This window comes from Sabethes cyaneus, chromosome 3, assembly GCF_943734655.1.
Source record: "Sabethes cyaneus chromosome 3, idSabCyanKW18_F2, whole genome shotgun sequence".
Classification (NCBI taxonomy): domain Eukaryota; kingdom Metazoa; phylum Arthropoda; class Insecta; order Diptera; family Culicidae; genus Sabethes; species Sabethes cyaneus.
The window spans coordinates 164,765,493-164,837,581 of NC_071355.1; the positions used below are offsets into that span (position 1 = coordinate 164,765,493).

A 72,089-nucleotide genomic window follows, 5' to 3' on the forward strand; every position below is an offset into this window, starting at 1 on the left:
CTGTTCAGTCGTGTCAGTTTGTCTCAAAAACTGTGTTCATGTATTTTCTGCCATAGCTGTTCTCGATCGACTGTATCGTATGCTGCTTTGAAGTCAATAGAGATGTGATGTGTGCACACGTCGTATTCCTGACATTTCTGCAAGATCTGTCGAATGTTAAAAATTTGGTCCATAACGTGCGAGCCCCCATGGCGTGGAGAGTACCTTGTAGGCGGCGTTTACCAGCGTAATATCGCGATAGTTGCAGCAGTCTAGCCGATCACCCTTTTTATAGATGGAACAAACAACTCTTTCCAATCATTCCTCCGGCAACTTCTCTTCTCCCCAAATCTTGGAAATTACCCAGTGTACAGACGTTGTCAGTATTTCTCGGCCGTGTCGGCGGTCTTTATCGGCGGCTTTGTTGGCCTTCAGCAATCCGATTTCTCGTTTGACTTCTTGGAGATCAGGTGCTGGGATATACTATCTGTAATGGATATTCCTAGGTTAACTTTCGTTCCGTCTCCTTATGCAAGTTCGCCATTGAGTTGTGGGCCAAAGAACTGCTACTTTCTGTCGAACACCTTGTCCACGTTTGTGATCAGACTCCTCCCGTTGGGTGTAGCGTGTAGCCGTTGCGTTAAATTTGCGCATTAAACCAATCATTTCGAATACTTCAGGGCTATCTACCTAGTACCGCGGTAGTGGCCATTCCCTGACCGTCCGTATTCTGTCCCATCCGTCTTCGAGAGTTGAATTTCATAAGTTCTCAGAAGGCAGTGCCTCATCCAGTATTCGCGTGTAGTTCTCGACTGATTGCGGGTTATCTAGCTGCCTTCAGCCGAGGAGGACGGCTTTGCCGTGTGTGGTGTACGCTTGACAGTTTTGAGCGGACAGATATTGCTAATACTCGGTGATGAGCAGGAACGTATGTCCTTGATGTTAGAGAAGAATCGGCCATCTATGAGTACTTGGTCAATCTGGTTCTTCGTATGCTTATGGGCATGCTCCAGGTTGCATTGTGGATGTCTTTGCGTATGAAAAAGGGGCTCCGGATCACCAGGCCTCGGGAAGCTGGGAAGTTTATATATCGTTCGTGTCGGTGTGCGGCTATGGAACCCATGCATCAGTCTATATTTCCGGAAGAAATATAGACCCGGGCGTTCATATCCCCGATGACAAGCTTGATGTCCGGTGAGCAGCTGTCGTACATTTCCTCCAGCGTCGTGTAGAAAGCTTCCGTCTCATCGTCGGGTTAACTATCGTATGGCAGTGCATGTTGATGATGCTGTAAATGAAGAAACGGTTCTTCATTTTTAATGGATACATCCTCTCGTTGATCCCTTTTCAATCTAGCACGCAATCTTGCATTTTAAACAACACTTCAAATCCCGTTTCCAGCTACACCCTTGGGACTTGAGAATTTTTGGGAACAGTAATTCGTTTACTAGTCAAATAGTTCGAATTCCGCGAAATCTCGCACAGCCTTAAATTTTAGTTGTAATGACTAAATCATGATGGAATGCAAAAAATTTGCACAAAGGCGAAATAAATAACAAATAACTGTAATAATTTCAATCGTGTTTTTCTTTACATAGCAATAAGTAATGCAGCAAAGCGGTTATTAACTTGCCATTTTGATAAGCGCGAGTGCTGAATGAAGAGCAACTTCTAATAAACTTGTTTCACATAATGGTCAGTAATCCCCTCAAGTGTTTTAGAGAAGAATGACTGATTAACCCTAAACTTCCTGCTTGTTCGTATAAAGTACGTGCACCTTTAGGATCCACTAGTTGCTATGGTTATGTCCATGCAGAGAAAAAAGCTGACTGAACTAATCCCGGTAAAAGACCGGTCAGTCACGTGTTGATTAATTGCTGCGTCCTGCATGAATATATAAACAGTTTCTAGATGTTAGATACAAAGTCGAGTCTTTACTGAGAAAAATAAAAAATGACAATTTTAAGTTTTACCAATTGCCCGGTAATTGAAATCTAACTGAATTCCATTTCAGGTTGAGCATTGTACTTATTGGATTGTATTGAACTTAACTAGATTTCTATCCATGAAAACCTTCAATCCGCCTTAATTGACAGTGTGGAGACGTTCTTCTCGGTCACACTCTATTAAGAGATATTCAACTGAAGAATTTGAAGAATAAACCGCATCCATTGTCGACTGATTAGCAACGCTTGCGAAAAAGTGACGACCACGGAAAACTACTAGGCTAAACAGAGCCATCATCACAGCTTGTAGCCCCACACTAACATGGAGCTCTACTGCAAACAGCTTTAAAACGCAATGCGGTGGAATCATCTTTTATTTACAAACAAAAGCAGCGGTTCCTGTGTGACCGAGAAACGAGAGAAGAATATACCTACGTAGCGTACTGTAGCGATACCGTATTTGTAGTAAGATGATTCGCAGTGATACTTATAATAATTATATGAATACCATCATATAACGATGATTTGCAAGATAAAGCATTTTTGGTCTTTAGAGTTTTGAATGAGCACTATATTCTTACTTTTAGGATGCGACGCGCAATGTGTCCTTATTACATTAGGAACAATAAATAGAAATATGACTTTTATACATTAGTCCTTAGTGACATAATTTGCACACATGGTCTGACCTTTTTCTTGACAACAGTCAGAGCCAGATGGCGAGCACCTGTGATAGTGAATAAAAATAAATCTCATATCATCGTTTACTTTCCAAAGCTCTCCGACCAACTAAACCAACGATGACAGATAACGCTCAGAAGGAAGAATTAAATAAATTCACTTTTATCAGTGGACAAAAAAATCGCATTGCTTTATCAACTCTTAGTAACTTGACTAATCTGATTTTTTTCTTATGAACCCTTTTATGTCCTTTTATGTCGCAATTCGTATGCACACACGTATAATTTTGTCATATCTTGTTATATCGATTGAGGGCTTTAAAAATTAAATGACTGAAATCAAATCTGAAATGAAATTTGTTTTCGATTCGTAGGCATTTTGAAAAGGGAAAATTCAAAAATGGATAGACTTTAGAGGGTTAAGACCTTCTGGCGGCAACCTGTTACGAGCTTAAACAGCTATAACGGTGTTATCATTGGGAAATTCCTGGTATCCAAACTTGATACATTTGGTGAGAACGTGGAATTAAGATAACTTTTTTTTGGCAATTCAGTAGGTCAAAGTTAAGGTGAAAGATGAGTAAAGAGTGCAAGACATCAACAAACAATAGCTACGACACGCGTAAACAATTTTGTCATTTAGTAGCCAAGCAACATCCAACCATTACGCATTACTTTTGGAAAAACTCACGAGAAAATCTTTGAAGTGGGCAAAATTACCAGTCTCGTAAATGACGGTCCTGCGTTGCTGTATAGGATCACGTGATGCTGCTGATAGGGTAACTATTTCAAGTGCCCGTAATTCACGTTTCACTATCAATCTGGCGCCTCACGGCTGGGACGTCATTGTCCTGTCACCGTTTGCGTTTAAAAATCGTTAGTCAATCAATGGATTGAACGGAAATGACTGTTTGGCGAAGTACATTTCACTGTAATAGCGCTCCGCGAACATTTCCAACTTATCTGTTTTATTATTTTTCACGTGCAATTACGATCACGATAAAAAAAATATTCAATAGAGACGGTGTGGTGTGTTGGTCAGCGATATGTCGAATTAATGTGGGGAATTCTGAACTGTTACATCTGATTTACTGCCGGTACAGCTTCGTTACTTTTGCTGTCGTGAGATTAGGTAACACAATAATAGGCATTGGAGTGATGTTAGCATTCCGAATGGTGCATCCGTATTTACGGTATTCAGGATTCTGATAATTTACTGTCAAACAATTCTCTTTGTCGTTTGAAAAAAGGAATTTACGCATTTATAAATTTAATGTTTTACTGCTTTTGGTTTTATTTTTGCTATAATTTTACAACTTACGTTTCAGGTTTCGAAACAAGTAGACCAAATCACATTCAGTCACAGCTGGTTAGGATTTTTATTTTTAGGCCTGCAAAATGATTCTTCTGATCAATATAATTTGACTATAAAAACTGTATAGAGTTTTAGAGAGAAACGTTATAAAAACTTCAGTAGATTTTTTTTCTAAAAACTTAGTGTGCTTTAAATCAAAAAGAAATCCCAAGTTCCTGGTTTTGTTCTATTTTAAGATTCTATACCGACTGATCATCACAATTCATTCGGAAGCTTGTTTTACATATGCAAATGCACAGTAGTAAAATAATCACCAATGAAGTAATATCGTAGGGTATTTACACGGTAAGTGTTTGTCATTCAGTCCTTAAACATTCATCAATGCCAATGAATGAGTGGAATGCAGTATCCGTTAACAGCTTGAACTGTAAGAAACAATGTTGCTTTGCTTCTTCATCCTCTGTCTTATCACTGTTTTCTATTAAAACAGTGAGGAAAGACGGAAAACTTCCTTCAAGATTTCCATTTTCATTCACGTTGCAAAAGCTTTACGCAAATACTTCCCACCTTACTAAGTGCAAGTCGTTCGATATGCAAATTTTAGCACGGTAAAATAATGGTTACTACCATGAATAATAGTTATATGCCTTGGACTTTCAAAAGCTATAAAATTTTCAAACGCATAATCGAAATGGATCTATCTTATACACTAAAACAATTTGCATAACTCTTAAGTTTTTGAGCCGATAAAACCACTTTGGCATAGGCTAAATGTCACAATGGAGCTCTATTTACTTTTACTTTTGTAGGTACTATTTACATCTGGCTAGCAATGATGGTGGTGTATGGATGGAGCACAGCAACCGGCATTATTATTCATTGCCGACAAACAGACACGTCATTTAGTGTGCCAGCGAGTACCACTGACGTATGCTGGGTGTTCTATTTTTGCGTTGCCACTAGGCATGTCACAAAGATCACCCCGAGGAGGAGCAGCTTATGGGGGTTGAAACAAAAATAACTTATCATAAAAATGGTATCTGAAAAATGGCGTTGCATTTACCAATATTGTACACTGTTCCCGCATAAATTGTGTGTACCAAGTAGTGTGTTAGCCGTTGTTTGCCACCGATAGGCGGTGTTTAATGCGAAAGTGGAATTTTAATGACAGTTGATACGAAAATAACCCCCTTCCTAGAATGAATGCTTTTTCCACAGCAGGATTATATATGCAGCCACGTGGGGTTTTTGTATAATACTATTTTAGTAGCAACTCAGTTAGGTAATATAACCGGAAAAACGAAAAATCCCACAAGTAATTAGAATGCAAAAACAACACACCTCCTTGATAGTGTAAGACTTTATTGCATAACAAATAATTATCCGATTATTAATACGAAACCACGGGCATAACATCAATTTAGATTTGTGAAATGATACAAGGCTTTGGCATTACACATTATGGTTGAAATTAGCCGCTAATTTGTTATACTATTCTGATACAAAACATTAATTACACCACAAACCTACTTTGAAGAGGTTGGTAGAAGTAGACGTGTTATAATATACACCGGCTTAGCAATACCGGACCTGCTAACCGCAACTGTTTTTGTGCTACAAGTTGATCAAATCAAATCAGCGAACTGCAAAATACAGAAAGGCATTTTATTTATTTTGTTGCACTTGCCAAACACAACTCTAATAGAAAACAATTGATATTTTGTACTATTTTAAATGTGAGATTTATGAATATGTTGCATATTGTAGCGAATGCGAACCGAGAGTAGAGGGTTAATCTTTTACATCTAGGGGTACTAGGGTATGTTGCTGCTTCGTCGTAATTGCCTATTCCCGTCCTATCCAATACAAATTATTGAAAATATCAACGATTTTTATGACACAAAATGTTTGTTATTCCCTAATATTTTAGTTTGTTGCCTCCCACACGCGGTCAATCAAAGTGAGTTGAGAGCTATTTAAATGCTTTTTTTCATTAAAGAATTGCTAGCAGCCTAATTTGCATCGTTTATTCGTGCGACGAAGAAGAAAATGTCGACTAATCGTTTCAATTTCCGTCGTTCATAAATTGAAAATAACTTACGCAACACATTGGTGTTATTCTGAAGCCGGGAAAACTTGCATAACCTACAGAAATTTTACAGAATAACATTTGTCATGCTGTCACAAATACATGCGCGCTAGCTTCGTAAACATTATTGTGATTTTTAGTTCGGACGATGAAAAATTTTGATGGACGGATTTTAAAACGGTACGACGAATTTAAGATATAAAGTCAGTTGCGTAATTTCAATCAAATGCTTTATTAATCGCTTTTTAGTGAATAGGGCACGGATCGGAAGGTAAGTGTGTTTGATTCAAATCAGCAGCAGAACTTTTAAATTCATTTATTAAATCCACCTAAGAAATGATGAAAATTAGAGTGGCTTTCCTTACTACGACGGGAATTAGAAATAAATCCTATGAAAATTTGTTTTTAGAGCCCCGTTGAGAAGACTGATTAAACGACTTGGAATACCGCCACAAAGTTCATCAATCGATCTAACTTCATCGAATAGTTCGATGAGATGAGCCCGTCAGTGGTGTGCGATTAACGGGTGGCAACTAAAATGTTGGAATTATTTATAAAGCTGTCAAAATAAGATATTTAAAGAAGATCTGATTTATTGAAATTATAGATACATTGTGCATTGTTGAAAAAAAAGTAAACATTTGCAAACAGTGCGTAATCGGCTGTTCGGCGAAGCTTTCGTTTGATGTCGGAACAGGAGTCTTGTACGGCCGTCATGTCAACTTTGCGAATGTATCTCTTGATTCTACCAATCAAATGTTTGCAATTCGTGTCTCGCCAGTTATATTCCGAAGAAATCTTCGATTGGGCCACACTGAGGCAGATTTGTCGGGTTATGGTTTTTCAGGTACAAATGGAATCAAATGGGTATTCAGGAACGATTGTGCTTTTTTGGCATAATGGAACAATGCTTCATCCGGTCAAAACACGTGTTGTCCATCTGCATGATGCTTTTGTATAAACGGGATCAAAATTTAAAGAAAATTTTCACATTGTGGAAAACATTCATTCTGGTACACATCTTGATGAAGAGCTAAATCTGAGGGCTTGAACCATGGCTTAGAAATACCTCTCTCGGAAATGGAAATGCACAGCATCACTTTCTCTTCAAACTTATGATTGAAATTGTATTCTATGTTCGGAGATACAGTAGAACTATCCATGGAATAGTATCGATCATTTCCGGGAATGTGTGTCTTCGAAAGAGGCAAGTAACTTTCATCGTTCAAAACAAAGCATGTTCCGGAAATTTTTTTATCAATGACTGGATTTGGGCGTTCAGTGTCTGTGTATTCCGGGGCTCTTGTATTCTTTCGGAACTTTATTCCGACTCTTTTCCATGTTTTGCAGATGTACTGATGGGAACAGTTGAACTTTTTTGCGGCATCCCGTTGGCTCACAGAATCCTTGTTGTTGAAGGCACGAGAAAGAGAACGAAGTCCTTCTGCATCCATAATTTTGGCCAGTCTTCCACTTCCTTGCTTGCGAGTAGTTTGAGGGGGTCTTAGGATATGGTAAATAGTCGAAACCGCAACATGTTCTCTTTTAAAATGTTGTACCGTAAACTTTTTTCCAATATCTTTGTGCAATTCGTAAAAAAAGTGTACAACGCTCTCGCGAAATGCTTCTTGTTTTGGCGCCATGTTGAGTAAAATTTGGCAAGCATAACCAAAACAAAAAATACTGGTAGAAAGAGGAAAGAGAGAGAGAGAGCTAACACATGCGCACTCTCATTTCTCTCTGAGCTCGTTTGTTGTTGTGCATTGAAAAAATTCCAAAATTTTAGTTGCCACCCGTTACTTTCAAGATCGGTGGTTATATCAGAATGACGCAGGAATGATTTTGTCACGCGTGCTATAAAATACCATCCTACTGACACATTTAGCAATTACATACTGTGACTACTGTGAGTTGATTTGTGAATCGCGGACCAGTGCGAAAGGTGATAGGTGTAAATAAATGTGAAAATTTATATACATTCCTGTAGCGTCAGACGATGACACATTCAACGGTGCAACTATCTTACGACCACTGATTTATTAAATTAAACGTCTAATGGTCAATTGAGACTACATACTAACTGTTATGCAAATGCACTTGGGAAATTAGGGTTGTGACATTTTCTGACTATAGTTACGTCACAGTATAGGTACGTTGAAAAAAATATAGAGTTAAAAACGTTACTCTGCTAGCAACGTTATTTTACTTTAAAGTTCCTTAAAGTGTTTTAATAGCATAAAAAGAAACCTTGTTTTTATATGTAAGTGAACACTACATCTATGGATAGCAGATAGCACTTAAAGCACGGCGCTAGATGCTATAGGAAAGTTCCGCCGGTAATCGTCGAAAAAATGATATCAACACGTTAACAATATTTTATTAGGACATTGTTCTCATCCGTAAATGCACTAACGAGTCACTTTTGGATGCTAAAATGTGAAATGTGCAATTACAACTGCAGAATCAAGAAGAAGTTTAATAAAGTTAATTAGAAGTAGCGGTCGAGAACTGATACTGTTTCTATGAAAAGTAAGATTTACAGTCAATCTCAAAACTGAACTGGATAACAAATCTGTTGGATTTGTAATACACTTTTGTACTAGAATGAAACTCAATAGATATGACATATTCTTTGCAATGGTACATCCGACTTTTGAATTAATTTTTGCGTCCCATCGTATCAAGTTTGATTTTTATTTCATTCTGTTTAATTTGTCTTTGACTCTGTCGCTGTCCAACGTAAATCATTTTTTATTAAAGGTGGAGGAGCATTTGGTGTGTGCGTACGAATGGTTAAACTGGAACGATGTGATGCGATAGATGTGAGATTATCCAATATAGAGTGCCGTGTACTGATAGTTCAATTGTCAAAACACTTGAGCGCAAACCGAGAGAGTGTGGGTTAGAGTCCCACTCAGTAATTGAACTACGGAATATATTTTTGGCCCTACATCTAAGTTTCTCAATATCATCCAGTCTACCATTCTTCCCCACCAAACGCTCCACCATCTTTAATAAAAAATGATTTTTATTTTATGGTAATCGCTCCTAATCATAAGCAAATAGTAAAAGTAGATCTCTAATCTCTCAAATCAGTTAGAGTAACGACACCAGCTTTCGCCCGGGCACCAGTTTTAACCAGCATTTTCGGTTGATAAGTGTTTAGGTTACATAAATTAGCATCTTTTTTGTCTTGCTTTTCTTCTTTTTCTACCACCAGAGAGCCGGGGTGGCGTTCAAGTATTCCTCTACGCTGTACGCGGCAAATTACATTCCTTGTCTAATTCGTTGAGCGTCTCGACCTACGCAAGTCGGTTACGTCGGCCCCTATATTCCTGGTACCGACGAGTTTCTTAAAGAGGACGGATTTCACTGCACAGTCGTCCGGCATTCTTGCGACGTGGCCGACCCACCGTAGTCTCCCAACTTTCGCCAGGTGTATGATGAGAATCTCTCCATAAGTAGTGCTTGCAACTCATGGTTCATACGTCAATGCCACTATCCACTATCCGTTTGTACTCCGCCAAAAATAATCCGCAACACCTTTCGTTTAAATATGACAAGTGCACGTATGTCTTCCGTAAGCAAATTTACTATTTCAAGTCCGTAGACGACTACCGGTTTGATTAACATTCTGAACATCGTCAGCTTTGTGCGGCGACGTATGATCCTTGCTCGAAGCGTCTTGCGGAGGGAAAAGTAGAGTCGATTTCCAGCTGAATGTGTCGTGGAATTTTCTTACTCGCACTATTGTCGGCGCTGACCAGAGATCCCAGATATACAAACTCATAACGAACTTTTACGAACTTTTTTGTAAAACCGAAGTGAACGCAGAAGTATAAAATCGTCGTCTGGGGAAGGGACGCAAAAAGCGTGCTTACATGTTTGGTAGAAAAATGAAAAACTTGACTTTTCAATCAATTTTGACTGTAGAGCAACTGCAGAATGATTACAATCATCACATAACAAAATTGATGGACATTTTTCTATCTAGCGACATATTCCAAGTGACAAATCTAAAACTGCTTGGTTTTATTAAATTTTTATGAAGATTTTATTGCGGAATAACGATTACCTCAAGTTTTATAATGGTCATGCCCATTACCAAGAAGAACGAGTCATATGTTATTTATGTAAGATCCTACATATAATAGAATATAATAGGCTGAATAATAATAGAAAGACTACTATTTACTATAGTAGTAGGGTATTGTCGTTATCGTCGGGCCACTGTTATGGTCGGGCCATCACGATTTTACAGTTTTAGTAACTCATGATATCTATGATACAACCATTGTAAAACTTCTTACTGCGATAGCTAACTTTTCACAATATTGTGAGTTTCAATCGTGTATTCAAAACACCCGTACTGAATTCAGTGACTAAATCCTACAAAAAAAGTTTTCCAGGCGCAATGAACTTCACTTCAAGAAATGATTCATGAAATGCAATTATCGAGATAAATTTTGAAAATGTATGAAGTGTGTTGTGTTGCACACGAAGACTATAGAAAATTCCCCATCAGTAAGGTGTTTGGGAAGGCTAAGGTGAAATACTAGAAAAGCGCTATTTGTAAAGGTCGGGCCACTTGAGTAGTCATGATTGGGCCACCATAATTTTAAGCGCAGAAGCGCAATAATCGCTAGAGAATGTCAGTCACATAAAATGTGATGAAATAAAGCAAAATTAATACGATAAAAATCTAGTTTTTTGTTGTTTTCTTCATTGGAGTTGTACACTTTGGAAAAGGCGATTGTAGCAATATGGATTTTACAAGATCGCCAAAATTTCGCAAAAATGCAATTAGAAATAGGGTATTTGTACCTATATGAGTCGTTGTTCTCGGAATTCATTCTTTTCATGTCTCTATATAGAATTTCAATACGTATGTCTTAGATTTTCTGCGGTGACCCAACCTGCACAACATGGCCCGACTATGACAACATTTTTTGTCTTCACGTAAATGCCTATAACTTTTTTATTTTTCAAGCCATCAGTTCGAAACTTTTTCTGGAAATATACCTTATTCTTAGACCTTTGCAACGATGTATTTGGATTTCCAAAATTTCTTTTGAACCGAAAGTTATGGGCGAATTCCAAAACGTGGCCCAACCACGGCGACACTCTCACTCTCACACTTGGAATAAACCGTTTAAATTTGTTGTTCAGTTCAGTTCTACAGAACAGGGGAACTGTTATACGCTTGACCATTGTTAGGTTCCAACGGAAAAGTAGCCAATCGGTGAAAGAGGATCAATCCAGATAGTTGCAGAGTTCAATTTACTTGCGGGACTTTAGGTTTTTCGACCCTGGTGCAGCACTACTGGTGAACGTGATATCTTCGGTAGTTAATCGGGTGGTTCTCAAATTCAATTTAGTTGCGGGACCTCATATCTCTTGATCCGATTGCAGCAAGTTTTCCACTCCATTAGATTGACCCTCGAGATCAGCTGGGCCCATAACCTGTTAGATCTTAGCTGTATATTTAATAGAAACTATTTTAAGTCTGAGTAGAAATCTTTATTAAGTTTTCTCCCACAGCTGATTTTAATTTAATATTGCCACGCTTCCTAGCCCGAAGGTTTTCTCCTGCTTTCGCAGTTGTTACTGTAATCGGTTCATCCAGCTCCTTTACATCTTCCAGTAGCAATTCATCATTGACCATGTGGTCGCTAGATCCAGAGTCTGCAGCAACCCTGAATATTTTGTTCCCGCAGTTCTTGAAGTTCCTTTCGACCATCATTGCGTGAGTTCTCTTAGTTTCCATTATCTTATACTTCTTCTTTTCCTTTCCGTTGAGATTTTTCATCAGACATTTACTCTTGTAGTGTCCAATTTCATTGCATCCGAAACATCTACTTATCGATTTTTTAGATTTCAGTGTCATGTTGTGGCTTCTCTCTTTGGGTTCAATTTCTGCGTCCGGGAATACCTGCTTCAAGTCGGCGATTGTTTTTTTGCAGAGCTCTTCATGAGGTTGAACCATTAGCGACCCCTTGATGAATAACTCATAGAGCCGCACCCGTCAACACCCAATCCTCGAGACCAAACAGCTAGTGCGCAGTATTAACAAGCAGCGGCGCATCAACTTTGCAGGTTTCCGAGGCCTGACAACGAACAATAAACCAAATCGACCTCGACGGCTGGTTATTCTCGGGTGTCACCACGCCCATACGCTTCCTACGGGGTGCGTACATTGATTCGAACCACTAAATATTAAAAACTAACGACTGCCTAAAACTACGCATGCATACTAAATGAATTAAAGTGAAGAATTAAAACAACCGATCAATCATGAGCGACCGCGAGGTGGTTGGTAGATGGAAGCAGATCTTCAATGAGCATCTCAATAGTAATATAACAGAAGGAGACGGAACGGAAGTTAACCTGGGAGTGTCAACGAACAAGAGTGGCTTTCTAGCTTCCAATCTGTACGATGATTCCCAGGGTTTAGGGGGAGAAGATACTACTACAGGAATGGATGGTAGGAGTGTTCTTTACAACTATAATTACCATGGTAATACCGCGAACGCCTACAAGGTATTCTCGCAAATCTGGTTACGTTGCGTATCTCCAGTAGTTACAGAACTCACACCATACAGTATCAGGCGGCTTTTATGACGGTCTGTGCTACTACGGATTACATTTTCACACCCGACAAATCGTCACGTTTCAATCCCACCCGACAAATCGTTCATAAATGGTGGTAGTATAACATACCCACGTATTATATTTTCATGGATTTCAAGACAGCATACGATACAGTCGACCGCAAATAGCTATGGCAGAAATTCATGCAGAAATCGAACTGACGCGGCAGATCAATGCTAGATTGACGCAAATGACGTGTTACCTGTGCGTTTCGGGGATATTCTCGAGTCCCTTCGAATAGCGTAAAAGGTCGCTGCAAGAGAATTGACTGTCCTGTGTATTATTTAACATTGCAATTAACGGTGTGATCCGGCGAATGAACATCGAAACTAGAAGCACGATCGTCGATAAGAGTAGCTAACTCAAGGCATCGCATACAGATCAGTTAGAAGATGTTATTACTAGAAGCTTCGCTTTTAGAGCCTCAGAACCACCACACATGACATTTGTTTTAAATATGTTGAATGAATGAAAAATGTGTTTAAAACAGATTGCTTGACATTTTGGGACCAACATTACGGTCAAGAGTTATCACGTTTCAAAAAGAAGAATTGTTTTTGGAAAATTGCAAAAAAAAAAAAAAATTATTTCGCAGCCATTTTTGCTTTTGAAAATAAATGGCATCTATAACAAAAACAACCTCAAAAATTTTCTGTGAGTAGTTTGTATCCCTTATATGATTTTTGATCTAACAAAATATCTAGGGAGAGCTTTGGACATGAAAAACATAAAAATAGCCTATTTTTTAGCTGTGCGCTCTTGTAGATAATTATTTTTGCATGAAATCAAAACTTGAACTTCTGTCGAGTGTACTTTCATGAAAAAATATACATCACCTTGATCGCATTGTTTTTATAACATTACCCGTTCGATTCGGTTAAAATAAGAACAAAACTAAACAAATATATATAAATAAACTGAAAAGTTATGCTTGTGAAAAACATTTTTACGATTGTTACAACATTCAAAGGATTTTTTAAAATCTGCTTACAACTCTGTCACTCTATCAAAGCAATGATTGACAGAAAAATAATTCATGACAAAAACAACATTTACTCCGAGGATCATGACCGATGAAGCTTTATGAGCGATTGCGACATAAAGCATAAAAATTCTATGAAAACGAGTCCTCCGCAGTAATTTAAGCTTTACTGCACTGTATTTGTTATTTTTACGATTAGTTCTATACACTGCTATTGCATTTAAGAGCCGATATAAACACACCTTTCAGCAATTGCTTCAAGTTTGATTAATTTTAATTGTAATTTTCAGAATGAAAATAAAACTGCTCTAGAACCTACTACTTCAGTAGTATTTTTCCTAACTCAATAAGGGATTCTCATAGCTAATTTACGTTACTGACTGATTACGGACTACAAGATTGACATTAAATTGTAGTAATTATGTTGTTCTGAAATTGCAACTTTACAGCCGTAAGATACTCTGGCAAGCATAAAAACACTCGACTGATCGTCGTGCAATCGGTTTGGTTTTACGGTGACAGTAATAAAAGGTCTGAAACAGACCACAGCTTTCATAAAAGATTTTAGCGTGGATATTAGTAAAATGAAACTTTTCTTAGATATCATCAGAAGTGTTAGAAATCGAGCTTTCCAAAATTTGAAAGCCTTTCGAAAATATTTTCTGCAACGTAATTATAGTGCAGCATTGATCGCTGAACGCACGTTTTCGGTTTGATTTCTCTTCGTCATAAATAATAATTATAAGCGATAAATCTATTTGGATATCGCTATTTCAAAGTCACTATCAAGTTATAAACTTGTTCGAGTATGATTCGCTTCGGCTCATTATGAGAGTACAAATACTTTTTTCTCCTTATAAAAGATATTTTGTAGCCTGTGTTGTTATTAACAATCTAAAAGAGATCAGAAATGCATTGACATCAGTTGATTTTATGGTCATAATTAAAGTTTTATAAGCTACTATAATTTTTTCATCTGACTTGCACCTCTTGGGCAATATTGAACTGCTGAAATAAAACCTTAATCAACTAGCTGTGCGGCATCTATACGATGAATGAGAGTAGCTCATAGGTTTCCAAAGTCACACAAATTCTTCTTTTCTTTTCAGCACAAAGAAACAAGGAAGTTTCATATTTATCTTTTCTTTTAAGCTTTTTTTTCCTAGTGGCTGAACCTTGTTAACAAAAATATACCAAACATAATTGTGTTAATAAGAAATATTGTTTAACATTAGGAGTGTACGTTCGATTTTGAGATTGACTATTTGCTTTGAGATTGACTACGAACGAACCCGGATAGTAACCGATGCAATGAAAGCCATGAAAAGGAATTTTCTGCGAATTAGTATAACGACCAAACAAGCCTTGCAAAGGGTCACTGTTTGTACAAGCAATTGGCAAAAAATCTCCGCAATGTGCTAATTGGTACATTCAGAGCGTTCATTAGCAAAGCTTTAGCATACGGTTTGTGACAATTAATTCTCAACAGCCGCAGGCAGGAAATGAGATGAGCTACAGTGAGGTGTGGAGAATGCATTAGAGATCGTTTTATTAGAATTCAAATTACCAATATTTTAATATAAACCGAAGAAAACTGAAATGTTATAAAGATATTTTTGTTAAATGTAGGGCTTTTTCGTATAACAATATTAAAACTCTTTGCAGTCAAGTTATATCGACAAGCTATATCCAGTTTTTCGTTTTTTTCGGTTTCCGAGAAATTTTAATATTTCATGTTGGTATTGAATCAAATTTTAAGTGGATTCTGTTCTGATCCATTAAAACAAGTTGCATTCAATTTGAGTTTAAGGCGTTCGGAAAATCACAATGGTACTCAAGAAATAGATTTTTTCTGTAGCTCTTATTTACCTAAATAAAAAAAATAACTCCATCGTGACGAATCAGTTAATCTTTAAACCATTTTTTAAGATGTTCAGCCAATTTGGAATTTGGGATGCAAATTGATACTTAAAACTAGACATCAATCATCCACAGGTGTAGATATTTTGACAACACGTAAAGGGTGTCCGGTGTCAAATTGTATCACAAAAAAAAAGATTTTACAAAATACACCCATTCATATAAAATATATTACTATTTAACTTTTTTCATGTATATTGAATAAATTTCATTACGATATCCAAATGCATGAACCTTTCTCTTAACGCTGCATATAAGATCTAGTACAACATTTGGACCAACATTTTTGTGTGGAAATCTATTTTTTCTTGATATCTTTCTTCGGTTTCACTTCTTTGGGATATTTACGAAGTGCTTAACTCATGATGGATTAGTACTTTCCAATGGGTTACAGTTCCGATGCGTTCGGGGGATTGAGATCCTTCGACACGAAATTGTGTTACTTAACCTTGATACGTTGTAGCACTCCTGAAAATCTTTTGAGCGATAGCACGAGGGGCTGAGAGCTAGAAAAGCTAAGGACCATCGTGCGATCTCAGAAGTAGACGATTTTGGAGGCATTTTTTTTCCTTTGACCATTTCGGATGTCACGATTGGGGTGCTCCGCTTGCCACACGGACAAGTTGTTTACCAAATCGGTTTTTTTGTTGCAAACTTTGACATGTTGTGCTTTCTAACATCCTCAGCGACGTCGAACTTATGATAAGCAGTGAAGAACTTAGGCCCCGGAAGCTTGAACTACCACTGTTTCCCTTCCGATCGATAGACAAACGCTGTTTATATTGATTTATAATACGAATTATCATAGATTGTACCATTCCCAGCTTCCTGCTGATACCATGTTGGGAGATCCGGAGTTTCAAAACACGTGTGCATTGCGCCGCTGCTGTTCTTTTGACTGCATATTCGCAACGATTGCACAGCTGCTAGTGCAACATACATATAGCAAATTCATAAATTAACCTGGGTTCGTGCTAACTCGAACCCGAAATTTATGAACGCTACGGGCAGTTTGACAGATCGACCCGTAAACCGTAATGCTAGACAGTGTTAACCTGCGCTTGAAACTGAATGCTGACAGTTTAACCGAGATGCAATCTCGGTTAATTTATGAACGCTTTGACAGCACTTCGATTAAAACTGAGTGCTAATCGACCCGAGCTAGGTTAATTTATGAACTCGTTAATAGTGTAAACAATACACATTGAGTTAGTTTACTCGAGTTTTCAATACAAAATACCCAATGGGTGAAAATTGCAACCTTTTGAAATGATTTTGTGCTCCCTTTTGAAAACAGTTGCTTGAATTCCAAACTATGTGTCTTATGAAGAATACAATGAGCTAAATACTTAAATCAGTCAATCGATTTGAGTTTTGACGAAGTCATTTCCGTAAATTACTCATTATAACAGCTCTGACTACACGCAGGCTGTAGATCAGGCTCGCCAGCCAAAGAGAAAGCTAGTAGCTTCCTTATTAGACACAAGAAAAAAAAGATTCGATACCTATATTTTTATTGCGTTGCTAATGAGCAGTCATGAAACAGTAGCTCGCGATGGTAGTTACGCATGACAATCCTGTATATGGTCGGAAGCTGCTGCTTTTATCATGTGAGCTGAAAAATGCACAAACGTCATTCAGGGTAGATACACATAACAACATACTGGCGAGCAGATGGAGCCGTACCGAACCGAACCGAACGCGTCACACACAGTTGTTTTCCTTGAAGGAACCCGGTGACACGTTGGCCGTATGTCCCCCTGGCAGCAATGATTAGCACTGGTTTGGAATTGGGCAAAATATTTACTCAGCTGAAAATAGGTTGAAAAATATAAACATGGAAGGGTCGCGTCTGTGGTGCAACTGCAATTGGTTTTGTTGAAAATACTTGGTACACTTTTCAAATGGATGCCAGTTTTGCGTATTTCATATTTGTTTTCCATTTGCAGGAAAATTCAGAAATTGCAGGATTTAATTAAGTTAAGAGTTAAGATTTAGTTAAGTTTGAACGTGTTTAATTGAATATGGGTTATTCACAGATGTATCTGCATATTTTTCGTTTTGAATGTATTCAAATGTCAACACAGTTTGCAAGTTTGTTTTGAATTTTCATTCGTTTAACGGGAAATTAGCAGTATTAACTTTTTGTCGGAAAGCCCAATTTCGGAAGTGTTTGGGCACAAAACAGGGGTTCTGTATTTTAAAATATATTCACTGCATTTTTCTGGCTAATCTGAATATATTTTCATAAACAGAATTTTTGTTTCAAACAAAAAAACTGCTTTTAAAATGTACAAATTCAATGACCACTCAGTTCACCTTAACAGTCATCGTAATCATCGACGCAAAAAAGGAACTTGTGATAAGTCTGTTTAAAAATTTTCGACCCTGTGATATTTAAAAGAAGTTAAAGTTTTTGCTGTAATGTACATAGTTTATAAAGTATTTTAATATTTAGAAACATTAGTAAAACCAGAACTCACAGGAAATAATTTGTGGGTCCCAAATTTAAGCATGCACAAATGTCTGTATATATGGCATATATGCCGGTACCCATCAGAAGTAAGAGAGCTAATTCGACGGAAACCAGATCCAGAACCAGAACCAGGTTGGAAGGAAGATGGCCAAGGAACTGGGAATTTCGTGGTCAACTATTTTGAAAGATGATCTTCGATTGCTTCCATATAAAAAAACAACGGATGCATGGTTTGAATGAAAAGCAGAAGCTTGCAAGAGTCGAAAGATGTCAGTAGCTGCTCAAGCGGCACGGTGATTGTAAAATTCTGTTTTCGAACGTTTACAGGATCGCCACAACCAACAAAATGATCGGATATATGCATCATATCTCTCTAATATTCCTCTGATATTCCGGCTTTTCCCATTCGCCTCAGTAAGATAATGAGGCAGTTGAGGATAAGTAAATAAACAAATAAACAAAATGAAAAATGATCGCACCGAAACATTAAAATCATCTATGGTCGTACCGAACCTTCTACTTCATTAACAATGAGCGTACCGACTCATTAAATTCATATGTGGTCGTGCCGAACAGTATACATCATCCGACAATGATCGTACCGAATCATTTAGCTCATCTACTGGATGTTCAATAAGTTCGAATACAACTTTTCATCGTTGTGTAAGCGCGCATCATGTGCATTCGGTATATTGGTATTGGTGTCAGTTTAAGTCTTATATATAAGCTAACCAACGCGCAAGGTGTCGACTTGATGTCATTTGTTATTTGTTTACCGCGTGCGATGAAGGAGTACCGCAACGTCATAGTAAAGTTGTTTGCGAGAGGTAAGCGACCCGGCGACATATTTCGGCGGTTGAAATCCCACGGGGTGAAGCGGAACTTCATCTATAACACCATCCGTCGGTACCGGGAGACGGGCTCGGCCAAGGACCGTGCTAGATCCGGGCGACGCCAGCAGCCATCAAGGTGGTGAGTGAGCGGGTTCGTCGAAAAATGAACCGCTCGATCCGGAAGACCGCTGTCGACCTGGATGTGTCGGTCAGGAATGCCCACACCGTCATGGCGAAGCATGCAAGCCGTACAAGAGACACAAGGTTCACGGGGTAACGGAGGCTACAACGAAGAAGAGGCTGGACAGAGCAAAACTGATACTTTCGCGGCACGCTAGTCAGGAGTTCGTGTTTTCTGATGAGAAACTCTTCATCTTGCAACAGCCGCACTATGGCCAAAATGATCGGCTGTGGGCGCCGACGCTGGCCAGCATCCCCCCGTCCCACATAAACATCCCGCGGTTCCAAAGCGCCGTGTCAGTGACGGTTTAGGGGACAAGCGTGGGAAATTTCCACTGGGAAGCTTCAAAACGTGAAAATCAACGCCGCGTACTGTAAGACCGAGGTCTAGAGAAGGTTGTGGCCCCGGCACTTCGTGATCTCTACGGGAAAGATCTTTACGTCTTTCAACAGGACGGCGCACCGGCCCACACTGTGAATATTGTCCAAGCGTGGTGTCGGGAGAATTTGACTGATTTTCTCGATAAGACTTTGTGGCCTCCCAGCTTCCCGGATCTTAATCCCCTGGACTATTATGTATGGTCGTACATGCTGGCATAGCAGAGCGAACATAAAGTGAGTACTATGGACCAATTTAAGAAGCTCATTTCCAAGATCTTGGACGAGATGCCCATGGACCAGGTGCGTGCCGCGTGTGATTCTTTCGAGAAACGCCTCAAGCTCGTCATAAAGCACAAACGGGGGGGGGGGGGGGGGGGGGGGGTTGCTTCCACCAAATATGTCGCAAAGGTTCTCAATAAAGACAGCTTCAATAAAAATTGACTCAGAAAAGACGCGATCCCGAGATACTGGCTTTCTTGAGCGATTCTTTCGCGGGAAAACCCGAACAACCAACTTGATAAAAAAAATGAATCTATATGATCCTATTAAACTAGGCACTATCCTTTCATAATCGCCATTGTGAAAGCCTAAATTATTGCATTGGATGAAAAATAGCCCAAGTCTTACTCGTTTTAACAGCTGCAGACAACTGACTCGACTCAGTAGTCAAGCATTTGAATGTGATCGAAATCTAGACGATACTAATGACGCACCTACTCTTCTGAGTCTATTCTCAATCATCGCGACAGTAGCACAATGTATCATTGCCGAGATCATCATCTCGGCTAGATGGCATTCAAACCCAGCACCGACCCGGCTTTTAGCCGGGGCTAGTTATAAGAATGTCACTGGTTCGAGGTGCGCATGAAGAGCAATTTCTTTTCCATCGTCAAAAACACTAAAAGAATGCTGCTTCCAACAAGATTCTGTACCGTCTCACCAAGCGAAAGCTCACGGATAAGCAAATTTTTTGGGAATTCCTGGAAAAACATTATCTGAAAAACAGGGGTCAGTCCCGGCGTAGTGGTTAGCATTCACGCCTCTTACGCCGAGGACCCGGGTTCAAATCCCAATCCCGCAGAAGTCACGAATGACCCAAAACTATAATCTAAGCAATAAAAAATATCTGAAAAATGTTTTTTTTTGTAAAATGTGGCGTAGGGTGGCGTAAAATTCCAATAAAAAACAATAAAAACTGTGCTCTTTCTCATAGAAACTTTTCAAAACATTTTTAAAAAGATTTAGATCGGGTTTTATGAAAATTACGATAGTCAAAATCAAATTTCCGACAAAAACCGGGGTTCGGGTCGCGTTTAATTTATGAAATAGAAGGAATAACACAATTTTCGGGTTCAGGACGTGTTCGCGCATTGGAAATATACATTCCCACCATATATTGTGCCTTGCAGCAATTTTACGAGTCCTACGCAAATTAATATTTTAATAATAATTATCCTGTACTTACCAAATACATTAAAAATATTCCTGTCAAGCAAGGAGTGGTGAAGTGGGGAGGCAATAACAAAATTCAAATTGCTAAATTGCGAGCATGTGTGGGACACGCAGAAAATAACCACGCTAATAATTTTCGCAAGAGACTCTAAAAAGGTGCCACATCCGCAATATAGCTCGAACATGCGTTTTTAGACCAGTGTCGAGCAAATGGGTGTTTTAGTATGAGCTTAAATATCGCTGATTTCCCACCCTTTCGAACACGATGAATTATAATCGTCGCGGGCGAAACCGTCGCCAGAATCGTCGCGAGGACAAATATCGTTTATTTTATCATGTAAATCAATAGCTTACGTGCTAGACAAATAAAGTTATGTACTTATAACTTACACACTTACAGCCAAGCAGGTTCTTTTTGCGACGATTTCAAGCTGTCAAAAAAGTGAGCAGCACGTTTTGTTCCCAATGAAACGGGCAATATGAGTAAAGCATTTAAGGAGTAAATTAGAGAAGAGAAGACAGAGTTTAGGAGTAAGTATAGAAGTAAATTACTACTAAACTAAGCATAGTCTTGGTGCTACATACCGTGAACCCTCACTGGTATGATTTTTAAGCTGAGTATATTTAATCGAGACCCCGCTAATATGAATGCGTTCACAGCATTGTGCCTTGCAGCAATTTTACGAGTCCTACGCAAATTCATATGTTAATAATAATTATCCTGTACTTACCAAATACATTGAAAATATGTTTGTCAAGCAAGGAGTGATGCAGTGGGGAGGCAATAATAAAAAACTGATGGTTCAAATTGCTAAATTGCGAGCATGTGTGGGACACGCAGAAAATAACCACGCTAATAATTTTCGCGTGGGAGTCTAAAAAGGTGGAGTCCGCAATAAAAAATGCTAATTAAGATGACTGAACAAAATGTAAAAAGTAAAAAAAAGTAATACGTTTTCTCTTGCTCAGAAGAGTTGGTGATATAGCTTATATGCAACTTAAATTGAATTGCCGAGCAGATTTCCTATCTTCTACAAACCGGACGTTTACAATTCACGTAAATTTGATGCATTTTCAGTTTGTTTTCATCAAATCAAAACAACAAATTCAAAGGTCACTGGTCACCTGGGTGACAGTACAAATCAAATGGGGATTATAAAGTGGGACTGTAAATGGGGATTCTGCGGGTGTATTTAAGCATAGCCCCTTGAGTGAAGTGACATAAGTGAGGTGACTGAGAGAAGTAAACACATCAAGTTTTTGTTACCAAATAGCGTGTTAGTTAATTCAACTAGCCTTTAGGCATGAAACAGGTACATATAATAATTGAATGATAAAAGGTATTCCATTCAGTTTTAACTACTAGCAGTAAAAGTGGCCTCGCAGTTGCCTCGAGGTACGATACTTGTCTAACTAACGAGTCGTTCGAATTTCGACGCGGCTAGGAGCGATTTCCGAGAAAAGTTTGAAAGCAAAAATACATCGAAATTGTTACATATTTTGTTGTTGAAATGAACTAGAAAATATGTTTTGTTAAAATGATCAATCATTTCGTCAAAATGAAACTTATCATATATGAAAAATACTTTTCATTTTGCCTTATTTTTTATGAAAAGAGAATATATTGACATTTGTTTTATATAATATATTTAACCTACAATAACCAGACAATAAGCACAGACAAACAGATGTGACTCTTGCGTTGATTCCATGGTCCATGAAAATACACAATACATATTTTTTTAAAATGGTTTTTTGAAACAAGTTTCTGTTGAAAACGTGTTCACCATTGAAAAAAATTTTTTTTTTCCACCCAGATAATCGAGTCCGACCTGTATTTGTAAAAAAGTATGTTTCTTAATATGGCCATACCACAGTGCTCGAGTGTTGCTTCCAGTATTTGAGTATAAAATCGAACAAATGTATACACCAGTGCTAGGAAATCTCATATTCAATTTATGCATTACGCCTGAATTGATACAATATAGGGTAAGGAACGAGTTAAGCAGTGTTACCTATTTTAATCAGTTGAACATAAATGATCCGAAAATGCACTTTTTTATTCATATTTTCAAAATCTTTTGATAGGATCATCTTCACAAATCACTTAACCATACATTTGGTTCACACAAACACAATTTATTGGGTTTCCGACAAGAAATATGATGAATTAAAAATTGTTGTCCAAAAACGTACATTTTTCAGCTGCTCTTCAGCAATCGCCACCTTGCTACTGACGAATTCATCAAATTTTCAGCACTGATTACAACCACTCTGAAAGTCAAGCACTCAATTGTCACATACCATATTATTCAGTCTCTTTTTTTCTATTATCTAAGGCTTTGTCACTAGCCGAAAGTTTTATTATTTTCTAACAAAACTGAAAACAAATTCTGAATTGATGGAACCTGTTCACCAGTAGCAGCAGCTGCAGCACAACTGATGAACTATCGTGTTGCCAAGATACTGTTTCGGTTCTGGAAATAAGAATTTTAAGATGGAAATTAACTGAAACCTCCTATGGTGAAAACGTGGTTCAATACTTTTAAGAGAAATGTATGTTCATAATTAATTTTTCTTTATTAAAAACAACACAAAAGACAGCTTTTTCAATAATTTTCGAAGATTTTCTCAGTGATTTAATGAAGCAACGATGTGTTTCAATGTTATTTGCTTTGACAACACTGTTCTAAAGTTAGATCGTGTGCACTTCTATGTTTGCCTCTTTTGTTCTCCCACCATCCTTATGAACAGCGAGTGAGACGTCAAACTCGCAGTTTCCCATAAGAACACCAGAGAATAAAACAGACGACGAATACCGTTTGCCGAACGGTGCGGTGAGTGTATGCCCCGATAAACAATTTAGACAGATGGCATTTTACGCATATGCCGATACGCTATGCCGATTACGCATCAGATGCCGATTAGTAGGTCGCGGATAGGAACGCGAACTTACTGCATAGGGGGAAAAGTTCGAGGGATTTTTTAACGGGACGTAAAAAAATTCAGATTTCAGGATTGCTGAAAACAGCACCATGCGGGTGAAAATGGGTTCGGTGTGTTCAAAATTAGTTCCACCGCTCCAACTTTTAAAGCGAAAAATCAAAAGTTTAGCTCAACAATAGTGTCTTCCAATGGTAACAGCTTGAAGAACTAAAGATAGCAAGAAGATTGGTATGCTGATATTCCCCACTTAGTCAACCCATCGCTTGTAATAAGGTAAAACAATCAGTGACCCGCTTAGACTGCTTAAAACTAGTTCTTTACCCTACTGCTCATTCTTTGCCGTTTCTAGTACAGATGAAATGACCTCAGCAACCTGAAACCAACGATTCGAGCGTATCACTTGCGTTCATGTTGTTCCCTACATTCATTCATTCTCGACAATAGTGAATAAAATCAAATGTGAATTATTCATTTATTTTGAAATGCAAATAAAATTACAATAAACGTGAACCTTGCTTTAAAGTTTTAATTAATTCCCTTCATCTAGGTTTTGGTTTATTTTAAAAAGCATGCTGTTTAAAAAGCTAAACTTTGAGATCTAAAATATCAGCAAAAAACAAGAAAATTGACTGACAATTGAGCAATCATTCAGCACTGCTATTCATGAATGAATTGCTTTGTAGGGTAGAAAACTGAAAAAGACAAACACTGTTAGCTGTTCACCCAAGTATAGCACATTTTAGGTTCATTTAGTTGAAGCAACCGGATTACGACTGAAATTAGTAATATTTCGGTTACCACAACAACTTTGTAACAACCGTGCTAGTAGGGCAGTAGTCATGTCCATGGTCTGAATGTGTTTTATATCCGCCTTCATGCAGGGCTGTGATAGTGTTTATGGTTATTTTTTATGGTCTACCAATCCGTGGACGATTATTGAGACAGGCACAATCACCCAATGTGAATAGAGACTGGATAAACCTTGCAATCACTTTTTGACATCATTTTTTTTAATTAATACATACATGACGAACTACTACTATTCCTATTTGACCCGTGCAACAACAACACTGACACGAGAAGTTCTTCGATTTCACTGACGCTGTTAACATGGATGATTTCTGGTATAATTCAAACATTTTGAAAATTTTTTTGTTCAATGCAGTACTATGGCCATTTCAGCAGGCTAAGGCACATCCATATGTTGACACAAACTAATTTTTGAGCCTAAAACTGAAATTCTCCGAGAAGTAATATGACACAATCAAGCCAGCACACATACCTTCGACTGTGGTAAATTGATAACGAAAGCAAATTATTTTTATAACGTTTGTTAATCCATGGATTGGCCAGCTTTACTGACACGCGCCCATTTCGATGAAACCTTAAATGGTCACCCAGTAAGTCAAAGAAAATGTTATTTAACACATCAACTTTACTACTAATATGTCTCTCGACGCATTAAAAAACATTTTACAAAATCTAAATTCACATACCTACTAAATAGATTAGCCTAGAATCGAAAGATTGGGTGACAAAGTTGGTACGACAAATCCTGTGATATTATTAGGAGAATGGCAATTTTTTGCCTTGCACTCGGCTTATCTCACGGAAAGGTGTCTACTGTCTGGAAGCCAGTCACATGATTTTCGTAAAAATTTAAAAGTGTTTTTTCGCGAATACCGCACTTCGCAAACAAGAAATGTAAATCAACCGGAATAGTTAGCATATCACTTCGCCACGGAACGGCAATTGATGTAATAAAATCTTCTTTTAGATTGCAAGCACGCAAATTTCAACTGTCTATTGGCTAAAGTGATTGATCTGAAAGTAGAAATTGCACGAATCAACAGCTGGACCGGTTGGTTGAAGTTGCAATAAAAAGGCACTAAAAAGCGAAGTTGATCGATAACGAAGATGTAATGTTTTTCTAACGATTGAGTTTTAAGTTCGAGAGAAATGGCACAAAATAGGCTAGGGATCTAAGAATGACAACATTCAAATTTTCAAGACACACACTAGCAAAAATGTTGATGAATGTGACGTTGTTATTCATCCAAACTTTCGTAGTTTACTTTGAAGTTACGACTAAATTATCCGGACATCTGTCCCGTTTAAGTCCAGGAGCACATCTTAGCCTAAATTCCCCGTTTTTTCTACGTAAAGCGATCGTTCGAGCTCGAGCTGTTTGCTTGGTAGTTGCAGAAAATGTGAAACAGCTTGCGAAAAACAATCTGTTTAGATGAATTATCAATGTTTGCCAACCTCGACGAGCCTCCTGACGTACAAAAAAGGTGTAAATAACTATCCCACGCAAAAAAAAACTTTCGCAGAACCGTCCAAATTTTTCCACTCTGTTTGATATCGCTACCATCGTTTACTTACCTTTCAAAAAGTGTGGCATATTGGCGGGTACGTGCGTTACGCCAATGGTAAAACACGTGCTCGAGCGGTTCAGTCTTACTGCCGGAAGGTGGGGTGCATTGCCCTCGTTTTTCATACCGCCAGCCTCCCCGGAGAAGTCTGGATCATCCGAATCGAATGCAACATTATCCTCCCACTCGGACACGACGCCCGTGGCTGCAAGCGATGGATAAACCGTTCCGACGGACTGCATGTCACTGCCACCGGGCAAACGTTTCCAGGACGTTTAACTGCTGAAACAATGGAAAAAAGTGCAACGAGCGTCATTAATGCGATGCAGTTTAGCGAATGCAAATATGATGCATTTTTAACCTTTGCCTATCGTTCGTTCACACTCGCGCGTAATAAACTAGTGTGAAGTGTTTAAATTTCTAGAGCCCTAACCCTACCCTAGTACACTCAGGTTGATCTGTATGCCTTTCGTAAGGAGGTCATAAGGTCATAAAGATGTTTTAATTTATATAACGATGAATGAAGATGAAGATGGTGAAAATGACCGTTTTTGGATAATAATAGCATGAAAAGTTTTACCGTAAAACATATTTTTTGAATCCGTAAGTTCTAGTAGAGTGAAGAATTCATCTAGAAGAATGATGTCATAGCGTAAGACAGGGTTGATTTGCTCTTTTTACTTCTTTTTTTCTCTTTTAACTACAGTGCCTCTGCCAAACAGAATCCGAAAAAGTTATTTATAGGACAAGTGTAGAGTTACTTATTATCTACAATATTATTGAAGGTACTATAGTTTAATCTTTTGTATTTATAGCGTTACAGAGCTGCAATGCCATTGGTAGCAAAAAGAGTGCTCTTTTGGCTACCAGTGGGGTATCTGCCCCATAGCGCCATAAATATGAAAGATAAAACTATACTTTCTCCAACAATATTGTAGATAATAATCAACTCTACAATTGGCCTATGCATCACTGTTTCGAATTTTGTTTGACTGGGACGTTGTAGTCAAAAGAGCAAAAATAAAGTAAAAAGAGCAAATCAAGCATGGCGAAAGAGATAGTGAACTGCCTGGATGTTGTTGACTAATTGTAACCTGCGTCGCCATGAGCTTCTGGGTCTGCTTCTTCTTCGTTGTCAAATGAAATGTCGCTCATCTCCGCAAGGTGTGCCCGATCCACTTCCACCTAAGTTCTTGAATTTTTGTTGCTATCGAGCTTTGATGATATCGACGATGGAGTTACTCGTTGGATATCCGGTTGTCAAGCTATCAGATATAAATGATATATTGTAGGCAGCGATCATTGAATACCAGTAAATTTTGCGTTGTCTCTGTTGAGACGCACCACGTTTCGCAGGCGTACAGGAATACGGATTTAATGAGTTGAAAATTCGGGGTTTCGTATGTAGAGTGATCTGGTTTGAGGCACCCCTGGCCTTCCTGATCCGTGTGGCTACATCTGTACCACCATATTGGGCGTTGTCTGGCTACTAAGATACTGAAAGGCTTGACCGGCAACTGTGAAGATGGGGGGATTGTCAGTGTTCACTACCATAGACTTAGTGTTCGCCATATTGACTGAGAGACCTGCTGTCTGGGACTCTCGAGAGGTCGTCTAACTTGCTCTTGCATATTGATTCGGCATTTTGCGACCAAGACAATGTTGTTGGCTAGGTTAAGGTCACTTAGCTGCTCCATCGTTAGAGAATTCCGCGACAATCCTAGATTTGGTCTACTGCCAATAGCTCAAAATAGAATCTCATCCATGATTATGAGAAACAGAAGCGGTGATAAAATGCAGCCCTGTCTCACGTTAGGAGTAAACTTTATAGGGTCGAACAAGATGCCGTCGTGCAAAACCTTGCTCGAGAACGCCTCGTACTGAACCTCGATTAAATGAACTAACTTATTTGGAATTAATTTACGTCTGAGTGTACTCCAGATGTTTTCGTGGTTGAATCGGTCAAATGCTTTTTCGATGTCAACGAACACCACCGGAAGAGAGTCCTGGAATTCGTTGATCTGCTCCAATATAATGAGGAGCGCTGTGATATGCTCTACAGATGATCGGCCAGCACGAAATCTATCTCGCTGCTGCCAGAGACTAGCGTCTTCTTCTGAATCCGAATGAGGATTACCTTACAAAGTTCTTTGTGAGGAATAAAGGGGGGGTGGTGGTACATTAACCAATATACTTAGCTTACAGTCCATTGATTGGAAAAGTTGCGGTTTCCTATATACCGCAGAATGGCTGATGCATCATATGGCCTAATAAAGATGGGCCAGCTTTGAGCATCTCAGCTGAAATGCAGTCTATCCCTGGCGCTCTGCTGAATTCTCTGCTTGATCGCTGCTTTAATTTCATCCAGTGATGGCGCCTCAGATTTGACTCGGGGGCCAGTGAAATCACGTATTAAATTTCATACGCCAGAACATAATGGGTTAATGCGACGAACTACTGGCATCATGCGAGGCTGGTTTTGTTGGTCTCTGACATTTGAGGTTTGAAAGAGTTGTTCAAAATGTTCAGTCCATTGCGATGCATCATTTAGGCTATACTTTACGGTACTAGCTGTTCGCTGGCGGCATCTTGGTACCTTGAGGTGCCCTAATTTTTAGTCCAGGCTCTCTTATTCAGCCTACAAGCTTGTTAATAACCCTCTCCAGTTTTGCGTATCGTTGGCGGGCAGCAGTCTTAGCCGTTCTGATTCGCACACGTCCAATGCTGGCTTTTGCGTCTCTCCGCTCGTCCATTTTCCTCCAAATTTCTTCCGAGATCCACTCCCTCCGCCGGCTACGCCCATTGCCGAGGGGTTCGTCACTGGTCATCATCACTATCAAGGATTATGGATGAGTTTGGGAAGATAAGTCTATCTTCGAAGATACTCAATGACTCATACTCAAATGATAACTCTGATTCGTTTCTGATTGGCATTGTAGGGTAAAGCGGTGCAGATTGCACCCCTCAAGCAAAACATCATTTTGTAGAGCAACGGTGTGTTTGTTCCACGTTTTTCAACTTCTACAAGACTTTGGGATCCTTTTCACACATATTCCTGGTGATATTTCCTTACAAAAACTGGTATATTTGTTATTTTTGACGATTTTCGGCAAGAGTCGCATATTCGAGGGAAATGCGATATGTATCTGTTCCTTTATCACACCGAAAGGTAAATTGTTGTTGGTTCAAATGACGGTTAGGTTCAAGACATTGTACAGCCGTCTGTTAACCATGCGTCCCTTAGTTTTACTGAAAGAACGTACCAGAGTAATATGACGTAGGTTTTTCAACGTCTTTAAATTTTCCTGTTTTTGGGAGAGGTCGATGAGTTTTTTCCGCAAGTTCGGATTTGATCCGGTTTGCGTTCAACAAGAATCCTCTCGTATTCCTCTTAATTAGCCCTAATAGCTTGGTTATCAGCCTCTCACACTTTAGCAAGGTGATAGTGATTACACGGCATAACATGTATTTGGTTTCTCTAGGGACAATCATGCAAGCGCCAACGCCAACTACTAACGATGTTCTTAATTTGAGACATTTCTGTGGCAATTAATCAATGGTAAGAGAAGGACTATTTTGTGAGGGAGCGTTTGGATCAGAGAAAATTGATCACTTATGTCCTTATTTCCACCTTTTACAAAATATTAATTATAATTTCACAAAATCAATCATCATTTTCAAGAAATAAAAAAAAATTAATGACGGCATGTTACCGTGACGTGCCCTCGTTCCGTGCGACTAATTTTGGTTCCTGATTCCGTGGACCTAGTATTAAAGTCAACAATTTTTCAATAAAAACATGCACATTTCCTCCAAAAGTGTTTGAAAGCTACGTTCAAACATTTTCTTCAAAAATATTCGGCATATTCCGCTAGGACACCACCACCTTTAGACCTAGTGCACGGAGTTAGGGCACCTCACGGTAATTGACTTTTACTCCAAAAAATCATATCTACTAATTTTTTTCTGACTTGGCCTCAATATGCAAAAACAAAGCAAAGATTTCTTTCTCAGATTTGGCCCTTCTTTATTGACAGACTTCCTGTTAAAGTACTGGACAATTTCGTGGTTAATTCAACAATCCTACTGAATCTATCTAGCAAGCACCGCATAAGCCGAGATTCTAACATACGACGACTGGTTTGCTAGACTAGCATCGTACTTCGAAACTAACTGAGCGGGCCTCTACATGCAGCGTTGCTAATTAGTGGGCTGCAACCGTGATCGCCGGAGATAAGACACACTTGCCGGAGGAAATTGATACGGAATGATAAACATCAAATCACTTTAGGATGTCTACTGGTTGCTAACGCAACGCGTGCATATGTCGCGCAACATTTCCTCGACCAAAGATACATTTCGTTCCGTCTCTTTATAACTGAGTTAAGAGATATGGAATTGTAAAACATTACGTACTACGCGATTTGGTCAACCGATTTTTTTTACATATTGTCATTCTAAAAATTTATCGAGATAGAGATATTTACATTTTTGTTTAAAAACCAGCGTACTACGAAAATTTCACAAATGTAATTATCGGGTAATTCGAGTAATTAGGTAGAGGTCGGACTCGATTATCCTTTTTAAATAGATTTTTTTAAATGTTTAACGTGTTTAACATTATAAAAAAATAATTTTCACCCGGATGATCGAATCCGACCTGTATTTTCCATGTGTTTAGCACCGTTACTACAAAAGATAAACTTTATTTAGCAAAATTGTAGATAATAACTAGTTCTACAAATGACTCATATATCAAAGTGAACTATTCAGCCAAGCCGAATTTGAAGCAGTCTGCATGCAGCAGAATGCGTGGGTTACTTGTAGAATTAGGTATTGTCTACAAATATGCTGAAATGAGTTATTTATACATTATGTGCTAAAGCAATACATACGCAACATGCAACATCAGATTCATTTTTATGACTGTTTTTGGTTCCCATATATAAAGTACAATAAAGAAAAATGGGAATTTAATTACCGTGAATGCAGGTAATGCCTAGCAGTACCTAATTCCGATTACGTTATCAAGGCTTGAATTAAAATTCATAATTCAAGGGCAAGCTTCATGAGGATTCTCATTAACTAGGGTTTTTGAATCAATCTTCTAAAAATCGACTACTTTATTAGTTGAGTGATCGGAATTCCCTGCGTTCACGGTAATAAGTTTTTCGCTTAGAAAAAGGTTTTTAGTTTTAAGAGTGATAAAAACAAAGAAAAATGTATATGTATACGTAATAATTGAATAGCCCTTATATTTCTTTGTTGCAGTTCATTAGCACATATGCATTTAGGTACATAGAAACAACCTAACTTTATTTTGTTTTGACAAGAAAAAGAGGTTATTAAATAACTTAAATTTTACTTACATTTTTGCTTCTTTCACGAGTAAATCCACTAAGCGTATAGTTTTATCACTAATGGGTATTAAGGTACTTATGCACGAGTAATAACCACGATTATTTTTCGATATATTTCGTGTTGTGGCTACCAATCTGGACATTCATAAGAAAAATAGTGCCCAGGTAACACATCTAATTAAAATGGCTATTCACACTTATAATTTAAACATCAGATGATTTTACACCACATCTCAATTTTAACAAAATATTTATTTTCACCAACATATACCTACACAAACCGTGCCAAATTTTCTTTTAGAAACGAACACCAATAAGCACTACCAAGCCTACGGAAACAGGTAAATCGAAGATGCACCGTAATGCGATGGATAACAAATTTTACTTGAACTTTAACTTTACTACCAAGAATAATGTCTCTATGAAAAAGGGAATAAAAGGGCCTAGTTAACTACAGAAGTACAGATTAATGTCAATTATTTTCTTAACTCTTCGAACAGTCCAACGAAACCGCGTTCAGCAGCAAAGCAACATCAATCGACAACTCTGCTGCAGTGAAGTAAATGAACTCCAAACGTGAAAGAAAGTACATAACCTACGCGGCTAAGGTGGTTGCACCAATATTGGCTATTGGTGTCAACGTACGAAAAATATTTGCTGCTTGTGATGCTGGCACAGTTTTCAACATTGAGATTAATTACAAATGTTATTACTAATATTAAGCATGTGGCTCATAAAAGTGATGAGTTGACAATAAGGGTACGCTCCATTTACCTCAGGTATTGGTATTGCCGTCCAAATCAATGTGGGCTTTTTATGTGTGGGTTAACGTATGTTTTTTAAACTTGTTGCGATGAGGTCTTGCAACAATTTCATGTTGTTGCGTTAAAATTCAGCGGTTAATTTTGTATCTTTCACGGATCTGTAACAGATTGTTTGGTGCATAGCAAATTTATAGACTTTTGGAACAAATCATTTGGGTTCGAGGTATGACGCTGGCCTAATAAGCCAGTCGTCGTATGTTCGAATCTCGACTGGAAAAGGCCGTTAGAGTCAATAGGATCGTAGCAACTGACCCTGCAATTGTCCTGCACTCTAACAGCTGGCTGCGAAGTCTGTCATATAAAAAACAGAAGGTCAAGTTTCGATAACGGAATGTAGCACCTAGCCTTTGCTTTATATATTTGGGTGGCATGATTAATATAAAAAAGATCTAATTAAAAAAGGAATGTACAATATGTAAGTATGTAAACAGAAAGACAAATTTATTCCTTTTCTATCATAAAGGCCGCACTTCTAATCGAAAAGCTAATTTCTCTTTTAAAATGTTTTAAAATGTGAATAGTAGGTGGCCTTAAAGACAGAAAAGTGCCTTTTTGTAAACAAAAATCTCAAAATTTTGTTCAATACGAAAAAAACGTAGTTCGAATAACAGAAAAAATAATAAATCTCTCCGAAACGAGCGTTCAACAAACTTTATAATAATGCAGTTTATTTCGGTAGAATTAGGTAACGTTATCGTAACATATTTTTGGGGTACATTTGAACTGCCATACTCACATTGTATTTACTACATTAAGTTAATTGCCGCATTCTTTTTGACAAAACAAGCACTATCATTCGCAAATGTTTACTATCATTACATATAAGGTACTTTATTAAATAAATCTGGGTCATTTTTTTTTTACAACTTACAGACACGATAGTTGGTGAGGAGACTACAATTTTGAAATTAAAAAATCTAGTAAAATAGATAAAAGTACACCTCCTATGATTTGAATTCATTTCACGATTTCAAGGGTAGTTGGTTCAGTGACGTCGACAAGAAACAGTGAAAATAGGGTATATTCTTACGACTGATGGCAGGAATTTAAAAATTTCGTCTAAAATTGTCGCTAAAATGTTTTTATAACTTTTCCGGTTTGAATACACGACAGTCACTCCAAATTTCAACCTCATCGCGAAGGGAAGAAATATAGCCCGGGTGCACTTTCTTTATTTGATGGGAAAAACTGCAATGCAATCACTGCCCTATGTTTGCTTGATAATATGTTTGGAAATCAACTCGGTTGCTTCACTCGCATTTGGAATAAGAAATCGATCCATATCGGTTATCACGAGATTTTCCTCCTCCGGATAGCCATACTTGAAGGTAATCAAATCTCGGTGTCGTTTTTTGGCTGTTATCTTTACGATACTGTGCAATGGTCGACGAACGATGATTCTTGCTTGATCCTTACGATCCAACTCCCTCAGAACAATGATGTGGGAGCCAGTGACTAGCAGATAGCTGTCGTACATGTAGCCATTTAGGTGAACTTCCTGGCAACGAAAGTGACGGATCACGTCTGGCGATTTAAGGTAAGCTTGTATTGAAACGACATCGGCGTCATCGCTGTTTTTAGGCGTAATCAACTGTTGTGAACCATGCAAACTCTGCGGTGCGTTGATATCCTCTTCATCCTGGTCCTCGCCGATACTGAAAACTGGAGGAACATTACGATAGCGTTTACCGTTGCGTTCGTTTCGAGAAACATGCTTCTCGGCTGTTGTGGCACCTGGAGCCGTTGCCGTCGGATTGGAGATATAATCGAACAGCTTCCCTTTTACCTCAGCTGATTTAGATTTCATTGCCAATGAAAGCTTGCTGAACAAGTCAATTGTAGGTTTTCGCTCCGGTCCTTGCATTGGCTGGTTATTGTTTTTACGATTCTCCGATCGCTTTAGGCTACCGTTGTTAATGTTATTGTTAGATTGCTTTCCGTATTGTATTTGATCCTGATTACAGACTAGACACTTTAAAGGATCATGATCTTCTAAGCAATCAATCATATTATCTCCGAAGTACTCGTGGATAGCTTCATACCCTCCAGTAAGTAACGATACGTATTTGGTGCTTTTTTGTAGAAACGAAGCCACTACCATGTGAGTGTATTGATCCTCTTCCAATCGTCCAGAACCAACGAAGCAGAGATGTTCTCCACCTGCGTTAGAATTAGCCTCGATAGCATTTTTTTGTGCACGCAACAAGCCTTGAACTGCAGTTTGAAAGGCTACCGGTTCTAGCAACATCAAATTACTATCCAGGTGGAAGGCAGTTGAAAGATGACCGCTATTGTACTGATCCGCTGGTCGACAGTCTACCAGAAAGAACCTCACTGCGTCTGGATTACTGTTTTCACTGGAAGCATTCTCTACAAGCTCGTTAACGGAAACGGGTAGGCAAAGGGCTTGTGAAACTATATTTTCCTCTGTAGCGTTACTTTGCGCACCGAACAGAACCTTTAGAAGATCACGTTTAAAAGACAACGGAGTTTTCATCGAGTAGTACTGCGCCAAAGAACAAAAATCCATCACGTCGTCCGCTTCGATGTTGCACGGCATATTGACTAGAAAGTTTATTAGCTCTTCCTTCGAAGCACCTTTCATCTCCAGAATTTGCTCTCGTCCGTTAATTAGCACTATCAAACTTAGGAAAAACACCAAGAATGGGTCTGATTGCTGAAGATATAGATCCCACATAGTCAGAACTACCTGCAATGTGCAAGTAGAGGCAAACAGCGTTTGAAACCAGCACATAGAGTACGTATCCGGTGTAATCCGTTTTGTATCCAGAATGGAACACAACTCAGGATCATGGTATTGCAGCAGCAGCCGAAATATGTGAAAAACATTTCCATTTTTGTAGCAGCCTTTGGGAATGTACGTATCTCGAATAGCTTCAAACAGATTGTAGGTATCGGAACGCAGCAATTTTAGTGATAACAAAGGTAAAAGTAACTCAATCCATCCATTGTTCGACTCATAGACCAAGTTTCTGTTTTTACAGTAGAAAGTCAGAATCGATTCCAAATCGGCAACCACAGCAACTCGATCTTCTTCGTCGTTCCCAAGTTTTTCAACAAAAGTGTTGCAATCTTGGCGAAGCTTTCGTTGAAAGGGTAGGTCGAAAATTTCATTGAATTGCGAGAGTTGATCCATTTTGTTTCTGACATCCAGGCATACCTGCCAAACATCCGGTCTTAGAGCATCCGGGATCGCTTTTCCTTGGCAGATTGCGTAAATATCATCGACCGTACAATCATCCAGCAGAGCTGACTCAAGTTCAATCAACCTAGACATGGAAACATCTTTATCAATTACTATCATATGTTATCACCAGCATTACTCACCACAAATTATCATCCATCCTTGAAGAAAGAAAGTCAAATACCAATGCAGCAACTTATTTCGTATCCAATCTTGCGACAATTCAAATAAAGTTTCAGCGGCTGCGTTTACAGCAAATTATCATTAATAGACATGCTTCACATCAAAAAAAAATTGTAACACAATAGCACGTATTTTCAGGACAGAAATATTGGCAAACTGGATTTTTCAGCAAATTTTTTAACGGAATACTATTTACTTTCGCGATGTACCTCTGCCAGCTCTACAAGAATATGTGTAAATATTTTTGGTTTGTTTGACAGATCCAATTGGAAACTGTACGAAAAGTCGTGCACTTGACATTTGAATGAGGACATTCAGAAACGTTTCATCGTACGGTTTAAGGACCCGAAAAAAAAATTACATTAAATTTGGTAGTGTACCCAAGTCCAAGTAACAATTTCAGGCTGATCAAACGCTTTTATAGCTGATTTTATTCAACCTGTGGCTGATCTATGGTTTAGGTTTAGAAATGAAAACCTTTTTTCAGCTCTTAAACATCTAAATCTGGTGATTTTATCAAGCTTCAGGCTAATTAATAGCTGCTTTCGAAGCTGCAATGAAGCTTAATAGAAACTTTTTTGCACTTTTAAATAGCCAATTTGCGCAATGCTGTCAATTCTATTTTTAGAACGAGAAATAGTTTTGCAATCTACTTTTCCAGTCGCTTAAACAACGCTTCATCAACCTTTATGCGGCCAAAAAATAAATCTGTTTTTAAATTTAACAAAATGGAACGCGTCATTTTTAAACAAAATGGAACGCGTCATTTTTATTTCGCCGTTTCGAATAACTTTAACTCGTACAAGTAAGCTAGCTAAGCTAATTAAAAATGCATGTCTTTTAATCCGGGAATTGAACCCGCCATCTTTTGATCCATAAGCACTCACCGTATGATCGGCCCCATTTGCATCTGCAGAACAGACAGTGAGAATATCTTTACACCTGAAGCCTAGCCCGTCTAGCGTGAAGCAGTCGATAATGTCGATAACTGACAAACTTTTGCTGTCAGCCGAATTGCGAAATTCTATGATCTGACAGTATGTGTGCTGTGAGCCGAAAGAAAACTTGGTAGAAGTTTGTAAAGCCACTTTAACACCCTTAAGCAGACTTAAAGTAGTTTGAAAGCTGTGAACCTAATGAAAGCTTCCACTCTACATTTTAATACCTTTAAGCAGCCGTAAAACGGTTTGATGTTTATGGTTGTTTAGAAGCAGGTTGTTTAGCAGAAAAATCCGCTATTAAGCTTTTTTATCAGCTTTTGGGAGAGAACTGCCCCAAGTAACCAAAAGTTCCGTTAAAACGGGATTTTCTGGCTTAATCAGCCAACGAAATGATCATGAATAGAACTCTATTCAACTTCATTTTTAAGTAATTAACCGTACTTTCAAGTTCGTATTTGATGTTTAAACTTCGAAGGGTATACAAAGTAACTTCTAACAGAACTAGAAAGTTCGCAAAAAGTTCACTTAAGTCGCTATATAGAACACTGTTCAGCCCAAAAAGAAACTCCAATAATTTTCAAAATAAAAAAGATTGGGGGAATATTTTCCCACTTCTTCCTGTTTTGCAGATTCATGACATTTCTCATTAACTAAGGTATTTAATTTCGGTTAATAATCGACTGTTTTTTTATAAATATTTATTTATTGTAACTTACCACACACCACCAACATAAACACCTCGGGGATTTGAACTCGAGTACTTCTTTTCGGTAACTTAGGCGCATACCACTGCTCCGTTGCTAGAATATGCGATTTGCATCGTTTTTACTCGATGTGCTAATTTCTCATTTATCACAGCCCCGAAACGAACTTACACTTAAGAAAAACTCATCGGCAAAATTCATGTCACTAGCGGCGTCAGAGACGGCGCAATGCACCAGGATAGGCTTGCAACGAGGAACGCTCGGGTTCAAATCCAGTAGCAGTCGGTGTTAGTTAGGCTTTTTTTAAAATGGTCTATCTTAATCGCATGAACCGACTTTACAAAAGCTAGGTGGAGGCGGAGGTAGAAAATGGAAAAGTATAAAAATAGAACTACAAGTGCTGTTTTATAAATTTTTGCCAAAGTTTCTTCATAAGCTGCTTAGCGCTCTATGCAGCGAGCTCAGGGCAACTTCGAAGTTCGGTTAATTACAGGTAAAGCTGCTTAGCAAGCTATAGCTCGATAGACATAAAGCTTGTTAACCTTCCTTAGACACCATTATCCGAACTCTAAGTTATCTTCAAGTTGTACGTTGAACTTTCAAGCTGCATGTCGGACTTTCAAGTTGCTACAGATATTAACGGTACTTTAATGAGAATGAAGTTCGGTTTACAAATGTAGTGTCTGGTTGTTCAGCAAGAAAGTTCTGCGGAACTAAATTTGAACTAAATATGAACTTTCAAGTTTGTTCCTTAAGTGAAATTCGAACTTTTGGTTGCTTGGGTGGTTTGAAAAACTTAAAGTAGCTTAAACATCGCTTATTTAAGGGGAAACCGAAAGTGGCTCAAAGATGGCTGGATAAATGGCTACCGTTCGAAGCATGTATTGTTTTGCACCTTAAAAATGCATCTGTATTGGCAGAGCACGCTTTCGCCACGGAATCAGTGCTTCCAGTGCTGTTATAATTTCCTAAAACTTGTCATTCCATTTATCGATCTGCTATATATCAACAAACGCTCAGCAAAACATAATTGCTAATGGAAAATAAATTTAAGTGATTATATCGATTATTACGTGTTCATAAAAGCGACCAATGTATAATTTGGAATTAGTTAATAGATATTTTGTTGCGCACATATTTCATTGTACTAGCGGTTTCCGAAAAAGCAGCAACACAGTATCAAACTTTCGTCACAAAAATGAGCTTTTGAAGAGCTTTCAACTTTCGCCGCATCGATAAGCTTAGAGTGATGTAAACAAACAAAACGCAAGCGCAGAAATCAAAAACTGGCCTCCGATGCAAACGGATTAATTAAACATTCTAGTGATCCTACGCATTATTCAGTTGCTGCTGTTAATCTTGATTGAATCGGAATGCCTTGATAAAGAAAACAAACCATATTTCGGGATGTTTGCAGTCGGTGCGGTTGGCTGCGGATCAGGTTTGTTTATGTTTGCAAGCTCCGCTATTTGACATATGTTACCAATACTATTGCAGCTTGCAAAAAAAATCCTCACATCGCAGTTATCTTGATTGTTGAACCAAATCAGCAAAAGATCACCGCAGAACTAATTTCAGTAATTATATACATGAAAATTTAGTACATCAATTGTTTTTCGTCAAAACCATACTACAAAACTGTTATTTTGTAAAATTGCAAACTATAAAACCTAAATTTTAATATTGCGTTTATCTCGCGGTTATCTCCTGAGCGCGTTACCACCGCCGCTGCATGAGGATTTTTCATAACCGCCGCAATAATGCAATATTCAAATAAACGTTTAGGTTTTTAACGAACACATGAGATGTACAGTACAGTGTTTGTCGCACTAACACAATAACGTTAGCCACTTTCGGTATCGCCTTAAACACCATTTGAGTGCTTACTTTATGCAGCTTTGATCGCCTTAAACCAACCCGTAAACAGCCATTGCTCTTGCAATTCAGCTACCGTTGTTACTTGGGCTCCTATGATGGGGACTCATTCCATTTTCTTATTGCGCCTTTGCTATTTCAACCACAATTACTATGTCTGAGTGGGTTGAAATTAGTCGTATTTAAATCTTGGTGGTATTCGCTCTTATGTCATAGCTGCCTATCCCAAAACCAATAAGGCAGAAAAAGACAGCATCCGTTAAATAGAAAAGGACAGGAAAAGTGGCTGTAGAAAAGCAAAATAAGGAGTCAAATACAAGCACATTATTTGACTTAATGCAGCAGGCACTACGCGTCGTGGAAACGTGGTGCCGAGAAACTGCACTTTCGGTAAATCCGAGCAAAACATCTATCGTCTTATTTTCAAGACGTAGAAATACCAATGGAGCTCGCGCTCTGCGCTTTTACGATTCGGATGTTGATGTTGTGAACGAAGTGAAGTACGTGGGGTTGATTCTCAACTCCAAGCTTGACTGGTCCATAAATATTGACTTCCGAATTAAAAAAGCGTGCATGGCCTTTGGGCAATGTAGACGAGCAATTGGCAACTCTTGGGGGCTTAAACCCAAATACATACACTGGTTATACACGGTCGTTGTCAGACCAATACTGGCGTATGGTTGTCTTGTATGGTGGCAGAGAGGGGAAGTTGTGACTGTCCAGACAAAGCTAAACCATCTTCAAAGGATGTGTTTAATGGCAATGTCTGGTGCATTTACTACAACTCCTACTGCCGCCCTAGAAGCTATTTTCAATATTAAACCTCTACACTTCCACCTGAAGCAAGAGGCACTAATATGTGCTTATCGACTACACGCGATTGGCCTTTGGCAGTCTGTGGACGGTTCCACTGGTCATACTCGATTGTGGTCGCAAATTGTTGCTGAGGACAAGTTTGCCCTTGCTCCTAGCGATGTAACGCTCATGCGTACTTTCCCGTATAGGACTTTCTCAAGTGACTTCCCTCCTAGAGAGGATTGGATGTCAGGCTACATGGAAAGGAAAATTTCCGACTATGTGGTCTGTTATACCGATGGTTCCTTGTACGAAGGTCGCGCGGGTGCTGGTGTTTACTGCCGTGAGCTAGAATTGGAGGAATCCTATTCGTTGGGTAGTTACTGCACCGTTTTTCAAGCTGAAATCTTTGCAATTATGTGCGGAGCTCAGTTTGCACTTCAGAAAGAACTGATAGGCAACATTATCTACTTCTGTTCTGACAGTCAAGCCGCTATAAAAGCCCTTTGTGCGGCTAATTCTAAATCTAAAACAGTCATCGCCTGCCACACCCAATTAGAAGAACTAAGCATTCTAAATGCCGTTCATCTGGTTTGGGTTCCTGGCCATTCTGGTATAACCGGAAATGAATGGGCTGATGAACTAGCAAGATCTGGAGCAGAAAAGTCGGTTTTCGGACCGGAACCTGCTTTACCAATTGCGGCATGTTGGATAAAACAAAAGATTCGATCTTGGTTTTCATCTGAACATGTACGTTATTGGGAAAATCTTGAAACTTGTCGTCAAACGAAAAGTTTCATTGTTAAGCCTTGTGAGAAGGTTGCGAAATTTCTTTTGCAACACTCAAAGGTAAATTGCAGTATTCTTGTCAGATCACTGACTGGTCACTGCAGGCTAAATTATCATATGGCTACGATTCAGCGAGCTGAATCGTTTCATTGTAATTTATGTGAATCCGACTACGGTACACCATATCACGTAATTTGCAACTGTCCTGCAGTAGCACAATTGCGTCATAGGATCTTTGGATCCTACGTCTTAAATGAATCGGATTTTAGGAAACTAAAATTACGAGACATTTTGATGTTCCTTACCGAAAGCGGTATTGAGCTATAAGCTCTTATTTATCATGAGTATACCCCCCAGGGGGTGTACTTTTGATAAGTTAACTACCAAGGATTGCAGTATCCCCTCGGGGGTACAAAAATCTCTCGGTATATATATGTTTGTGTTTGTCCAAATTCCTCATCCACCCCTTCCTATTCCTTCTGTTTTCCTTCCCGTCCTCATCAGGTAAATGATGACACGGGCAAGATGGGCAAGGCACAAATCTTCCACATGATTGTGAGGAACGTGCTGCTCGAGCCAAAGATGCTGATACCTGATACCTGATACTTGGGCTCCTATGATGGGGACTCATTCCATTTTCTTATTGCGCCTTTGCTATTTCAACCACAATTACTATGTCTGAGTGGGTTGAAATTAGTCGTATTTAAATCTTGGTGGTATTCGCTCTTATGTCATAGCTGCCTATCCCAAAACCAATAAGGCAGAAAAAGACAGCATCCGTTAAATAGAAAAGGACAGGAAAAGTGGCTGTAGAAAAGCAAAATAAGGAGTCAAATACAAACCGTTTATTAACACTTACGGCTTGTTTTATTGCATTGTCTAAATTGCATTATGTTGTAACATTATATTGCCCCTTTTATGACTATTCAGACTACCGTGCTAATCATTTAATGCAACGTACCGCATTTTGCACTGTTAATCTGACACTAGAGTTGCTTTTAGTTTGATCTACTAATGAGTTTGACTTCTTTTTCCTTCTTCCCCTTCTTTTTCTCTTCATTTTTTTGAGCGAAATCGTGTGCGAGATTCGACTGTGATAATCGTTTAAATCGGGGTAGTCTAAATAGGGGCAAATGTCGCAATATGCGCATATATTGCTTTCTTTAATATTAATTTATGGTAACGCTTCTTTGCATTAATAATGTTATTGCCCGTTTCTTTGGTAACAAAACGCGCTGCTCACTTTTTTGATAGCTTGAAATCGTCGCAGAAAGAATCTGCTTGACTGTATATAAGTTATAAGTATATATTATACTTGTCTAGCACGTAAGCTATTGATTTACTTGACAAAATAAACGATATTTGGCCCCGCGACGATTCTGGCGACGGTTTCGCCCGCGACGGTTATAATTCATCGCGTACGAAAGGGTGGGAAATTGATAATATTATAGGACACTAAGGATGCTGAATTATTACCAATATACGGTTTTCGGTTAATGCTTATGGTTACTTGGGTATGGTAATGCTTATTGGTTACCTGAGTACTCACGGTTGCCTGGCCAGACTAGCTATCCCGGCTGCGCCTTTGCCGAGTGCAGTGAAACTACATACGATATTTTGAGAAATTAACCCCAGAGAAGAAACACACCAGCAAGTAGAAATCACAAGTAGGTTAGTAACGAGGATTTAGCCTATAGAGCTTTCTGACAACTCAAGCACCCACACTAGCGAACGCGGAATACGCGTGTATATACATGATATTTGCCTCATTTTGGGGAAGAGCTGATGCCTGTTTGCCTCATTTTCAAGCACCAATATACACATAAATGGAAAGGTCTATGCAAATCGAGTAAATAAATATTAGAAAAATTGAAATAATTTTTTTAACGGGTAGCCTTCACGTTGAAAGCTTACGATGCTGCAAAGCAGCTAAAACTTGCATGCAATACCGTCCGTAGAGCAAAAGTTTTGCAATACGCTGTAAAGTTTACGTTAGAAAGCATCTTGATCTTGATGCTCTCTTCAACAAAATTTTCAGCCAATAAAGCACAAACGTAGTGGAAAATGAGTGAAATGTAAAGCGCGCGCAAACAACATGTTGATTCAATTTTCATCCCTCAGCTACCACATGTTGACGGCAACATTGGCAAGGGTGAATCGCAATCGATGTCGTCGGTCGGGCGGTTGGTCGGTCGGTGCATGCATTTCTCTTCTTCTCTTCATCGGTGGCGGATTGGAACGAAAGGACCACATCTCGAACGGGGGGCGATATTCGTAGCGGTGAATCTGTTATCGTTCGGGAAAGGCACTATATAGAAAAGGAAAACGCGGCGTGGAAAATGATTCAGTTGTACGGTGCATTTCCACCAGTTGACATCAAGCGGATGCGACCTCGGAAATAGGAAATCAAACAAGAGGTTCGGGATATTGTTCTGACTGGTTTGCCCAACCAGGATAAACGGTTGACATTGCTGTGAGGTTTAAGAACATTTCGGTGTTTAGTGTATTTTTTGGCGGAAGTGGACAGTGAAAGTGGTCTTACATGTGAGATCTTTTGTACTATCCTGAAATGTTGTTGCCTGTTGCGACTTTGAGCGGCGAATACCCTGTGGAAACGGATAAGCCTTCAACAATAGTTTTTCGGCTCGGTTTCGGCTCGTGCATGGAACATCTGCTTATAGCAATTACGAATGGAACAAATTAAGTTACACCATTAGTAGTTGCAGTTACAAATTAGATGCAAATTGAATAGCCGCTATGGCATTGAGCGAGCTGAAGCTTACTGGTATCAGAATTTTGGGACGAACAGCGAAAGTACAGCTTCATTTAAATGCACGTACTTTTGAAACTGAATTATTGTTAGCTCGTTTGTCGCAATTGTCGCGACATCCTTTCAAATCGATGTAAAACACTGAATGAAATTATGGATGTGTGGTCAAGATTAGACTTGACGAAGCTCTGAAAAAGTTTCTTTCTTATCCTTTCTAATTTATTTATAAATTTTATTTCATTTATTCTTTTTAAATACGTTAATTTATATATATCTATATCGTATTCGACTAAAAATTTACGTAAGGAGGTCCTTTTATAGTTTCATGCAATAATATTTCATTATTTATTATTGATTAGGTAAATTTAGAAGATCGGCTGTAAAGTTTCAGTAAGGCCATTGCAAATCATTTTTAAAGTTTTTGTAAAGTTTGGAAATTGGCTTGAAAAATCGGGGGGCAAAAAAATAATTTGTAGGACACGAGTTATTGTTTTTTTTATAAAATCAATTGTCTGTGGGCTCTATAGCCTGAAAAACTCGAAAAATGAGTGTACGAGTTGAGTTAACACTTCTAGCACGAAATAGAAATGAGAATTCAAACAGTGGAATTTCCGAAAATCAGCCAAAAAAAATCTCCTGATTGTCTTTTTTTCGCAGATTTTTGCATGGAAAATAATTACGTATATATTAAAAGCAAGAATAGATTTGGTTTTTGCGTTTAAACTGCAAGTAAAAATGCCTAAAATCCATATTTTTTTTTGCTCGATTAAAAAATTCTCTTTGTTTTTTTTTCGCCCCCCCCCCCCTTCAGTGGCTCAACACCGGAGGGATAAAAACTTTTTTAAATATTTGTAATGGCCAATCAGCATTGAATATTTTGTTTATTAAAATTTGTAAGTAATTCGAAAAAAATTGTGTTCAAACTAACTAACTAAAATGGAAAGTGTTAAAGCTAAATTTAAATTTGTTTTTGGATGCTGCTTTGCAGAGTGAGTTATTTATGTGAGAGATAAATAATGTTTTGTGAAGATTAGGGAACAATATAGGCACTAATCTACGTATACAAAAGTATTGAAAGTTATATGATTGGTAGTTCCCAGTGATATATCAATTGCAAATTGATTAAAATAATTTTGAAGATGTTTCATCCAATATGCATTTACTGCTCGAAATACCATCAGCGTCTGCTTCAAATGTTGGAAATGGAATCTGTATTGATCGTTCTATCGAAGAATTGAAGAAATAAATTATTGTTTTTTCATTATCTTACTGCCATATGTTTTAAACATCAGTCGATATAAATGTAAAATCATCGCACGGACACGGCAGCCCGAGTGAAATAACTTTGATGGAATAACGTTTGATCCATATTTTCATTGTTGGTGCGAAGCAATTGGTTCTTCTCATCCCTTTTTACTGGTAATAATATCAATGCAATTGGATTTCTCTTACGAATGTGCTTATTACCATGGATATTCGAAATTTAAATCCCACCTCGTAAAAAGTAATAAAAATGCGTGACAAAATGGCACGTATACTCTTTTTTTTTCATAAAATAACTTTTCGCTATTGTTTTAATTGAAAAAGAAAAAAGAAATGCCAAAACTTTGAGTAATCCATTTAAAAAAGTAAAATATAGGTGAAATATTTGCTCCCATAAGTGTATTTAATTTTAGTTAATTACTACATTTTTGATGCTCAAACAATAAGGAAAGCAAACATACCACATCTACTTTGAAAGTAGAAAGTATGTTTGTCTTCGAGTCCCAAGCACTGTTTCCACCTATCCGCCGGCAATCGGCAGCAGTCATTCGATTTGCTACGAAAGCAGCTCAGAATTGCTCATTGTGATATCTAAAGAAAGATCCATCCATCCCCCGTATTTTTGTGGTTCAACAGGGTGAAGTGGAGGAAGCATTTACTGAAGGGCACACGTGACTCCCCTGGCCAACAGTGAAAAATGAGATACAACACGCTGAAAACGAAGCCGGCCGGAGCAACGGCAGTGACTGGTGGCATCAATGTCCTGTGCCACTCGGCGCTGGTGCTCCTGGTGGTGCTCTCTATCGCCGTGGTGACCGTCCGCAGCGTTCCGACATCGGTTCTGGCCAACGAGAAGGAATCCAGCGGTAAGTGCTATAATTAAAATCCACTAACTAAGGCATTGATGGAGTTGAATGGAGAATGATACTGTCGGCAGAAAGACAGCATATGCTTTGTAAAAGTTTTTCCATTATCTTGTTCATTATACTCATTAGAGCATTATTTTGGTAAAGTTTTGGATATCTTTTACGTGACAAAATGATAGCTAACGGGTGTATATCAGTTTCTAGCAGTATACGTTCACAACAAATGAGAGTAAATATTTATTTTAGCTGCGACCATATTAATTTTTCCAATGCATAAACTTCTAGAGTAGTTCACAAATAATAAATTTTGCTAAAGGAAAGTTTTGCACTTTCAATTTATTCGCACTGTGCTTCGATTGTTAAATAGTTAAATCATTAATTATTCGATTGATAAATTATGTTTTCATGATTACGTTTATTTTTAAAGTTTTAATTTTTGAATGCAATTGGACAATATAATCATTTGGTTAATTCAAGTATATGTAAACGGAAACTTCAGTGGAATAGCCTTTGTATGGCTTATGGCAACCTTTGGCATATATTGAGGCACACTTTTATTAATGAAATTTATAATAAATTGGCTGGGTTTCCGCCAAAATGAACCAAGCGCTATTTTTTCGAAAAATTGAGTTATCTACACCACTTACCGAATGCAAAAAATAATAATCTATCGACCATGTGTCAATCAGGCAGTTAATTACAGTTCCAGAACATAAATCCTATCTAGCTGGCGGCAGAAAAAAACAACAACTATAAATTAACATAACAACATGGCATCAGAAGACAACGACTGTTTTATCAGAAAGAATGTTTTTTTGTTCCGATGATATATTCGAATTTTTATCAAATTTTTCTGTTTCGGACATCTCCCAACAAACAATTTTGTTGCTTATCAAGCACTTGTTAGCCGATAATTAGCTACACATCAGTGAAATAAGCTACTATTCAACAAAAATGTTTGTTGGGCTGTTAGTAATAAACGGGTTGTAACGGGTAATGAAAATAACAAATTTATAACGGATTTTTTATAACAAGCTTTTATAACAAAATCTCCTTTGCGTTTTGTTATAAACTGGATCTCGCTAGTAATTAAAATAACAAAAATTGTAACAAAATCCGCTACAGTCATAGGGCATGTTGCTGCTTGGTCGTAATTGCTTATTCCCGTCCTATCTAACACAAATTATTAAAAATATCAGCATTTTTATGACACACTACACCATGCAAAACTATTTATTCCCTAATATTTTAGTTTGTTGTCTATCATACGCGATCAATCAAAGTGAGCTGAGATCTATTTAAATGCTTTTTATTATTAAAGAAGTCCTACCAGCCAGATTTCCTACGTTGGAGGAAGAGGCAAATGTCGACTAATCGTTTTAATTTCCGTCATGCATAAATGAAAATAACTCACGCAAGGCATTGTCATTATTCTACAACCAGGAAAACTTGCCTGACCTGCAGAATTTTTTTAGAATAACATTTGTCATGCCGTCCTACACAAATTCATGCTCGTTAGCTTCGTGAACATTGTTGTAATTTTTAGTTCGGACGATGAAAAATTTTGATGGACGGATTTTAAAACGCTACGACGAATTTAAGAAATGAAGTCAGTTGCGTAATTTCAAAAAATATGCTTTACGGATCGGAAGGTAAGTGTGTTTTAGTCAAATCAGCACAAGAACTTTTGGAGTATTCATTAAATTCATCCAACAAATGATGAAAATTAGAATGGCTTATTTACTACGACGGGAATTAGAAATAAATCCTATCACAATTATATCAAGTTATGATATAATTGGATTTAATATTTTTTGATGAAGGGACGGTAAGGGAAAGTAATGAAGGATTTTTAGAATAGAGGGGAAAGAGTGGAAGGTAAGGGGGGGGGGGGAGGGGGTCATAAGTATCTATGCTTAACAAGTTGTCATTGTGACTCCTACCTTTTGTCCAATGCTGGAAAGTGCATGGGTTGAACCAAGCAACCTTCCAGCATTGGACAAAAGGTAGGGGTCACAACGACAACTTGTTAAGCTACCAATAAGCCCCCTCCTCACCTTTCCACTCTTTCCCCTCCATGCTCCATTCCAAAATTCTTCATTACTTTCCACTACCGTCAGTTCATCAATTGTAGAACCACCGTTTCAAAACATATTAATATATGCTTGACCGCATTTCACGACTAAAAACACGTGGTTTGGCCCAATTTGTTCTAGTTTATTTCAAGATGAGCTACAAAAACCAGCCCCTGCCCTGCTTTAAAACCAAAATGTAGCAAACCGTGTTATAAGTAGCAGAACGAGATAGATGCTTTGTAAAACATTTTCTGGGTCGCAAGTGCTATCACATTTATAACACACGGGAATACAGCTCAACGGCTGCCCTTAAGTGTATAACAGTTTTAATAACTTGGTCTTCATTTTTTTTAACTACATTCAGATAAAAGTTCAGTTCAATTCAAGTTCAATTTAGTTATAAATATATCTATTTTGAATAATTAAGATATTAGGGTAAACTACCGGTTTTAAGCAGTCTAAGCGGGTCATTGATTGTTTTACCTTATTACAAGCGATGGGTTGACTAAGTGGGGGATATCAGCATACCAATCTTCTTGCTACCTTTAGTTCTTCAAGCTGTCACCATTGGAAGACAATATTGTTGAGCTAAACTTTTGATTTTTCGCTTTAAAAGTTGGAGCGATGGAACTAATTTTGATCAGACCGAACATATTTTCACCCTCAAGGTGCTTTTTAAGCAGTCCTGAAATCTGAATTTTTATACGCCCCCTTAAGAAATCCCTCGAACATTTCCCCCTATTCAGTAAGTTTGCGTTCCTATCCGCGACCTACTAATCGGCATCTGCATTAATAAATTCGATATTTTTGGTCGGTAGATGCGTAAAATGCCATCCGTCTAAATTGTCTATCGGGGTATACACTCACCGCACCGCACCGTTCGGCAAACTGTATTCGTCGTCTCTTTTATTCTCTAGGGTTCTTATGGGAAACTGCGAGTTTCACGTCTCACTCGTTGTTCATAAGGATGCTGGGAGAACAAATGAGGCAAACATAGCAGTGCACACGGTCCGACTACAGAACAGTTTTGTCAAAGCTAATAACATTGAAACACATCGTCAAGAAAAATGTGTGCCAAGTTTGGTGGAATACGATCAAGCCGTTCTGGAGTTATGGCGAAACAAACAAACGGTTCACTTTTATATACCTACTAGCTAACCCGGCAAGCTTCTTGTTGCCACACATTAAACTACAGGACTACGGCACAGTCTGTAAATCTTGGATTTTACAAGATTCTGAGAAGTTCACCCTTGGGTGATTTATTTTGGCAGTTCCGTAACTATGAAACCATGGGTAATTTATTATTCAATATTTCATGTTTTTCTCGCAGTAAAGTAGAAATCAACTTTCCCCATTGCTACGCCAGATAAAATAAAGCTAATATTCACCGCGATTGTATAACATTTCGCGCAAATTCAATTTTCGGTTCATAACGCGGAATATAGTGTTTCGCGGAAAATCTTTTTGCGGAAAGTACCATTTCACGACAAACCTTTTCGCGAAAAGTACAATTTCGTGTGAGGGTGTGATCGTTTCCTTACTCGCTGTCGCTCGTTCGGACTCAAATGAAGGAAAGTAATAGAAATCAGTAGACCTAGGAAAACAAATAAACCCAGACAAAGATGATTTCTACGGGGGAAGCTACCGTGAGTTCAATGCGTCTTTTGACTTCAAAAATAACATTGTTATCTCTGTACTAGTGTTTTGTTTGTCGGTGCCTTATGTACTTCGAAGACGTGGAGGCCGGCACGTTTCATTGGTTTTTTGGAAGAACCAGATGAAAACATTCGCTTTGATTGCCGACATCACGAATTAAAAATCTCGACCGACACTTGAATAGGCTCAACATCATTCTTGCCTTCACCAAGTCAGTTGTCTTCGGGCTTCCGCCGGCCGCCGCTGCCTGACTGCCGTTTGGACCTCTGGGTCTCCTTGAATGATTCCCCAACCGGGACGCCGTCGAATGATGGGTCCCTACCCAAGTTACAAATCTAGAGCCTATTGGTTTTATTAAATGTTATGCCGATTTTATCGCGCATTTCCTAAAGATGTACGATAGTTATACACATTACCAAGAAGAACTAATCATATGAAATGCTTATAGTTGCCTATTAAAATCCTATAATGGGGTTTATTTCTAATTCCCGTCGTAGTAAGGAAAGCCATTCTAATTTTCATCATTTCTTAGATGAATGGTTTAATGATTACTCCAAAAGTTCTGCTGCTGATTTGACTCAAACACACTTACCTTCCGATCCGTGCCCTTTAAATTCACTAAAAAGCGATTATTAAAGCATTTTATTCAAATTACGCAACTGACTTTATATCTTAAATTCGTCGTACCGTTTTAAAATCCGTCCATCAAAATTTTTCATCGTCCAAACTAAAAATCACAATAATGTTTACGAAACTAGCGCACATGTATTTGTGTAGGACGACATGACAAATGTTATTCTGTAAAATTTCTGCAGGTCATGCAAGTTTTCCCGGCTGCAGAATAACGACAATGCGTTGCATGAGTTATTTTCATTTTATGAATGACGGAAATTTAAACGATTAGTCGACATTTTCTTTTTCGTCGCACGAAAAAACGTAGGAAATTTTTCTGCTAGGAATTCTTTAATGAAAAATGGCATTTAAATAAATCTCAGCTCAGTTTGATTGATCGCGTATGATTGTCAACAAACTAAAATATTAGGGAATAGTTAATTTTGCATTTTGTGTCATAAAAATCGCAGATATTTTTAATGATTTGTGTTGGAAAGGACATGAATGGGCAATTAAGACGAAGCAGCAACATGCGTTATAATGGTTGATGAAACGCATGTCCTAGAAGACTTTAAACAGCTTCCTGGTATGTCTTTTTACACTGCCATAAAATGGAATGGCGTTGCAGAGCATTTTAGGACAAAGAAGAAAGCCTAGTTCCCCAAAAAATATTTAATACGGCAAGCCATATGCAGCTGTGGTCGAGCAAGCAAAAGTTACATCACTACGGGAACGGTTAACAAGGAAATATACCGTGAAGAATGCCTGCAGAAACGATTGTTACCGTTCCCATACAGCCATGATGTACCCTCGCTGTTTTGGCCTGATTTGGCATCCTGTCACTACGCCAAAGATGTTTTGGAATGGTATGATGCTAATGGAGTCCATATTGTACCGAAGGAGGCGAATCCATCCCACTGTTCAGAGTTACGCCCCATCGAGCGGTATTGGGCTTTGGTGAAGAGACAGCTGTATCAGCACAAACAACAAGCAACAACTATAGATAAATTTCGAAAATCTTGGGTAAACTGGTTGCCAACAAGTCTGCACTGACCCTTATGGCTAGGGTAAACTCCAAAGTTCGCCAATTTTTCATGCAGACCAAATAAGTAATGTTAATTTGTTTGATAATTATTAACGATACACACATAAATGATATAAAATTGTTTCATGGATTAAACTTCTAGCAAATTTGTTTTATTGCAAAATTGAGGTGTCCAGATTTTGTCGCGAACAAGCCTTAACAATCTACAAGACGCTGATTAGACCGGTAGTTCTTTACGGCCATGAGGCATAAACTATGCTCGTGGAGGACCAACGCGCTTTTAGTGTTTCCGAACGGAAGGTGTCGCGCACCATCTACGGAACGTGGAGGAGGCGAACGAACCATGAATTGCATCAGCTGCTTGGGGAACCACCCATCGCTCACACCGCAAAAATCGGTCGCCTGCGATGGGCTGGGCACGTCGTGAGGATGTCGGACGACAGCCCGGTTAAAAAAGTTCTCAATAATGATCCGACTGGAACGAGACGGCGAGGTACGCAGCGAGCAAGATGGATCGATCAAGTGGAAGGTGACCTGAGGACCCTACGCAGACTACGTGGCTGGCGAATTGCGGCCATGAACCGAGTGGAATGGAGACGACTTCTTCGTACAGCAGAGGAAACTACGGCCTGGAGCTGATTAAGCAAGTATTAACAAAATCAGCTCATAAATTTAGGCTATTTTTGATTCTCGAGTCAAATTGGGTACTTAGCTAGTTATGATTAGGATTACAAAAATCAATTGGGAATCTTACGCTTAAAATGAGAGACAAGACTTTAACTAATTTTGAGTCGCTTGGTTTGAATCTGACGTTTATGTATTCGTTATACGTCATCTTTTCTGGAATATTTAACCGACGCAGGAGAAATTTTAGTCCGTTGCTGTATGAACCATTAGGATGGGGTCCTAGATGGAGCCGGCTCTCCAGATGTCTGCTATAGGCACGATAGGTGACCGCCAAATGTTGACAGATTTCGAAGCAAAATTTGTTTGAATTTGGAAAGTCTCTTTTTACGCGAAGGATACGTTCCGCGTAAATCAAAATCGCGTAAAAAAAACTTTGTGGATTTAAACATTACGCAAAAAATAGACTAATTTAGCACATCCGCGTAAATTCCGAAAGTCGCGCTAAAAATAGTCGCGTGAAAAACGACTTCAGTGCAGTTAACACGTTCCTTTCCAATCAATAAGTCAGATCAGTTTCTTTTGGATTTTGTCTGCTAAATTCAGAAAAATAATAAAAGAAGTGCAAAATTAATCATTTCAGTTTGAGTATACTTTAAATTTGGTAACATAACGAAAGGGACTAAAATTATTTAGTGTGATTATATATGTAAACTTCCCCATGTTTTGCTAGAAACCTTATGTGATGCAGAAATTTGAATTTTTCTTGTGATTTCCTTCATTGCTTACAAAGAACTATCCCTGCGACTGCAACTATTGTTTTAAAGACTGTGTGTGCATCATGTCATCCTACTAAATACAATAAGACAAAATCCTATGCCAAACGAGCGTAGTAAGCACATTATGAATGAAACGGCAGAATCAGTATATTTATATAATGATACACTTTTCACATGGAATTGCTGTATGTAAATTTAAGGGCAAAACCCTTTTTTGCTTAGTAAACTGAAACGAATTCTACTACAATAAACCTATCAACCGTTGTTTAATAGTCTTATGTATATTTCGGTACATTTCACATAAATAGCTTAGCAGGTCACCGGTTTCTTTCTCTTTTATATATACATTCCAATTGTTTCGGGCAAGTGAGTTTGAAAAGAACTCGGATTAAGTTGAAAGGCTATAGTTTACCTTTTGTCGGTGGAACCCTTTTTACTGAAGGCTTGCTCACAAATTATTCACCCGAAGCGTACAAATTTGAAATAAAATCAACTATAATAGGACCGGCAATTATAATGGGATCGACTCAAGCGTATCGTGCCGAATTGTGCTGTTTTGGCTAGCCTCAATCGATAGGACGAGTAAAATCTTATGCATGAAAATAAAGTCGGTTAATAAATATTTACGACTAACCAATGCGGTTATAGTTCACTCTCAGAGCAGAGTGAGTTCGTATAATATTAATTGTGTTAAAGAAATCAATCATTCAAAAATGATTTTTCATCTTGTGCAACCATTCTATCACAAAAAGCAATCGATGTGGCATTGCAAATACCTACTGCAATTTTAAAGCATATCGCATATAAGATTTTCAATTACGGATTGTTTCACTCCTTATCGAGCACATATACGGTTTAACCTAACAGGGATCGTGTTGCAAACAATCTCCGTAACGCAGCGCAGGAGCCACTCACTTCATCAGACGATCATTCTCCAATCCGGTAATCCCTGCAGGCAATGTGTGCGTTGGTGTCCAGTGGAAAAATGGGTCCTCGGTCAAGTGGTGACACATCATCCAGACTGCTGCAGACTATAGAAACCGACTAGTGGCCCAGGTGGGTGGACACGCCGGCCGTAGAGTAGAATCGACCGGGGCACTGCTAATGGCTTGCTGCTGAATAATATCAACAGGTTGGTTGTGTGCTGCTCGTTATTATCCGCATGGGAAAACTGGAAAACGGGAAAATGAAATAATAAAATTTAATTTACGTTAAGGTTTTTTTTTCTCTTGCGAATGTCTATCTCCTGCTCTACGTTGGGTAGCACTGCTCAGTCTGTGCGTATCCTGCTGATTCCGCTTGTGTCGGTTCCGGTATCGCTGTTGATGATGAGTGGAGACACTCTTCGCAAGACCTGGACACTGTCACGTGAACTGATTGCGGAGGCTATCGGTAATGATTCGTTGCTCCCGACATCACATGATCCTGATGGGAGAAGAATTGCGCTCGACTCAAGTCATTAGGTGACGGTGAATATTTTTTTCTCGTTTATTTATCTTCCAGCGAAGAGCTGAATTGTTGAGGAATCGAGGATGCGCTGTTGATCTGCCACACACTTCCATCGGAGATTTGTGCAAAGCCCTGCTAAGAGTGAATTTCAAACCGATGGAACGGGGAAAAGGCTTAGGGCAGTTTGATAGGAATTTACGATTGCACATTTTTCAATTTTCGAATATACCTACGTCACGTTAATAGTTGGAGTGAATTGAAATTATTGCTGGTAAATTTATGTAGCAAAAATCACGTCGCCCGAAGCCGATAACAGTATGTGCACGTGACGAGCAGTGTAATTTATTCTGGCTACCACTCAAAGCTATAAACGCTGTTTATCTGTTCATCTGGGACGTGATTTTGCTGTTAAGGACAAGTGCATCAGTTTTCAGCGGGCGTTACTTGAAATTAAATACGTTGACAAGACCAACTTGATTAAAGTTTGCTGATGTAGGTAGGTGTTTTTAATGTGTACAAATAAAATTTATATCAATATAACCGAATTATTATTTTTATAACTTGCACTATGCTGAAGAAGTAAGATAGTTAGAAGTCTTTCGAATGAAATAGAGGGTAGATCTATCTGATCTAACCAAAAAGTAAATATTGTTTTCTGAACATAAACTTTGCAATTGCAATTAGAGTACGGAGGGGTAAAAGTGCGATGGAGGTTCGCTATTTCGAGGTATCAAAACTGTAATTCTTATTTGTTAACCATTTTCAATCAATTAAGCGCAAAAGTTTCAATATTTGAAGACCTCGTGTCTGTAGTGGCCCCGTTTCAGCGAGAATTACTCAAATAAATAATAGGAGTTTAAAATTTTGAATAAAGGAATAGTTATATGAAATTTGAACAAAATCACAATGTACGTTACTCCCCTCACAGAATAGGCTCTTACGAATACGCGGAAAATAGAATATAGAATATAGAAATGGGTAATAAAAATAAATAATTAATCAAAAATAATGAACAATAAAAAATAAAGCATTGTAAGCACAACAAAGTCAATAGGAATGAAATAGATAAAGTAATTAAGGTAAATTAATAACAAATTATAAACCTTAAATACCTTCATCAAAATAAAAAAATAGTTAATGCTACTTTGCAGTGATGCATTATAAAAGAGTACGCGAGCTTGTCAGATGTATATAGCAGCATTTGTTTATTCTCTTCTAGGCAAATAAATATGGTATCTATTTAAATATTAATTCTTTCCCACTTTATAAAACAATTAGCAGCTGATGAAAGGGTCATCGATCGTAATTGCAAATGACACTTGGAAAGTTTGGTGCCGTGCACAGTTTATTCACCTTTCATCTGCAGCACAACTCAAATATTTGCTTAATACAATATACCGTGGTCGTCAGTGGTACCGGGCATCATAATATCAATAAAATTCGCGAGTCAACAGAATAAGAATTTCAATTCATTTCGGTAGAATCCAATAATGTAAGTCTGTGTGTGGGCAAATAAAACAAGGGTGATTAATTCAAGTACGTGCAATGGTGCAAGAGCATTAAAGAAATAAACACATTTGTTTGATAAAGTAACAATGGAAAATCGTTTACAAAATTATAAATGCATAGCTCACGTGAGAAGCATTTCGGGTATTTTGGTGCAACAGTATAAAAGCCACGAATATGCAGATTGAAATGCAGTTGAAGGTCTGCAATCATCATCACAAACAGCATCTTCAAAAGTACTCCATTAACCATTATGCTTAACCTTACGATTTTGGCTGCACTTTTAAGTGTTGCAGTAGCCCAACGAGAGCCTTCGAAGCAAGTGATCACTAAATTCAAAGAAATTGCACCACAGTATATCGGTCTACTGCAAACAGGCGTTGCCCAAATTGCCAAGATCCGAAACGATTCGTCAGACGTTGTGGCCAAGTTCCATCAAGATGTCATCAACATCAAGGAAACTTTTGTTTTGGAAGCGATCGAAAAGGAAAGTGAGCTCCATCAGCGAATCACCTCTCAGCGGGAGAAGGCCGATTCAGTTTGTTTGAACTTCCTTAACACCAGCATCGAAATGAATATCAACATAGCAGGAGTTGGATTTACCAACTGCATCAACCTCGTCGATGAATCCTTTAATGTGTTGGCCTCCGATCACTACCAAAAGCTGGGTGTGCAAGAAGCCCTCATCGCTGAATTTAGGCTGTTAGATGTATTCCGTGGCAATAATGTGTTTTACTCACCGGAGAAAATAATTGAAAACCTCTATAGCAAACTTAACGGTTCGAATATAAATCCAAATGAAATCGATAAAGAACTGGAGCTGGCAGTGCAGTTGTTGATACGGGAGTTGGAAACTATTCGCACTGAATACGTTGCATGTATGTCCCAGGGGGAACAGTTACTGAAGAATGGAATGGAAGTGATTATGCAGCAGTTGGTTGTTATTTGCTTAGCAGGGATGGAGTCGGAAGTGCAGGAGGAGACGGTTACAGAGAGCCCAACAATCCAGGCCGACGCAAGCGAAAATGATACGCTGTCAGTTACGACAGGCCCAATGAAATTATTCAATCAGGTGGTTCATTATCCGATGTTACGCCATTTCGGTAAAGCTACTAATTGAGTAGAATGGTTGCACGAGTTTAAATTACAACAGGCTTACAATAATTTCTGGCTGGCTTTAGAATAGTGAAGAAACTCTTCAGGTTTGCGTCTTGCAATTAATATATCAAATAAATTTCTCCCTACGTACCATTTACTGGACTTTTTGTTTTGACATCTTGGAATATCTAAATCAATTGGTCAAAAAGTACCAACCATTTTAAATTGCAAAAACAACTAATTATTTAATTTTTCTAAGGCGAAAAAAAGTTATCATACATTTTAGTTTCGGTGCAATTTAACTTTAAACCTACCCGTCGCACGCGGTTGTCTAGTTTGCTATACGTGATGTATGAATTTGTGCGGTTTTCAGATACTAATTCAACACTCAACAAGATACGTTTATAATTAGAAACTAAAAGAGATAGCCATTTCACGCCACATGACGAATTGTCCAATGATTCAGAGCAGAGCTTCAAATTAGTTCAACTTTTTTGCTTCTGAAAAGTTATAAAATTTCTTGAAGTAGAAAGTTTAAGGAAAATTTGCAGTACAAGATTTTCTCAGCTTTCGAAGCAGCAGCAACAGAAGTAAACTAGCTAGCATACTCTCTATACTAGAGCTAGTTTAAGGCGAACATAACCGAAAACTAATAATGCTTAACAACTCTGTAATAATTGAGATTTGACCATGTAGGGTTTTTTTCTAATTCCCGTCGTAATAAGTACAGCCATTCTAATTTTCTTCATTTGTTTGATGCATTTAATGAATACTCCAAAAGTTCTTGTGCTGATTTGACTAAAACATACTTATCTTCCGATCCGTGAACTTTGAAATCACTGAAAAGCGATTATTAAAGCATGTTATTGAAATTACGCAACTGACTTTATTTCTAAAATTCGTCGTACCGTTTTAAAATCCGTCCATCAATATTTTTCATCGTCCGAACTAAAAATCACAACAATGTTTACGAAGCTAACGCGCTTGTATTTGTGTAGGACGGCATGACAAATGTTATTCTACAAAATTTCTGCAGGTCAGGCAAGTTTTCCTGGCTGTAGAGTAACGACAATGCCTTGCGTGAGTTATTTTCATTTGTGAATGACGGAAATTAAAACGATTAGTCGACATTGCCTTCTTCGTCGCACGAAAAAACGTAGGAAATTTGGCTGGACTTCTTTAATGATAAAAAGTATTTAAATAGATCTCAGCTCACTTTGATTGATCGCATGTGATAGACAACAAAGTAAAATATTAAAGAATAACTAGTTTTGCATTGTGTGCCATAAAAATGCTGCTATTTTTAATAATTTGTGTTGGATAGGACGGGAATAGGCAATTACGACGATGTAGCAACATACCGTAGTTAGGATTTATTTTTCGTCAAATGCTAGCACTCGCTAAGCTACCACTGCTAACACTGTATAGACCAAAACTATTGAGTTTTATGGTGGGTGAGATTCCAACCTAACACTCTCGATTGTCGGTCAATAAATATGGGCACAACAAACCTATTAGACTACCTATTAGTGGTGTAAGGGTGATTGGCAATCGAGAGTCGTGGGTTTGAGTCCCTTAACCCTAGAGCAGTCGCACTAAAAAAGTTTACACGAGAGGGCGTGTCGTATACTGAGTACACGGCGAATAATATTGCTTACTTTTCAGGACTGGCATGAGATAGAAGGTTGCAGTTTTCGATAAAGTTGTTTATCTCGCCAAGATCAGGGATGGAAAAAAATCGCTTCTAGCGATCAAGATCATAGAAGCGATCAGATTCAGATTCATTGATATCACTACTTGTAAGCGACAAACACTTTGTCGCGATCCGTACAGATTATGACAAACCTCATGTCAGAACATGTTCATTGCATGATTGCGTTGCGAAATATAACAGATACAGACGATTGGTTGTGTGCATCGTAAGAATCACAATAAAAATAACATGTGTGACCTTTTTTCTCGCAGCTAGGTAAGATGTAACACTGTGATCGACTGCTGAGACTGTTTAGAGAACAAAATCTTATGATCTAAAGATAAAGATTCACTGTTTGTCATGGTCTGTACGGATCGTGATCTGTGCGAGTGGCGATAATTCACAGATTTTAACAAAATCACTGATCTGCCATCCCTGCTCAAGATGCATCTGGAAATGAACAACGTAATTGAAAACTGATTTGTTAGATGGCATTTGCGCCGAACAAATTGAATGATACTAGAAATATCTCGGAACTGTGGACAGAAGGTTGCTGTCTTTGACAAAGTTGTTTATCTGGACGAGAAACGAGATACATCTGATTGCTGACAATAAAATGCGGAGTTGATACGAGAGACGACGCTTATACCGAGCAAACTGATTTTTTTGAATATCTCAGAGTCGTGACGAGATATAATGTTACTTATAGTTGTTATAGTTGTATATCTAGATAAGACGAATTTGAAAATGGTCGGTAAAATTCGGAACTGTTCCGTTAGATGTCGCAGTTGGTAAAATCATATTTCTTTTAGCGATATCTCAGAATTGTGTCGAATAGAAGGCTTTTCTGAACACCAAAATGTTTGCAAATAGTATTCTCTTGGCGATTTATCCAAAATCAAGTTATTTGTTATTGTTAAGAAACGAGGGGGCACCAAATCGGGTCTCCGCTAAGGCCGCCACAATATCACGCTACGGTTCTGGAGCCAGGTCTAGGGTCTAGATTCAAAAACTGACAAAAAATGTTGTCTAAAACATGGTCCACAATCTAGTCTAAATCTGTTCCAAAATCAATTTGATAAAATATATTCCAACTGCAAAATATAGTCTAAGTCTAGAAAATGGTTTAAAATCTGGTCCAAAGTCTGGTTGCTGGTTTAAAATCTGTTCAAAACTGTTGTCCAAAATCTGGTTTATAATCTGGCCCAGTTTGCGAATCTGGTCCAAAATTTGATTCGAAATCTGGACCAAAACCTGATAAAAATATGGTTCAGGCCCAAAATCTGTCCTTGGTCCAGAATGTGGTTCATCTGGTCCCACATCTTATTCAAAACATGATCTAAAATGTGGTTCAAAATTTTATCCAAATTTAATAATAACGTGGTCTAAAATCTGAAATCTGATGGAGGTTCAATATATGGTTCAGGGTCCAGAATCTGGTTCAAAATATGGACCTGATGGAGATTCAACATATGGTTTAGGTCCAGAATCTGGTCCAAAATATGGCCAAAATCGAATCGAAAATGTTGTCCAAAATCTGGTTCAGAATCTAGTTCACATCTGTTCAAAATGTGATTCGCAATCTAGTCCAGGTCTAAAATATGGTCCAGGTCCAGAATCTGGCCCAAACCCTGGTCCAAAATCTGGTATGCGGTTTAAAATATAATCAAAAATGTGGCCCAAAATCTGATCCAGTTCCCAAATCTAGACCCAACTTTGATTAAAAATCTGGTCCAAAATCTGATCAAAAATCTAATCAAAAATGTGATTCCAAAATTGGTTCAAAATCTGTTCCAAAATCTAAAATAAAAATTGATAAAATATGTGGTTTACAGGGTGTTCAATAAGTTCGAATACAACTTTTCATCGTTGTGTAAGTGCGCATCATATGCATTCTGTGTGTTAGTATTGGTGTCAGCTTTAGCCTTATATATAGGTTAACCGACGCGCAAGGTGTCGACTTGATGTCATTTGTTATTTTTTCACCGCGCGCGATGAAGGAGTACCGCAACGTCGTAGTAAAATTGTTTGCGAGAGGTGAGCGACCCAGAGTCATATTTCAGCGGTTGAACGGGGTGAAGTGGAATTTCATCTATAACTCAAGGTGGTCAAGGTGGTTAGGGAGCGGGTTCGTCGAAAAATTAACCGCACGATCCGGAACACCGCTGTTGACTTGGATGTGTCGATCGGGACTACCCACACAATCATGGCGAAGGACCTGGGATATAAGCCGTACAAGAAACGCAAGGTTCACGGGGTAACGGAGGCTACAACGAAGAAGAGGTTGGACAGAGCAAAACTGATGCTTTCGCGGCACGCTGATCTGGAGTTCGTGTTTTCTGATGAGAAACTCTTCATCTTGCAACAGCCGCAGAATGTCCAAAATGATCGGCTGCGGGCACCGACGTTGGCCAGCATCCCCCCGTCTCACATAAACATCCCGCGGTTCCAGAGCGCCGCGTCGGTGATGGTTTGGGTGGCCGTATCCAAGCGTGGGAAGCTTCCACTGGTGTAAATCAACACCGCGTACTATAAGACCGAGGTTCTGAAGAAGGTTGTGGCCCCGGCACTTCGTGACCTCTATGAGAAAGATCATTACGTCTTCCAACAGGTCGGCGCACCGGCCCACACGGCGAATATCGTCCAAGCGTGGTGTCGGGAGAATTTGACTGATTTTTTCGATAAGACTTTGTGGCCTCCCAGCTCCCCGGATCTTAATCCCCTGGACTTTTATGTATGGTCGTACATGCTGGTCAAGCGGAGCGAACATATAGTGAGCACTATGGAACAATTTAAGAAGCTCATTTCCAAGATCTGGGACGAGATTCCCATGGACCAGGTGCGTGCCGCGTGTGATTCTTTTGAGAAACGTCTCAAGCTCGTCATAAAGCACAAAGGGGGGTGCTTCCACCAAATATGTCGTAAAGGTTCTCCATAAACACTGCTTCAATAAAAATTGACTCAGAAAAGGATATCTTGTATTTTCATTTTTTAAACACATTTTTAAAGTGTATTCGAACTTATTGAACACCCTGTACGATGATAGTCCAGGTCCAAAATATGGTCCAGGTTCGGAATCTGGTTTAAAATCTGATCCAAAATCTGGTTGGTGGTTTAACAACTGATCAAAATACTATGGCCCAAAATCTGCTACAGATATAAAATCTGGCTCAAAAAATCTGATCAAAAATATGGTCCAAAACCTGAACCATTTCAAAAATATGGTCCAAAATGTGACCTCAAATTGTCCAAAGTCTGATAAAAAAATGTGAACCAAAATGCGGTCCAGGTCAGAAATATGGTTTTGGTCCAGAATGTGGTCCAAAAATTGATGAAAAATGTTATCCAAAATCTGGTCCAGAATCTAGTCCAAGTCTGTTTCAAAATTTGGAGCAAAGTCTGATAAAAACTGTGGTTCAGAAGTTATTACAGGTTTACCATCTGGTTGGTGGTTTGAAATCTTATCAAAAATAATAGACTTGGAAAGAACACTGTTGTAAGAAACGAGGGAGTGCTGAATCGGGTCTTCGCCAAGGGCGCCACAAAGTCACGCTACGGCTCTGCATATAACAGTCCGGTTCACAGTTATGTAACAAGTAAAGCTACTAGGGAAGTTTGCTATGCTGTGTTGAGGCTTTATACATTTGAATGAATGTTTTATCACAAGAATAGTTACTTTGAGGGGCCTAAACTTATTACATAAAGTGCAGTGTTACCGAAATTTCGAACTATCGTTATGTTGACACTTATCTTAAGACAGTGAAAAACGAGTATTTGTTCGTTTTATTTCCTACTATGATTATGAAAATGAGAAATGTTCATTTGATCCATAACAATCCTATAATATCCTTATTATGGTTACTAAATAATAACAGGAAATAAAAAAACACATAATACAAGGAAACAGAAAAGTATTCGAGCCCAATGAAAAAGCAAGCTGTGTATAAATGAGTGGGTATCAAGTGAGTACACGGCAATGTGTTAGTCGCAAAACAAATACAGTAAAGATTTGTACCATCGTTCCTTTCCAGCATAGCTCTACGATGTCGAACTTGCGGCTCTTCACATTTTTAGAAAGCACGTGGGTACTTTCGAGGAAATTTAGAGACCGACGCACAGTGGGATGGTTTCAAAAATAGTGAGACATAAGTAATAGCATCGAAACCTTAAGACATAGCATAGTAGTAGTTTCAGAAAAGTTTCTTCGTTTAAAAAGCCCTTGCTGGTGGTGAAAAAATATTCGGACATTAGGGTGTCCCTAAGATGATACAAAAAATATTTTCTCTACTTTAAGTCAGAAATCGTTGCTAGCTACAGAAAATTTGTAGCTACACTATTTTTAAGAAACTTTGTTGAATACTGAAGTTATCTATTTCTTACATAAAAGAAGTTAAAGTGCCAAATTCTTAGAGACACCCTTAAAAACAGTTTTTTTATCTAGTTCTATATGAACGCTTCATACGCTTTTCAAATGCAAAAGAAATTGTTGATCATATTAAATTGCATATTTCCGTCCAAGATAGTAGAGCTCTATCTTATTCGCTATAGAAGCTATCACTCGCTTTTTAATTTTTACATGTAATCTTTAAGGGTGTGTTTCTCGGGGGAGAGCAGCTATGAGCAGCTAATCTCACTTGTTTTTTTGTGAATCAATTTATGCTGTATCCTACCATAAACAATTTAGGACGGAACACTATGGAATATCTGAGAAAAGTTACCATGAAGGCAACCATTTTTAAAGCTGGAAACTATGGAAACCATAATTTTGTACCTTTTTCGCAAAGCAAAAAAATTATGTATTGCAGTTTAATAGCATTTTATATAGCATTTCATATGAATTGATGAATGTGTTGCAGCTTAATTTTGTAATTAGGCAGGCAGCGATAGAACGGATTATCCAGGCGTTTACCAGTCATTATTAAATTATTATTATTGTTGTTTTTCAACCTCGGTTGCTTCCGTTTTGGCTCTGCATTTTTGGTTCCCGCAGATTCGTCTCCGCCGGTCTTTGTATATAGGGTAAAGAACTAGTTTTAAGCAGTCTAAGCGGGTCACTGATTGTTTTACCTTATTACAAGCGATGGGTTGACTAAGTGGGGGATATCAGTATACCAATCTTCTTGCTATCTTTAGTTCTTCAAGCTATTACCATTGGAAGACACTATTGTTGAGCTAAACTTTTGATTTTTCGCTTTAAAAGTTAGAGCGGCGGAACTAATTTTGAACACATCGAACCCATTTTCACCCGCAAGGTGCTTTTTTAAGCAATCCTGAAATCTGAATTTTTTTACGTTCCGTTAAAAAATCCCTCGAACTTTTCCCCCTATTCAGTAAGTTCGCGTTCCTATCCGCGACCTACTAATCGGCATCTGATGCGTAATCGGCATAGCGTATCGGCATAGATGCGTAAAATGCCATCTGTCTAAATTATTTATCGGGGCATACACTCACCGCACCGTTCTGCAAACGGTATTCGTCGTCTCTTTTATTCTCTGGTGTTCTAATGGGAAACTGCAAGTTTGACGTCTCACTCGCTGTTCATAAGGATGGTGGAAGAACAAAAGAGGTAAACATATAGCAGTACAAACGATCCGACTCAGAACAGTGTTGTCAAAGCAAATATCATTGAATCACATCGTTGCTTTATTAAATCACTGAGAAAATCTTCGAAAATTATTGAAAAAGCTGTCTTTTGTGTTGTTTTTAATAAAGAAAAATTAATTATGAACATACATTTCTCTTGAAAGTATTGAACCACGTTTTCACCATAGGAGGTTTCAGTTAATTTCAAACTTAAAATTCTTACTTCCAGAACCGAAACAGTGTCTTGGCAACACGATAGTTCATCAGCTGTGCTGCAGCTGCTGCTAGTGGTGAACAGGTTCCGTCAATTCAGAATTTGTTTTCAGTTTTGTTAGAAAATAATAAAACTTTTGGCTAATGACAAAGCCTTAGATAATAGAAAAAACCCGATTTAATCCACCTAGTGGTGAAAGGAACCTTTGTTATACGGTCTTACTTGCTATTTGAGATAGAAATCGATACGTCTTCGGAACATAATTCATCTATTGGTTAACGTGGCGTGGTTTTAATTAAATTTTTGGAAATTAAATAAGTTTACAAAATTTGAACAAAATAGCAGCACCTATAAATTTTGATAGATCCTTTTTTCATGAAATTACTGAGTAAGGGTAAGCTGGTTGTTACTAATTTGAGTAAGTGCAAGTAAAAGCAAGTTATAAGAGGAAATATTATTCTTTAACATATACATTGCGTAGTAAAAGTCTAGTTTATAGGTTTTTGAACTACGCATAAATTTCTGTAACGCCATTATTTTTGATTGACATCAATAAAGTTTTCTTGAATAAATTTCATCAATTTCTATTAACCTTCGATTACTCACGCTGTTGCATTTTGTACAACACGTGTAGGTTTTTGAATGCCATATTGTTATAAAGTTACAAATCTCTGTTTAACTAACGTATGTTCTTCAATTACCTTGTTATGAGCAAAATGTCATAATTATTCAATGCATTAATACTTTAAATTGTTGGGCAAATAGATCAGCATAAACTGACATCACAGAAACGAAGCAATCAGCATGTGAGTTGTACCGCGATTGGCCCTTGAAGTTTCTCTCGTTTCTTCATATGTAAAAATGGTGTCTGTATGCAGCAACACAATCAGCAAATATAAAATGTTTAAAATGTATCTGTTGGTAGTCGAGTCATTCGGGGTCAAAATTAAGGCATTTTTTTTAATCAAAGTTCTACAGTACCTAAACAAACAAACATAAGGTATACTATATTCATCAAAGTTGTGTATTTTTACTATTTATATAATTTTGTAATACATGAAAAAGGAATACAACAATTACAAAAAGAGCTAAAATAGAAAAAACTGATCTTACAAATTCATATACAATGAAAAAGATTTTTCTCTCTTCGCTTAATAGATAGAAGGTTACTGTATTCAACAAAATTTCTTGTAATAATATGTTCTAAAACTTTGCAGAACACATCAATGTGTTATATTGAAACTGAAGAAAAATATTTTGTTTATTTCACTTTTAGGGGGATTAATCAAAATTTAAATTGCACCAGACGATAGAACTTTCAATTTCAAGAAATTCTTCCAAAGGTTCCATAAACCTAAAACCAAGTTTTCCCAGTCAAAATTCTAATGCGCATGTCTTTTTGGCTTTGGGCCATTGTGCGCGCGAGTAACCGAATTACAAAAGTTGGTGCGAGTGTTTGAGGGTTAATATCTTTTGATCGGCAAAACCGATTCTTCTGAAATTTTGCAGATATATTTGTAGCGTTAAAATCTCTAATTTGAAGCCAAAATAATTCAAACTAGATAAATCATGCTTGATGAAATCGTTATAACTTATTGTAAATTTTAATGTGTTGTATTCAATTAATCATAACTTTCAAATTAAACGTCAAATCAAAAAACAAATCAATAGTGATCTATTAGGTTATGTTACCTGTCAAATGAGACTAATGGCGTCTAAATCGGTTTAGTCATTTCTAAGAAACAGGCGATAATTATTACCTTGTCAAAACAGGTTTTTTAAGCATAACTTTTAAACTGATTGTTTGTTTTCAATAAAATTTATCCGAAAAATTTAGTGTTAACAAGAGCTTTCATTCGATACCAAGATCGTTGAAATCGGTCATTTGGGTCCGGAGAAAATCGTGTCACGTAATTTTTACTTTTTTACTTATAACTTTTAAACGAAATGTCGGACCTCGAAACAATTCAATAGTGATATACTAGGCAATAATACCTTTCAAACAAAAGTAATAGCGAACAAATCGGTTCAGCCATCTCCGAGAAACAGGCGATAGAAAAGTTGCACCCCGCACATACATACACACATACACACACACACACACACACAGACATTGCTCAGTTCGTCGAACCCTGTCGATTGGTTTATGTGGCTCGGCTCTCCGGGCCTCGGATCAATTTCGTGTTTTTCGACCAATTCCTAAACCTTTGTTATAGTATAACAAAGGTAAAAAGAGACTGGATAATATGGTATGTGACAATTGAGTGCTGGACTTTCAGAGTGGTTGTAATCAGTGCTGAAAATTTGATGAATTCGTTAGTAGCGAGGTGGCGATTGCTGAAGAGCAGCTGAAAAATGTACGTTTTTGGACAACAATTTTTAATTCATCATATTTCTTGTCGGAAACCCAGTAAATTGTGTTTGTGTGAATCAAATGTATGGTTAAGTGATTTGTGAAGATGATCCTATCAAAAGATTTTGAAAATATGAATAAAAAAGTGCATTTTCGGATCATTTATGTTCAACTGATTAAAATAGGTAACACTGCTTAACTCGTTCCTTACCCTACTCTACCGTCTTTATTGGGTAAGCGTGAATTTAATTTCAGCGTTTGTGCCATCTAGGGATTCAGTTTCGAACCTTGTTGTATATCACCGGATGTAGCACCCTAAGCAATTTTGTTGAGAACCGCAACATTTTATCTTTTCACGAACTTGAGCTATTGCCCGCCGTGTAATCATTACACGACGTGACCGCTCGTGTAACTTTTTTCATTTCACGAATAGTTACACGAGCGGGCGCGCTGGTGTTACTGAGGACACTAGGATTAAAAATGGTGAAATCGATATGAGCACCCAAGTAACCATTTGGGCTTTATTACACTCTTATGATGGCATTTAAGACAAAAATTGGTCATGAAAACCACCATAAGAGTACAATAAAACTCACATTGTTGTTTGGGCAGTGTATGTAGATACAAAATTTTGGTTTTATTGCAACTATTAATTTTACTAAATGTTTGATTTTTATAATCTGTTCGTTAGACTGAGCTATTACCCACCGAGAAGCCAAGTTAAAAACAGAAATAAAATTAATATCCTCTTTTTGTCTAAGCAAGCAGTACTAAGTACAGTTTCTTATTGTGAACAACAGCAACCAATATATAACAATAAAATACCAACATTATAGCAAATAAAATTTTATTAACAGAAAATATTTCTCACAGAAAGCCACATTTGTTTGCAACGTTTCAAAATCAGCAGATTGATTAAATTAGTTTGCCTTGGCACATAAGGGTCAGCTGCTGCATCGTAATTGCAACGGCGTTCTTCAGCAGCTGCTCTCCCTCGGTCATGCAGCCAACGTAGTTCGAGCGAATGGCTTCCAGATCCTTAATCAGCGCCTGTTTCGCCTGATCAAATTCAACTGCCATTCCTTCTGGGTTTATCTTCAGGTCGGCCAGCTTTTTGTTCAGTTTGTCGATAATGTTCTGCGGAGTGAAGAAAACGTTCTCCCCACGGAACACGTCCAGCAGCCGCAGCTCGGCGATGAGAGCCTCGTGGACACCCAGGCTTTTGTAGTAGTTTGTGGCTAGGGTGTTGAATGCTTCGTCCACGGTGTTGATGCAGTTGGTGAATCCCACACCAGCGACATTAATATTCATATCCATGCTAGTATTCAGGAAAGTTAGACAGGTCCTATCGACAGTTTCGTTCTGACCAACGATTTGCCTGTGTACTTCGCTTTCCTTTTTAATGGCATCCACCACATAAGTCTCCTTGATCAGAATAATGTCATCGTGGAATTTGGCGACAATGTTCGTAGCTTCGTCACGAATCTTTGCAAGTTGAACTTCGCCACTCTTCAGCAGGGTCAGGTACTGAGGAGCAACCGTCTTGAAGGTGCTGATAACGTCCTTAGACGGCTCCCTCTGGGCGAGTGCAGCACCAAGAATTGCAACAATCACAAACAGTGTTTTCATTTTAGTTATTTGCCGCTGGATACTGTTAACGAATTTTTATTCGGATATTGTCCGCAGAAAACTGAATGACGACCACTCCGTAGTTGCCTCATTATATATCTCGGGAGCTTTGTGCGATTTGTTGATTCAGCCATCCAACAGATGAATTTATGATTTCGGAGATGGTTATCTTTTGTGGGTTTTCAAACAAAAGATTGTTTCAATGAAGAGGGTTCATTGGAAGAAGAAAAAAAAACGTAATGTAATGTCGTGCAAAAGTTGTATAAGTATCTGCAAAATTACGAAACGCATGGAGCAGTACAAATAATATACATGTCAAGGAGGTAGGTACAGTTGCGCCAAATCAACAGGAAATTTCCTGGAATGGATAAGGCACATTGTGTGGTGTGTTATTGCCACCACGTGTAAACAGCATTCTGGATTTTGTTTACTAGAATGTGGATTGGAAAGTTCGAAGAAAACGTGCCTTGTTGGGCTGGCTATATTGCTACGTTGAAGGTCATACTAATGACGGAGCACAATTTTCATGCTGTTACAAACAAGATAATTGCAAGCATTATGATGTGGGATCGGTAAATTCTCCGAACCAAAAAGTACACATGCTCTAGGTATGGCATCATTGTCCTTATTATTTTAATTCACTATTAATGCTACTAACGGTTTGTTTAGTGTTTGTGCTTTAAAAATTTGATTTTTTGTAAGGAGTATATTTAATTTTTTGTTTTATATTAAAAGCAAGACACAAATAAATGTTTTCGATGGATAGAACACTGCATACTAAAAAGAAAACAGCTAATGGAATTCTAATATTATCCGTGAGGAAACTGTAGATTTCTATTTCACATTTCTGGTAAATAAGTATGTATGTACTGTTAAATGATTGTTAAATGTTAATAAAAATGTTTTCAACAGACTTATAGTTGAAAACAGTTTGTTTGCATTACACGTTTAGTTTTTCGAATATCGAATAACAATTCTGTATATCTTTACTTATGCTATCATGTTTAACATACTTTATAAATCAATTTTTTTTGCTTTTGTAAATCAGAAAAAGGAAAATTTGCATATTTGCGAATATCCGTTTTCAAGTAGGTATATTGATTGCTTCCGTACTATTTGTTTCGTTCTATATGATGTCAGTGGAACCCGTTCTCCTGACATTGCACTGTAAATGGAAAAAATACGATAATCGTCACGCGTCAGTGAAGAAAACGATAAATTCAAAAGCATTCGTTAAATTCACACAAAGTTCATCATGAACTTTTATTGTTTTTTGCAAATATTGATTTCCTTTAATTTTTTCCAGCATATTTGTAAATATGTGACAATACTATGGTATTGTATTGAGTTCAACCGGACTTTCGTAAGATTTATGACCTGTTTAATCGTTAGTTTACCTCAACTAAAATGTGCGCAGTTTGATGATTTATTTGTTTTTTTTTTTCACAGTCAATTTGTAGAAATCTTAACCAGTTTGTAATAATCATTGTAACTTGATGCACTTTTAAAAGATTGTATGGGCCAGTATGCCTCTCAAACGTTAAGTGATTGGGCGATCCACAGTCAGCGGCCCAAAAGGGCGAAAGGTAGAACTTTTTTCCTAGTGTCTTTTGCTTTCGTTTTATCATTTATGGTCTTCAGCACTTTTGTTCGTATGAATATACCCCTTAATCTAAAACTGTCAAAAGTTAGTCAGTGCTTGCTATAATAAAAATAAAAAAATAATAAAAAAATAAAAATAATAAAAAAATAAAAACAATAAAAAAATAAAAATAAAAAAAAATTTGTATTAGGAAATATGGACATAGTTTCTTCGGCAAAGTTGTGAATATTGTAAAAACAAGTATTCTTGTAAAATGCAACTAACAAAAGCTAAGTATGAAAAACTAATTTTTAAAGAAATTTCAAAGAGTATGCCCCATAGTTCAGCACGCAATAAAGATAGAAATTTTGTTTCTTCAGCAAAATTGTTTACCTTTAAATTTTCTATAACTTTGCCGAAGAAACCAGGTGTCTATCTACGAACACAAAAAAAATGAACGTGTATCGAGCCTTTAGCGAACGTGAAATATATAAAACGTATGCTTGCCGTACTCTCATTTGGGTGATTGGGGACAAGCGAAACTCATAAAAGTTTATAGTACTTGACTTAGGCTTGCGCTGATTTCGTAAATCCGCTTGCCCCATTTTACCCCATGGGCTCGTGAAGCTATGGAAATTTAAAGCTTGAATATGCGATAACTCAGCAAGTAAAGGGATCTCCAAGAGATTTGCAGTCTTTCTCAAAAACGTGTATTTTGAGAGTTTCCATAATTGCCTAGAACATTGTATTCTTGTAAAATGTAACTAACAAAAGCTAAGTATGAAAAACCAATTTTTAAAGAAGTTTTAGAGAGTATGCCCTGTAGTTCAGCACTCGATAAAGATAGTAATCTTAATTCTTCAGCAAAGTTGCTTGTTTTAACAATATTTACAACTTTGTCGAAGAAACTATGTCTATATTTCTACACAAAAAAGTTACTTTTTTATTTTCATTATAGTAAGCGATGACTAACTTTTGACAGTTTTCGATTAAGGGGGATATTCATACAAACAAAAGTGCTGAAGACCATAAATGATAAAATGAAAACAAAAGACACTGGGACAAAAGTTCCACTTTTCGCCCTTTTGGATTACTGTGCCATCTACGATGAAAAAAAGTTATTACTATTTTCGAAAACAGATGAGCAACGAGAAGCAAGACAGAAAACCGATAGATTACGCCATACTGAAACCCTTCTAGGTCGAATATTTCAATTAATTTTTAGTGAGCCGCGTAGTAGCGAACGCAGGATACAGTAAGATATTCATTTATCTTGTCTTATATGAGAATTTTACTGATTTCAATAGATTTACCGTTCAAGTTCCAGCGCATTCAATTTTCGATGTCGGCGTGACCATGACAGTAAATAACGCAAGTCCAATTAGTGGAAGTGTTTCAAATTAATCCTTAATTTCAATACTTTTCGTACTCCTTTTAAATTTACGTTCTGGACAATAAAACGAAGAACGTAGTCTACCTCCTAAGCAAAGCTTTGGGCTTAAACGTCTTTCCTACGACTTGACCCTTGTTTATCGACAGACTTCACAGCAAGCTGCTAGAGTATAGTACAATTACGGAGCTAGTGCAACGATTCTACTGACTTTATCAAGCAGCACCGCCCAGGCAAGATTAGTCTAACTCCTAGTGACATTATGTATTGAAGTACCTGGTTGGTTGTAACCGTATAACCCGAAAATCCCCTGTGCCCTGTGCAATCTTAGTGGAGATTGGGTAACAAACCCCTTTGGAAACTAAGATTGTAAACAGACAGGCAGGCAGATACTTCAGTTAAGGAGCGGCTCATGACAACGTTGGATCCAAAGCGAGCGGCTGAATTAAGATACGTGGCAAGCTAAGCCACATCACGTGACTCGCTACTTACTTACTTATGTGTCCATGTCCACCGGTCCGGCAGAACAAAGGTATGAAGTCCGAGATCTCCACTGCTGACGGTTACCCGCCATGGCTTTTACCTGTCGCCAGGACAGGTTCTCGTCTACAGCCCGGAGGTCGTTGGCTAAGCTCCGTCGCCATGAGCCTCTGCGTCTGCCTCTTCTACGTTGTCCTTGTGGATTCCAGTCGAATGCTTCTCTGCAAATCTCGTTCACTCCTTTCGTCAAGGTGTGTCCGATCCACTTCCACGTACGTTCACGAATTTCTGTGGCTATCGGCCGTTGATGACACCGACGATGGAGTTCCTCATTGGATATCCAGTTATCAGGCATACCGTTCAATGAATACCTGCAGTCTTTGCGTTGTCTCCGCTGAGACGCACCACGTTTCGCAGGCATATAGCAGTACGGATTTAACGTTTGAATTAAAGATTCGGGTTTTCGTACGTAGAGTGATCTAGTTTGAGCGCCAAATGTTTCGCAGACCTGCAAAGGCACCACTGGCCTTCCTGATCCGTG

General features: G+C 38.1%; 1 protein-coding gene across 1 annotated transcript; it reads right to left on the reverse strand.

Moving 5' to 3' along the window:
• Positions 1–33,056: 33,056 nt before the first annotated feature.
• On the reverse strand, positions 33,057–35,983 carry LOC128741506 (TBC1 domain family member 23). Its single transcript, XM_053837376.1, has 2 exons — positions 35,738–35,983; positions 33,057–35,679 (listed from the first exon to the last, which is right to left on the reverse strand). The coding sequence occupies exons 1-2, from the start codon at positions 35,752–35,754 to the stop codon at positions 33,597–33,599; spliced, it is 2,100 nt and encodes a 699-aa protein (XP_053693351.1). The 5' UTR covers positions 35,755–35,983; the 3' UTR covers positions 33,057–33,596.
• Positions 35,984–72,089: the final 36,106 nt, after the last annotated feature.